Source organism: Pistacia vera, unplaced genomic scaffold (assembly GCF_008641045.1).
Source record: "Pistacia vera cultivar Batoury unplaced genomic scaffold, PisVer_v2 Contig52, whole genome shotgun sequence".
Classification (NCBI taxonomy): Eukaryota; Viridiplantae; Streptophyta; class Magnoliopsida; order Sapindales; family Anacardiaceae; genus Pistacia; species Pistacia vera.
Genome location: NW_022196357.1, coordinates 1,123,272 through 1,195,360, shown reverse-complemented (window position 1 = coordinate 1,195,360; position 72,089 = coordinate 1,123,272). Strand labels below are relative to the sequence as shown.

At 35.2% G+C, this 72,089-nt stretch overlaps 2 protein-coding genes, 1 long non-coding RNA gene and 1 pseudogene across 3 annotated transcripts; 2 read left to right on the top strand and 2 right to left on the bottom strand.

Annotated features, from left to right (window-relative positions):
• Positions 1-20,160: 20,160 nt before the first annotated feature.
• Positions 20,161-26,163, bottom strand: LOC116106629 (annotated as a pseudogene).
• A 20,449-nt stretch (positions 26,164-46,612) lies between these two features.
• On the top strand, positions 46,613-56,268 carry LOC116106628. Its single transcript, XM_031392986.1, has 11 exons — positions 46,613-46,679; positions 51,733-51,866; positions 52,387-52,445; positions 52,528-52,582; positions 52,674-52,721; positions 53,502-53,541; positions 54,414-54,454; positions 54,525-54,629; positions 55,386-55,433; positions 55,704-55,823; positions 56,135-56,268. The coding sequence occupies exons 1-11, from the start codon at positions 46,652-46,654 to the stop codon at positions 56,195-56,197; spliced, it is 741 nt and encodes a 246-aa protein (XP_031248846.1). The 5' UTR covers positions 46,613-46,651; the 3' UTR covers positions 56,198-56,268.
• Positions 56,269-56,669: 401 nt separating this feature from the next.
• Positions 56,670-67,073, bottom strand: LOC116106627 (probable sucrose-phosphate synthase 4). The gene is given in 14 exon segments (XM_031392985.1): positions 56,670-57,071; positions 57,201-57,312; positions 58,769-58,802; positions 60,159-60,392; positions 60,634-60,696; positions 60,874-60,927; positions 61,273-61,449; positions 61,492-61,656; positions 61,738-61,908; positions 61,965-62,131; positions 62,134-62,180; positions 66,533-66,691; positions 66,767-66,966; positions 67,035-67,073. Coding segments are annotated over 14 exon segments (1,899 nt in total). The 3' UTR covers positions 56,670-56,794.
• Positions 67,074-70,663: 3,590 nt separating this feature from the next.
• LOC116106579 lies at positions 70,664-71,679 on the top strand. The gene is made up of 3 exons (XR_004124332.1): positions 70,664-70,693; positions 71,538-71,578; positions 71,648-71,679. It is a non-coding gene; the product is annotated as an uncharacterized LOC116106579 (long non-coding RNA).
• Positions 71,680-72,089: the final 410 nt, after the last annotated feature.

Below are 72,089 nucleotides of genomic sequence, written 5' to 3'. Positions count from 1 at the left end.
GTAATGGGTAGAGTATTCCCGCATGTACGCCGCATTGAGAGAGCGGCATGAGTATGAGAAAGAGAAGTGGTGTAGCCCGTGAGAGTGCATGCGGATGAGGGCTATACCCGAGTACCCGAGAGAGAGATTATATACTCACATGGCCAAGGGTTCCGAATCCATGCATAACTGAGTCTGATCGGCTAGAATGAGGAGAAGTCACGTAGAGCGGGAGCGAGTCCCGGCCGTGCCTCCGGTAAGATGAGGCCGTGACTACTAAAGAGAGTTAACAGAAAAGAATTATGAGAAAGAGAAACGGAAATGAGAATGAGATAATAGAGAGAATTAAAGAATGAGAAAGCTTGAGAAAGCTTAAGAAAGAATGAGATAGAATGAGAAAGTTTGAGCTAGTAAGAATAGAGAGTAGAAGAAAGAAACATGCAATTCTTTTGCATTAGTTGCATATACATCTCATACATGCATGCACCATGATTTCTTCCATGGTTAGTGAGAGTATGACGAGAATAAGAGAGAGAACCATGATTTTTCCTTCATGGTAAGTATGATGAGAACAAGAGAGAACCATGATTTTCCTTCATGGTGAGTAAGAATAACAGAAGAAGAAGAATAAAAAGAAAGAAAGAATAAAAAGAGCAGAACAGAGTTAAAGGAGAATAAAAGTATTAAAAAGAAAGAGAAAAATAGTGAGAATTAGAAATAGAAGAACGGTAGAGTAAGGAAAGAACCAAAGAGCGAGTTGCGGGGACAGGTAGTAGAGGATTTACTTACTGAGCATTGTTGTGCTCACCCCATTGTTCTTCTCTGTTTTGCAGGAAATAGGAGTAGCGGTCGGATGGACATCGAGGAGCGAAGAGTATTGGCACCACTGTCCACCAACTATGATATTTTGTATTAAGTAGAAAGTTTTTAAATACATAGTTTTTTGTATTTGTAAAGAATTATATTTTATGAGTAAAGAAAATTTTGAGCCCACTATCTTCCATACGCTATGTATATCTATAATTTGCATAGTATGCATTATAAGAATAGTATTAGAGAGCAAGTGTCACAAAGAATCCTTACCTTAAGATGCTTTAGATGAAATCTCTACTAAAATTACCCAAAAGCTCTCTTAAACTCCTTAGAAATCTTGGGAAAATTGAAAGGAAAAATTTTGAGAATTTTGAGAATGGGTATGGCGATGGAACTGAATGAAATGAGGGGTTTATGTCACTTAACCCTTTTTAGCTCATATAATAACCTTCCTTTCCCATTTTGCCCTTGTTCTTTCTTGGAAATTCCATTGATATCCTTTGATTCATTATATTCGCACCCCCACACTAACCTATTCTCCATGAAATTTCCTTACATTTTACTCCCCACTTTTCCTGCTAATTAGGGGTAGAATGGTCATTGTGCCTCAAAAGAAAGAATTCTCTAGAAACTCAAGAAAACTTTTCTGTCGTCCCGTCATCGCGACGAAGCAATTCAGTCGCCCTGGCGAAAATTGACAGAACCGAAACCGAAATCACCAAGTCAACGTCGCCGTGGCGAAGACTATTCTTCGCCCCGGCGAAGTCTGCAATTCTAAGATTCCTCAAAACTCAACCAATTCAACATACAACTCAATTGAAGCTGACTCAATGAACATTTAAGCAATACAGCAAATCTGAAATACGTACCTCAAGTGGGGCATTACAGGAATGGCAATTTCTCTTTCTTTTGTCTTTGCCGCTCTTCCCGCTTTTGTTCATCTTCCCTAGAACTGGTTAGTTTCTCTTCAGAAACTATTTCTTCGTCAACTTCCTCATCGGACTCTTCCTTTTCCCTTAATGGCCTTTCTTCTTTCCCTGATTGTTCCACCTTTTCCAAGGCTATCCCACTCCTCAAAATTATTGTATTTGCTTGCTCACATAGGTTAGTCACTGTGTTGCTTGGTAGGGAACCCTGTGGTCTCTCATTTAGCTTATCAGCCAATTGACCCACCTGTACTTTCAAGTTTTGAATGGACGCCCCTTGGTTTCTAAAATTCGTCCTAGTCTCGTTCATGCAACTTGTGGTCTCCTGCATAAACTTCGCAAACATGTCCTCCAGTTTTGTCACTCTTTGCTTTTTTGGTTGATTGTTCACCCCTGCTTGGTTCTTTAGCAATGTTCTTTGGTTCCATTAATTGTTCTACTGATTCTGTTGATTCTGATTGCCCCAAGACTGGTTTGGATGATTCCTCCAACCAGGATTATATGTGTTGGAGAATGGATTATTCGGTTGCCTTTGATTTCCTGCCAAGTAGTTAACCAGTTCTGATGATGAAGACGCTAAAGCAAACGTGTTCTCCACTTGACATTCATTGCTTACATGACTACCTACACAAAAATCACAAGTTAGTTGAGGTGCTTGAATAGAGTTTACCTGCATATTTCCCAACTGTTTCTGAAGTGCTGTGAGTTGGGCTGAAATGGTCGTGTATGCATCAACTTCATGAAGACCCATAGATTTCTTTGGTTGCATCCTCTCATTAGGTCTTTGATAGTTGTTGCTTGCCAATACTTCAAGTAACTCATAGGCCTCTTCAGGTGTCTTATTTTGCTAAGCTCCTCCTAATGCTGCATGCACCATAGTTTGCACATTAACCATCAATCCGTTATAAAATGTTTAGACTTGCATCCAAACTGGCAACCCATGGTGAGGACACCTCCTCAGTAATTCCTTGTATCTTTCTCAAGCCTTATATAATGATTCAGACTCTTCCTGTAGAAACGATGTGATATCATTTTCATCTTCGCTGATTTTGTTGGAGGAAAGAATTTGGTCAGGAACTTTTGTACTAATTCGTTGCATGTTGTGATCGTTCCAGATTGTAGTGCCATTAACCATCCCTTAGCTTTATCCCTCAATGAAAACGAGAATAGTGTTAAACTGATGGAATCATCTGACACTCTGTTTGACTTGAAGGTGTTGCAAATCTCTAAAAAGTTTGCAATGTGCTGATTTGGATCTTCCTTCAAGTTTCCCTTAAACTGTATCGACTGTTGGATCATTTGGATGATTGCTGGCTTTATTTTGAAAGTGTTGGCTTGTACTGCTGGTCTAGTAATGCTCGAACCACTGCCATCAGCTGTGGGAACTGAGAATTCCCTTAATGTTCTATTTTCTGCCATTTCAACAACTGTGCCTCTGGTTCAACTGTAGCTTCTTGTACTCTTCTCTCTGTTAAGTCTTCTAGCGGTTCTTTCAATCTCTGGATCAATAGGAACAATTGGCTAAACTACATAGAAAAAGAGAAAAAAAAATTGAGATCACAACCAACAAAAAAGAACAAGAAAAATTAAACTAACAAACAATTAGAACAAAAAAAAAAAAAAAAAGCTCCAATCTAGCTAACACAAGAAAAACTCAATGTTAACACAAAAATCAATCCCTAGCAATGGCGCCAAAAACTTGATGTGTTGTTACTACAACATGCAAAAATAGCAAGTGTACTAGTCGCACAAAGTAATAAAGTGATGAGTGATATTGTTCCCACGAGGATTGGTTGCTAATCACTGATTTTCTTAATTGTTTCCAAGTTGGAGAAACTGAAATTGTTTGGATTTGTGGGAGAGATTAACACTAGACTAAAAACAAAATTTACTAAATATTAAAAACTAAATAATGAAAGCAAGATTAAAAATCAAGAGTAATATCAATTTAAACAAACGGTTAGGGTTTTGACTTCATTCAGACTCTATGGATTAAGTCTACGGATTATGCTACTTCCACCCTAACCTGCAATGAGGAGTAGTAAAAATGGTTCTGTCGGAACCATGGAGACTAACACAATCAATTTTATCGATAAAGAAATTTATCGATCTTACATAGTTGAGAAAATCTTACTGGCTATCTGAGATAAGGGGCCAAGAATTGATGCAGGAAGTCCAATATTTATCCAACAAGACAATGCGAAACCTCATATTGGTTTGGATGATGAGTATTTTCAAAGTAATGCCGCCAAGGATGGCTTTGACATACGTTTTGCTCTGCAACCTCCGAATTCTCCAGATATGAATGTTCTAGACCTTGGTTTTTTTAATGCGATATAGGGACTACATACCAATTGGTGCCCAACTTGTAGATGGCGCTCATAGAGGGTGTTCAGAAGTCATTTGATGAATACTCGTCAACAAAATTGAATCATACGTTTTTACTTTACAATCATGTATGATTTCAATTTTGAAAGCTAGAGGTTCGAACAAATATAAGGTTCGCACATGAAAAAACATAGGTTGGAGAGACAAATTGCCTTCTAGGCAGTTAGATGTTGACCCCACGTTAAGGAGAAGCAATTGGTCAATAAACTAGACAAAAAAGGCCAGCAGTAAAAAAAGTAGGCCATCTAGGCTCAGAGCAAACTGCACAGTTTGTACATAAAGGTCTATAGCCAAAAAGTCTCAAAACTCCAACCACCCTCAAGGAAATCCAATAAAAGCTCAATTCAACTAGCAGAAAAACCAAGACTCAGCATAGCAAAACTCCTGCAAAGCACACACCCAAGGAAGGAGGGAAAAAAGCAGCACCTCCTGGCAAGAATGGAAACTCCAACAAAAAAGGTTTTGTAACCAAATCCATGACCTCTAACTTGGGGCAGCCACATGCCCTTCTCAATACCAAAGGCCCCGCAGCATAGGCTAAAACAAAACATAGGCAAAAGTCACAAAAATTGAGCTAAAACCCAAATAAAAAGTAGCAACCAACTGAGAAAAACTAAAACACCCAACAATCACTCTCACCAAGGAGTATAAGGCTCGGTCATCTTCTGGCGGCCATGCAAGCCATAACATCACCGAACATATCCACACTAACAGGCACTTTATAGACTTCATCATATGTAAAGGAATCAAGCAAATCACCCACTACACATTTTTGTTCATCATTCCCATTAAGGCTGTCAATTAGTTCTTAAGAGTAGGACAAACATTGGACTTCTTTAACACCACAACACATAGTTCATGATATAAGGCAAGATATTTTGCATGTAGTGTGTTAGAAGCTGACACATACCATCCAGTAAAGTCAAATTTCCACAGTGTGTATCATGCATTACAATGCCCACTGCTGATTTTTCCTAGTTATTCCAATCTCCAGAATTTCAATTTTGACAATCGGTCTTGATGCACCTTCTATGTTGTCTTTTGCAACATGTACTACATAAGAGAAAATATTGTAACTAATTAACTGAATTGATGAAAGCAAAAAAAATTGTATTGACATCAACTAAAGAAAAATCAAATAAACCTCCACTATTGATATCCACCATTCCATATTGATTTGCAATGCATGTACTACCTTCAGTGTCATTTAATTTGGCCTCATTGTTGATGCTATGATTATCTTCAAAACCTAATCATTCATAAATTAAAGAGTCAGATGAGTCATGCAACAATGTACCATTATCACTTTAACTTTAAGAAAACACAAAAAAGCCACTTACATGATAAAGACACCCATATCCTCATTTGTTCTAATTCTTCATTCGAAAGTTTCTGACTCACAATCGCCACTACGTTTACAGCTTGATGTATTTACAGAACCTCAATTTGCAGAACACAATAATGCAACACCATCAACCATAACATTTTTTTTCTTTGTCGCACACATTTTACTTCATAAACAAACAAAGCACAAAACAGTGGCGATAATGCAATTAAATGCTATCAAAGCAAGGAAGAAATACCTGCCACTCACTTTTGGACTACTAGATTGAATAATGCCAGAGTCGCAGCATCAAGGTCTGACCAAATTGAGCAAGGGCAGGCACTTCAGGTTTGAGAATCTCAATAACCTAAACAAAAATGCAACTTTATCTTAAAAAAAAAAAAAAAAAAAGGAGACGTTACAGAGTACACAAGAGATCATAACATACATGCTTTTAATTGAAAGGTGCTTCCTTCCTTTTTGCAGGTTCTACAACCTTAGTAGATAAAGAGAGAAAGGAGACGAGGGGAGGAATAGAGAAAGAGAGAAATGGGACGTCGGTGATAGAAAATGTGGAAGAGAGGAGATAGGGAAGAGATAGCAAAAAAGAGAGAAGAGATGTGGGCCATAGAAAAAAGTGGAGAGAGAAGATGAGAGGCAGAGTAGAGAAAGAAGATGTGGGCGATGGAAAATGTGGAAGAGAGGAGATGAAGGGAAGAGATAGATAAAAAGAGAGAGAGGAGATGTGGGCCATAGAAAAAAGTGGAGAGAGAAGATGAGAGGCAAAGTAGAGAAAGAAGATGTGGGCGATGGAAAATGTGGAAGAGAGGAGATGAAGGGAAGAGATAGATAAAAAGAGAGAGAGGAGATGTGGGCCATAGAAAAAAGTGGAGAGAGGAGATGAGGGACAAAGTGGAGAATGGAGATGGGGGTCAAGAAAAGACAACAACATTTAATTTGAAAAAAATTAACACCCTCAAAACGACAATTATAAAAAAAACAGAGGGAGTACTTTTTACAATGATAATATATTCAAAATTTCATATGTTGTCATCATTTTACATGCCACAAACTATTTATTATATAATAGTCACCTGATGTATTTCAGTATTATTTTTAAAATAATATTATCTCTTTTTATTTTTTTTTAATAAATCTTTTTTTGTTATTATTGTATTTTAAGGGTATATCAAAAGAATATATGCCCTCCTTTGTAATTATAGGTTAAAAAAAATACATATTTTTTTAGAAAGTTAATATTGAGGCTTAGAAAGAAATTCATACACCCATTTTAAAAACTTCGATCTATAATTGATTAGGGGAAGATAACATTATCTTGATACTATAATTTAGAGGTAATCTTGTAGATGAAAAAAATCTACGGTTACGGAAATAGGGTTTGATCCTGTGAGGTTGAGGTTACGGACAATCCGTTGGACCTGCACACACGAAGAGACAAGCGTAAAGGTTATGGAAAATACTGAGGTGGTGTCTGTTGTAGGCACTTAACGCCTAAGTCAACAAGGCTGGAAGAGGCGATTTAATAAGAATTAAGAGAAAGAAAGATTATCGGGAGTTTTGTTGATTGAAAATCTCTCTCTTGAGGCTCTCACGGCTGGCTCTCTCTTCTTCATCTTACGGTGGACTTTACTTTGAGGATTTTCATCAAATTTGTTGAAGATCTTGAACTCCTTTTCAAGTTACAAAAGTTGTAAAGCATAAAAGGTAACAATTTCACCTTTTTAGTTTCAATAACATGTCATATGACCTTATACCATTTTTTGCACCAATTTTACCTTTTATAAGCATGAATTCTTTCAAGTGCTTGGTCGGATGGAGATGAATGTGGCCGAATGAATGTGCTTGGCTGGATGAAGATGTATGCGACTGAATGAAGGTGCTTGCCAGATGGAGATGCATGCGACCGAATGAAGGTGCTTGGCCAGATGGCGTCCAAAACCGACTCATGTTGAATCAATCTTCTTTAAGACATTAAGGCTGAATAAAGCTTGAGGTTGTGCACATAAGGTTGTCGATTTTGTTTGAAGGTGACTGAGCTGAATGGAGAAGTGATTCATGGCATGCATGTGCAAGACCAAATGAAAAATAAAATTTAAATGGAGAAATGACATGCATGGAGTGCATTTATCAACAATAAATTCAGTAAGTCAAATGAAGAATAAGTCATAGGGAGAAATAATATGCATGACAGCATGTCTAATAAACCAAATGAATAATAAGTCAAATGAAGAAAGAAATAAAAAGAAAAACCAATGAGGATGAATGAGCCAAATGGAGATGACTGAACTGAATGGGGAATTCTAGTTGAATGAAAACCATTCATCAATCATATTGGAGTGAGTGTTGTCCCCCATGCCAAGAGAACAAATTTGGTGACACGTGTTGACTGTATGGGGCTCATATACATTGAAAGCATAAGGTTGAATGGAAATAATAGCATGAAAATGTCTCAGGAAACATGAATAGATCCTTGCGTGAATCCACTAAGTAGGCCAAATGGGACTTGTAGAGCCAATTGAAACGAATATTCATGTGTTGCTTATTTAATACCAACTTGGCAAACTGAGCCGAGTGGGAATATTGACTCAATTCAACAAATGAAAAGAAAAGAAGAGTTCCAAATAAACTTTAAGGAGTATCAGAGCATGTGAGCACAACACATGAATATAGGCTCACTGTTTAGGAGGTAGGAATAGAATGCTCACCTTTCAAAAAAAAAATTGCCATGTCGCGTTTTGGGAACAAGGTGCATTAAATGGCATGAAAAAGTGTTGCTACTTTTGAAGTTTGAAATATATATAAAAAAATAAATATATATATAAAGGGCTCTATAAAAACTAGCTTTGAGTATTAAAACTGATATTAACAACTATGTCCTACCATAGAGTGGCTTTTTTCCTAAATGAATTATTGAAATTCAAGCAGAAGTTGTCTGGCTTCTTGCTTTGATCGAGCAGCTGTTGAAAGATGTTGGGGGATTTGGGTTAAACTAATTGTTTTCTTTACTACATCTACCGAATGTTTATGGGCGTATTTTGTAGTACTGCAGCTGATATTTTGTGGCTCATATTTGAGAGAAAAGAAGGTTGAGGATCTTGGGATTTTTTGACTTTCGAAGGGGAATTTTGAGAGGAAGATAATGGGTTAGAGGCGAAGGGCTTTGTACTGGTGCTAATGGTGGAGAATAAGTTAGAGTAGAGGGCTTTGAACTGGTGCTAGTTGGGGAGAATAAGTTGGAGGCAAAGGGCTTTGTACTGGTGTTGGTGGTGGAGAATAAGTTGGAGGCAAATAAAAATAGTATGATACCCGGACAGGAGTTTTATTTTATTTTTTTATGGCAGAATATCAAGAATGGTGGAAGCGGGCCTGGCTATCATTAAGAAGCAAAAAGTACATAAGGCAAAGATAGAAGCAGCTAGAGAACTAAGGAAAAAGAAGAATAATTATATGAGTCAAGAGGTGAACACCCACATATGAATTAATTCTGATTTTAAAAGGTCATATTACACTTTGAATAGAAATAATATGCATAAAACAAATAATAATATGTTGAATAGATATAATATGACATGTGAATCGATAAAACAAATGAAGAAAAGTAAAGAAAAACTTTTCTTATCATGATGAAACTTTATGATTAACGATGTCAGTCGAAGGGAGTTCTGTGCCTCCTCTCATGTTACAAGTCGTCATTGGCAGATGATTGACAGGGTCCCATGTGGGCACCAAACTGTAGATGCAAAAATCTACGATTACGAAAATAGGGTTTGATCCTGTGAGGTTTAGGTCACTGACAATCTGCTGGACCTGTGCACACGAAGAGACAAGTGTGAAGCTTACGGAAAACACCAGGGTGGTGTCTGCTGTAGGCATTCTGACGCTTAAATCAGCAAGGCTAAAAGAGGCGATATAATAAGAACTAAGGGAAAGAAGGATTATCGGGAGTTATGTTAGAATACTGGTAAGACACTAAGTCCTACTTTGGGAGATAATCCCTATTAGGAAAAAAAGATGTTTTCTTTCCTTATCAGATTAGGTTTACTCATTTGAGTAAGATCAGGATCTTAATAGAAGAGGAAATAAAATAGGTTTCTGATTTCCTATTTATGGACTACCATAGGCTAATGGGCCGGAACCCTAGTTAACTTAACTTTTAGCAACCTAGTTCTTACACAAACTCTTATAAACACTAAACAGTAGTTTAAAAAGATTAAACTAAATTTCCTAAATAAAAAACTGCAAATATTCATTATTTTATTTCCATTGTTTGAACCCATCTTCCATCTCTTCAAAAATAATAATAATAATAATAATAATAATTTAATAGGGTGCGTTTGGATCGAGCGCATATAAGATAACGGGGATAATCTTCGTTTATTTTGCAAGATTCCGATGTTTGGTTTACGAGTAATAAAATATTACGGGAATCTTTTATTGCAAATAGTGTTTACTGCTGCTAATGTGGGGGGTAATCTAATACCCTCCCCCAGCCTTGGGATTAAAAATTATAGGGTAATCTGATTTTTATACCTATTTTGCCCTTAATTAAAAATCATTTTTGACACAATTGCCCTCAAATGTCTACCAAATAATAATTACCCAGCCCCGATATATTTGAGAAATTAGATAAAACACCCCAAAAAAAAAAAAAAAACTTTAAAGTTAACAAAATAACCCCAGCCACCTAAGACCACCGTCGATTGTTACTCACCACCGTTGGCCTCTGGCGTCAATCGTTGTAATGGTGCACGATCAGTGGGATTTGGCCGATCGTGCACTAGTAAGACCTTTTCCAACCAACTAGGAATGGCTAGATCTAGCAGTTTTCACAACCAAAGATCTGGCCGTATTCACGATCAAAGATGTGGCCATGAAACGGCCACAGATCTAGTCATTTCACGGCTAGATCTGTGGTTGTGAAATGGCCATAGATCTAGTCGTGAAACGGCCATGGATTTGTGACCCATGGTTGGAAATGGCTTTGTTGACACACGACCGACCATATATGACCAGCTATGTGCTATTCCGTTGACTTCCGGTGGTGGCCGGTGGTGATGGCTGGCTGGCTGGCGACAAGGGCTTGGGATAAGTGAAGGTAATTTTGCTACAAATTAAAGTTTTATATGACTGGGGAATTTTAGCAAAATTTCAAATGCATAGGGTTAAAAGAAATGATTCAAAATATAATAATAAAAAATAATATTATATTAATATTTAAAAAGGAGGGCAATTTAGTAATCTATAAAACATACCTACCTATTTATTCTCCCAACCAAACATATTATTCATCAATTTATTCAAACCAACCAAACACATTTTTTAAACATTCCCAATAATCTTTAAGATGATATATCTTTCCGTTAATATAACATCCCCCTATAATAAAATATTATATGATCCAAACGTTCTCTGAAGGGTATATATTATATAATGACAAAATTCTCCTAAGGTTTCAGAAATAATAGGAATAATTTTTTCGTTAAATTTTAGCTGTTAAAATAAATAGTATGAGGATAATTTGGTAATATTTAATAACTCATAATAGTATACATTTTAACATTCATTAACAGTTTATTAGCAGTATGAAATTTTTGTTATTTATTAAATTCAAGAGATTTTTGTCATTGTATCATATCTTAAGGGTTAATGTTGTGTTGAAAAAAAAAGACTTAGAACTTGTAAATTGTTTAAATAAAAAATCGAGAAAAAAAAGACCATTAACTTGTAGATAAATTGTTTCTCATATCTTAATTTTGTTCAAATTAAAATAGAAAAAATCAAAAAAAAAAAAAAAAGATCGTTAACTTGTAAATTGTTCTCTTTTTTTTCGAATTTAAAAAATATATACAATAAATTGTTTATCATATTTTAATTTTTTTTAAATTAAAAGATAAAAATAAAAAACTGAGTTCAAAGAGTAATGAATTTGTCCTTGAGGTATATATAATGACAAAATTCTCCAAAGGTTTCAAAAATAACAGAAATAATTTTTTTGTTAAATTTTAAGTGTTAAAATCAATAGTTGGAGGATAATTTGGTAATATTTACTTATTCACAACAGTATAAATTTTAACGTTCATTAACAGTTTATTAGTGGTGAGGAATTTCTGTTATTTATAAATTCAAGAGATTTTTGTTATTGTATTATATCTTAAAGGTTAATGTTGTGTTAAAAAAAAGACTTAAAACTTATAAACTGTTTAAATAAAAAAATAAAAAATTGAGAAAAAAAAAACCATTAACTTGTAAATAAATTGTTTCTCATATCTTAATTTTGTTCAAATTAAAATATAAAAGACCGAAAAAAAAAAGACCGTTAACTTGTTAATTGTTCTCTTATTTTTTTCTTTGAATTTAAAAAATATATACAATAAATTTTTTATCGTATTTTAATTTTTAAAAAATTAAAAGATAAAAATGAAAAACTGAGTTTAAAGAATAATGAATTTACCCTTACGGTATATATAATGACAAAATTCTCTATAGATTTCAAAAATAACAGAAATATTTTTTTGGTTAAATTTTAGGTGTTAAAATAAATAATAGAAGAATAATTTGGTAATATTTACTTACCCACAAAGTATAAATTTTAATGTTCATTATCAGTTTATTAATGGTGAAGAATTTTTATTTTATTTTTAAATTCAAGAGATTTTTGTTATTATATTATACTTAAGTGTTAATATTGTTTAAAAATAAGGAAGTCTTGAACTTGTAAGTTGTTTAAATAAATAAAAAAAAAAGAAAAAAAAAAGGACCATAAACTTATAAATTGTTTCCACTTTCTCGTATCTCAAATTAAAATGTGAAAAACCGAAAAAAAAAAAAAAAAACAAAAAAAGACCGTTAACTCATAACTGGTTATTATTTTTTTTTTTCGAATTTAAAAAATATATACAATAAAAGACCACTGACTTATGATACACGCAACCGGACTATAGCTACAGTCACCCTCCCTTCCAACAACAAATTTGAATCGACATTCACATTTCAATTTCAAAAACCTAACGGTCTCTCTTGTTTAATATCTCCGAATCTACAATTTACAGCAAGAAGATCGAGACGATGGAGGAGTACTTACAGTACATGAAGACTTTACGCTATCAAATGAACGGTTCACATCTCCTTATCTCTCTCTCTTTCTCTCATTCACGCTTCAAAATCGGCTTCGAATTGTAACCTTCTTTTTTTTTTAAATTTTTTTTATTAATTTAGGTGTTAAAATAATATATAAAGATAATTTGTAATATTTATTAACTCACAACAGTATAAATTTTAATGTTCATTAACAGTTTATAATGTGAGGAATTTCTATTTTTTTTAAATTCAAAAATTTTATGTTATTATATTATACTTATGTTATTAATCGCTTAAAAAATAAAAGACTTGAACTTGTAAGTTGTTTAAATAAAAAAAAAAAAAAAAAAAAAAAAGGACCATAAACTTATAAATTGTCCTAGTTTCTCGTATCTTAATTTTTCAATTAAACGTAAAAAAACAAAAAAAAAGAAACCGTACTTAAAAATTGTTATTATTTTTTTTTTTTTTTCGAATTTAAAAATATATACAATAAATGACCACTACTTATGATACATGCAACCGGGGTATGGCTACAGTCACCCTCCCTTCCTTCCAACAAATTTGAATCGACATTCACATTTCAATTTCAAAAACCTAACGGTCCTCTTGTTTAATATCTCCGAATCTACAATTTACAGCAAGAAGATCGAGACGATGGAGGAGTACTTACAGTACATGAAAACTTTATGCTGTACAATGAACGTTCACATCTCTTTCTCTTTCTCTCTCTCTCTCACGCTTCAAAATCGCTTCGAATTTAACTTTTTTTTTTTTTTTTTTAATTGAACTTAATGAAACAGAGGTGGAGGATCAGACCCGAAGGTCAGGTTGAAGAGCAATGCTGATCACCACAATTAACTCCAAGAAAGACCCTCTTTCTGGTCAATTTGGTTTTTTTTTTTTTTTTTGGTATAATTGGAACTGAATTTTATCTGTTTAGTTCGAAATTGAATGAATGGTAGGAATTAGTGTGTTTAGTGAATGGAAACGCGTTGTTTTGCCAGGCGTGTTTATATGTGTTCTTTTGTTCGAAAATTAATGATTGTTTGAAATGAATGTGAATTTGTTTGGTGTTATTTTATTGAAGACTGAACTGTATCAGATTAATTGAAATTAGCATCATAAAGGATTTTTTAAAGACGAATTCGTTTTTTGGCCAATTCTGTGCTTACATGAATGATTATTACTGATAAGGAATGTAGTTTGTTTTGTATTTTTCTAAATATTTACTTGAAATTGAATTTATTAGGTTAATTAAAATTCTGGTGCGTATACCAGTGTAATTAATAGAAAATGACCTTGTTTCTGGTCAATTCTTCTATACTAGGTTTGTGTTTTTGTTGAAAATAAATTGATTATTACAGAAATGAATTTTAATTTGTTTGGTTGTTTTTGTGAAATTGAAGAATCCTCTCTGATTTTAAAAGTTCATGGAAACGAGATTAGGAGAGGATCCTAATTTGTAATCGGAAACTGAAATTGTTTTGCTTATTGAAATTCTGGCTTACATGTATTTAGTATTGAAATCGGTTTAACTGATCAAGAATGGTAGATTGATTGTCTGAGAAGTACTAAAATGTGTTTCTTATAAATGAATGTTTCTACTAAAGCACTTATCTAATGCTTCTTTGGAAAGTACTCCTATATTTATTTTGCTTTATAAATTCAAAAGAGTGGTTTATTCATGCATCAATACTGTGAGATTCATATGAAAAGTTCTTTGATTATTGAAATTGTATATAGTGTGTGTCTAGGACGCCTTTTTAGAAAAAAAATTTGTTTGAGTAAAAGCACATGAAACTGCTCTCATATAAAGTTTTATTTTTTCATCCAAAAAGTGTTTTTTTTTCAGAAACACTTAAAAAGGTTCTTCAATTAGTACCTTTGTGTGTGAGTGTGATTTTTTTTTTATTAAATAATTTGATTTTAAAAAGACTTTTATCCTTTCAATCAAATCCTGTAAATTTCTCTAGCTGCACCACAGTTACTTCGGAATGCATCCTTAGGTTGTTTTGTTACTTGCCTTAACAGAAAATTAAAGAGTCTGTATAGGTATTTTTGGGGCTTCTAGTTGTTATCTACCTTGCATCAATCTTGTTCATATGGTCATTAACTGAAAATTAAGTGATTTGAAACACTTTTACCTTTGTTTTGCTTTGGAAAACAGTGGATGAATTTCAGAGTGCTATTGTAGATTAACAAAAGTTCTTTTGCTAATTAGGTGCTGCTATTGAAAGCACTCTAAAACTTATCTGGAATATAATCATTTTCTTTGTGCATGTTCATGTGGATTCCTTGAGTTTGATATCTCCATTAATTAGTCTTTAAAGTTTTTGTGTATACTGCAAATTTAGGACAATTTTTTCAGTGTTATTGAAAATTTGAATTTGCTTTCAGAGGCCTTTTACCTCTAAATCCACATGATCAATTTTTCGGATGATTTTGATACATTTATGTAGTGTTCAATTCATTATTGAGTTGTGGAAACAATGTATTTATGATTTAGTTCTTTATAGTAGCTGTTTTTATTGGCTGAACTGTTTCCCACTATTTTTGCAGCAAAGTCTGACACAAAGTTACTGAGAGAAGAAGCTGAGAAGATGAACAAGGAAAAGGGTCAGATATGTGCACAAATATTGGCAAAACAGAGAAAATTGCTTCTCTGAGTCTGATTCGCCACCCTTAACCAGTTGAGATCTATTTTTGTGTCTTTGTGCGGGAGCTGGAATGACCCTCTAGTTGGAAGCCTACAATATCCCTGTTATGGGACATTTTCTTTTTCCTTTTTTTCACCCTTGAGTAGCTTACTTGCATGAACGAGAACACCTGCACAGTAACCTGAATTGATAAAACTCTGTTCGGATGGTGCACTTTCTTTTATTTTATTGCCATACTTGCTTGGTAAAACGTTTGGGCTAGAAGTTTTACACAATTGAAGAGCTAGACATACTGATAGAAACTCCCGCACAACTATCTTTCATGTTGTATACTATAAAATAATTTATGGGCTGGAATAGATCTTATGTTCTGATAATATTTTTGTTGCTACCCTAACTTGCCATAATCCTATAATATCTGATTGTGGGAATTCCTGTTTCTGTATGTATTCTTCTTTACTATGGGAAATGGTTGTTGAAGAATATGTTTCTTCAATCTCAGGGTGTATATTCTTGATTCATCATTGTTCTTTTAAATGCGCAGACAATGGAGCTTATACAACAAAAGAGTTAGCTCATCAAAAAAATCAGAGAAGAGGTAATATTTAGAATATATTGCATTGATTAAGTTCACTGAATGCTATGGACAGTTATTGCCATAATTTCTTAAACTACAACAGAGCTTACTATACTCATTGCAGAGGATACAAATGTGAAATTAAAGCAACAACAGGTTATATTTCATGAGCCTCTTCATCTGAATCCACTGTTCTATTTTCAAATTTTAAGTTGCAGATGATGTTCCTTTCATATTTTATGTAGGACTGGTTCGAATTTGACAGGACTAGAGAAATGACTGAGCATAAATCGGTATTCATTTGCTAAATCTTTTGTTAACTTCATTGATTTACATCTTTTTTAATTTCTCTTCAAGATAAATGTATGTGCTCCAAATAAGAGAAATAAAGGAATGAAGATATTGACTCTCCATGTTTATGATAAATTGTTGTCATCTAGTCTTTAGGATCCAATGTGTTCTCACTGACTAGCTGAAGGTAACAAAGGTCTTCAGTTTTCCTTGTTGGATATCTTTCTGTATTGCTCTAAGCTTCTGTTCAGATTATACCACTTCCTTGATAATTGGAATTGCTTGAGTGGTGATGATGGTGTGGGAATAATGTCTCACAGTTGAAGATGTGGTAGTAGACACATCCTTAAAGATACATCTCTCTTTAATGCATGCCTCTTTCCTGGCCAAGACGAGGAGTAAAAAAAAAAAAAAAAAAAGAGAAGTGGCTATATATATATAGCATGATCAATTTGTTGTAATTTAGAAATGCCTTCTTTTATGTATCGTCCTTGTATGGTTAAAGGTTGGCACAACATCCAACCTAATTTTGTATTTCTAGTGTACTAAAGATATTTAATCTTGCTATTGTCTTCAACCTCTTGATGTATTTTTGTTGCAATGCAATTTTAATTTAACTGCAAATTCATAATCATGTACTGTGAATAGGTTTTTTTGGTTTCTTCTGTATTGCTATCATCTATTCTACTTTTCACTATAGCTATAGATAAACACTTTTAAGATTATCAAGTTTGTGCAATTCTAATGATTAGAATCATTCAGGTCAAAGGTAAAAGTGAGAGCAAATGGCTGAAATGAAGGTCCTTGATTTTAAGGACTAGCTTTAGCCATGAACGGTGATTTGGGATTTGATACAATTTCCGCGGTTAAGTTGTTGTTGACTTTTAGTTTTTTATTCACTCACATAGGCACACGCTTTATGCAGATGCATTTTTCCCTCTTTCCTATTTGTTGTCTACCTTGAAACTTACTATGTTAAACAAGTCCAATGAAAACACTTTGACATTGAATATTTGTATATCATATACCAAAATTTCCCTTAATCCAGAAGGTGAATGTTAATATTACAATTGTTTGCTAGTTGCTTTACAGTGAGCGAATATTTGAAAGACCTTTGCATTACTTAGTGTTCAATTTCAATCAGCAGGCTTAAAATCTATAGAAACTTGGGTAGTTATCATGCTTTTCATTATTTTTTGCAAAGTTCATCAAACATCCCTTAATGAAAGATCTGAATAACCAGTGGTAGGGACAGCTAGGGAGGTTTGTTCAATTTAAGGGGCAAGACTTTCTCCTCCATGAGCCGTAGGGAAATCTGTTGAGGACCTTTACTGAAAATGTAGGCTTTTAGAGAACAATGTTTATTTAAACACTTCCAAGTTTGGGCCTCGCCTAAGAACTTTGTAACTGTACAACAAAATGCAGGTGGGCATTATAGAAGGGAAGGCTCATATGATTTCTAAGCTCAAAATCTTATATATATACCTGAGTTGTGACATACATTAGAAGGAGAAATAAGGGAAGATTTGTCTGTTTACGAATTTTATCACAAAGAGCTAACTCAACATTGCAAGATGTTCTCATGATGAGTGGTGGTCTATTTAAACTGATAACTCTGACCTGAACTGTATTCATTGATGCATACAATTCTTAATCAAAAACATATTATTCTTTTCATGGAGGGAATGCGGCATTGATAACAATACTTCATGGACAATAGGTAAATAACTTCTAGGATATCATTGATATACGTGTTTGCAATTTAATTAATTTTTGGAGAACAGAGCAGTGAAGCTAGGGAGACCTTGATGGCCAATTTGGTTTCTGCTAAAGACAGCTTGACAAATTGCACAGAAGACATTAAAACTTGTTCAGGAGAACAAAAAGGTTACTTAAGCAGATTTAACTGAATGTATATGTCTTTTCCTATTTGGTAGATGGACATGTCTCAATTTCAGTAATTTTTTTTTTTTTTTTGGTGAAAGCCTCGAGATGTCCCCACACAAAGGTATGAGACTAATTCCAATTGGGGCTCGGGGAACTTAATCTTGTAGTTTATATGTGTAGAAAGAGTTTATTGCTCGATTTAATTTCAATTTGCTAAATTTTTGTCTCCAGTCTTGCTAATGCCAAAAGTTACATTTTTTACTTCTTTCATCGTTTGTAAGTCTATCATCAAGTGAAAAGCTGTTTTCTTATTTGTCTGACTGTAGATCAGTATGAATTCCTGTGCATGTAAAACATTGATGTTCATTGAGTAAATTCAATTTAAATTTGTGACGCTACGTAATCACTTGATTATCTTGGATGAATCTATTATAGTTTAGGTACCTAAAACTAATTGTCTTGAGAGTGGATGAAAGTGCTTCTTGAATTAATGTTTTGACTGATTTTGCATTTCAGTTTACCTTCCTTATTGGGAAAATTTCTTTTGAAGCTTAATGTTTTTTGCTTTTCCCAGTGGTGTAAGACTTACATGTGACTGTGTCAATACATCTGGTTCCTAGTCAGTGGATCTAATTCTTCACAGGAAACTACTTGTATCTGTTTTTTTTAATTTTATCAATCCCTTATATTCATTCGCTATTTTGGACGTGTTTTTAGATGAACGATTCCTTTGAGCAAGTGAAGTGCAGGGCAAACAAATTGAAGTTAGTTCTCTAACCAGTATCATGTAAATGTTTTCATGTGATTGGCCTTAGGCTTGTGCACAGATTATCACTATAGAATGAAATCAACTATTGGCCAATATAATGTTTTTTTTTTTTGCGGAGAGATCAGGTTGCCCAATAGAAATATTGTTCAACATCCATATTTTTGGATAGTAGTTAGTGGTGAGGTGGCTCTTAGTTTTCTATTTCATATACTCTTTGTAGAAACTAATTATTGCTTCTTATTTTAAATATGGTAACTATAGCCAAAGATGTTGGCAATGGATATAAAGACCTTGAAGAGGAACAGCAGATCTTCTATCAGATAGGGTTGGAGAATCTGAGTTTTGGGAATGCCTAAAGGACCAATTGAGCAAGTCAAGGTAAATACATTTGGTAGCTTTTTCTTTATCATACTGAAACTAAGTATTTTAGGATTTACTTGATCAAAACCTGAAATGGCCTTTGGTTTTTGACCAAGCAGGTTTAAAAAGAAAAGGTCCTCAGTTGGTCGCTAAAATGAACCTCTTAATACAGTGGGGTTTTGTTGCTCATGGTTGTCAAACTCAATTACGGTTGGGAAAGTTTTGCCTTCCTTTGCTAAAAGTAATTCCGAATTCTAGTAAACGTGTGATTACTTTTTCTATATCAAACTATCATATTCTAATGATGCTTCTGCTTGCTATAGGACTTTCCTATGTGCTGAAATGTGATTGTGAGAGGATACAAGTGAAGTGAATCTTTAATTTTAGAAAAGTAAAATACAATGAAACTTAGACAACTCAAAAGGCTGAAGAAACAAATTCGTAGTTGAGGTAATCAAATGCAAAACAAAACTAGGATTGATCCTTAGAACTTACATGCGAAGGGATTATTGATAAATGACTTTAGTTGTTGCTTGGATCTAGTTCAATTGTTTTGAGTAGTATATTTGCAGAAACAGTATTGCTTCATCATTTGTTATATTGAAAGAATACTTCAGATGATGCTTTATATGATGAAATGGTAAGTGTTGCCATACCATCTCAAATAAACCTATACCTCTTGTATCATATGTTGGTCTACATTTTACAATTATGAATCTTTTGCTTATAAGTTTTCTGAATGTCATTTCAATTGTTTTTAAGATTTAATAGGAATTATGCATGTACACAATTTACATTCCACGTTATTCTATATTAGTATTTTGTTGTACTTGTACAATTGAAATATCTCACAAGTTGAGATGTATATTCTTGTATTATAGTACTTATATCCGTGCTTTTGCATTAACGATGAGAATATAACACTTGAAGGAAAATATTAAAGATCATAATCACTTGATCTCAAGAACCTTCAGAGCTGCAAAGATATCGTGGGCTTCATACTTCCCGTCCACATGGCAATGTTTGGGCTGTCTTGTGGAACTGAATCTTTGTTTTTAAAACTCTCTTCACCATGAAAGTTTCTCACTCTACAGTCCACGGTGCCTTCTACAATTATAGTCTTTTGGAGGCCAGCCAGCAGTTTTCATAGTCTGTGTCTCCTCTATCTCACAAACACTCGTTTTTGAAAGATCAATTTCCCCACCTAATTGTAGATACCTGCACGGAACATGGTAGCAACACACAACATTCTGGAGATTTCAATTTTCACTACTACAACTGATTGATTCTTGGTCTTATTTGATGATTCTGTACAATATTATGATATGCAGTGAAAGAAGTTCGAACCTTAGAGCTTGTTTTCTGTGCAAAAAGTGGTACCACGTTTAACCTTGATGTGCTATGTGGTAGACAGGTTCATCGGGATTCCTCTCATCGGACCTTTGGCGAAGGTCATCTACTCTTCGAGTCTGCCATTTGTATGTTAAATTCGTCCTTATTTTGTTACCAAAAAATGCATCTGTCAAGGTATTACCTGCAATTATATCAGTATTTTTTAACATTGTCTAAAAATCTTACATTGGCTCCTAGTGTTTTTGCTGCAAGACTAGCATATGGAACCACACGCATCCACGTTCTCTACCATGTCATCACCTGAGCTCATGTCTGCCCTTGCAAGCCTAATCACCATTGATCTCTCATTCTCACCAGGCCATTTGTTTCTACATGGGCTTCGTAGTCCAAATCAGCCACCGTATCTCTCCACAGGTAATATAGTTCACTTCCACTGTTGCATATTATTGCATCAAAATCTTCTATATTACTGGGCAGCTTTTGATTGCTTCCTGTCTCTTGTAAACTCGAACCGGTTACCAATTTAAGATTGTACAGTAATACAACCAATTGCTCTGAACCATGTTAAGAATCTGAATTTACTCTGATCTATTTTGAAAATCGGAGGAGTAAAACATAAAATAAGGAACAACATAACAACTAAATAGGCACACGATATTTTCCGTGGTTCGCATAACTCGCCTACATCCACGATGAGAGGGTTTTTACTATAATATATGAATACGATACAAGTGTTTCATCACACATCAACTAGTACTTTTTACTTAGGCAGACATCCCGTTCCTATGGTATTTAATACCCTTTGATATTTACTCGATGCATGTACTACCCTCATCAAAATCTCTTGTATCTTCACATTCTCTCTTTCTTTACTTTCCTCTCTCATAACTTTGAATTAGTTCTAACTCACTTTTTATAGGTAAAATAAGACATTTTATTCTATTAGGATTCATATTCCTATTCCTAATAGAACTCTTTCTAATTTAAATTATTCTCTATTTTACTTAAATAAAGTCAAAACCATTCTTCTTTTCTAGTAAAACTCAAAGTAAAAGGAAACAATATTCTTCAATTACAAATTCCTAAACTAGAAATTTGCTAAAACTTAAATTCCTCTCTCTTGTTTGCCTTTTCTTCTTACTTGCCTTTCCTTCTTGATTGCATTTCTTCATCAATTACCAAAAGTTTTCATATTCCAACACTCCTCCTTGAACCTTTTTGGTAATTCATCTTCTCAGCTTGTTCTTCATTCTCTTACTCCTCCTTTCTTCTACAACTTTAGCCTTCCACCCTTAGTGTTGGCTTTTCTTCTTCTTCCCTACCATCCTTAGTGCTTCTTCTTCTCTCCAACCGTGTTAGAGTCTCTCATTTCTTCCTCAGGTTCATCTTCTCAGAACCTCCTTCCTGCCTGAATATGAGAATTTTGGAGTTGACCACCCTGCCTACCTTCTTTGCTTCGGTGCTCGGGTCGACACTCTCTCCCACCCAAAGTCATGACACTTTGTCGTCAGGTCATCCTGCCGCCCTCTCCCTTGAGGCATTTGGCATGAGTCGGGTCGAGGATAGTTTGCTCTGATAGGCCCCAAGTTTCATCTCCACCTTTGGTTGGAGTCTCGATGGCTTTCTCTCGTCAATCCTTGCCGACTTCTCCAGACCATCACCTAGCAATTTTTGCTTCATCTTCCTTAGGCCTTCTCCCGTAGGTCCCTTAAGAAAATAAGCTTGATACCATGTTAAATTGGAGGAGTAAAACATAAAATAAGGAACAACAATAAAACATAAAATAGGCACACATATTTTACGTGGTTCGGCATAACTCCCTAATCCATAATGAGGGGTTTCCACTATAATAAATACGATACAATGTTTCATCACACCATCAACCTAGTACCTTTACTTGGCGCATCCTGTTCCATGGTGTTAATCCCCTTTGATATTTACTCGATAACGTAGTACCCTTACATCAAAATCCCTTGTATCCTCCATTTTCTCTTTCTTTACTTTCTCTCTCATAACCTTGAATTGGTTCTACCTCACTTATTTATAGGTAAAATAAGACATTCTTATTCTACTAGGATTCATTTCCTATTCCTAATAGAACTCTTTAATTTAAATTTTCTCCTATTAACTTAAATAAGTCTAAACCAATTCTTCTTTCTAGTAAAACTCAAAGTAAAGGAAAACAAATATCTTCAATACAATTCCAAACTAGAAATTTGCCTAAATTCCTTTTCTTCTTGTTTGCCTTTCTTCTTACTTGTCTGCCTTCTTGATTGCTTTTCTTCATCAATTACCAAAAAGTGTTCATATTCCAAAAACCAATATGAACCTACTTTGGTCAAGCCTATACTTAATCCTGTTGTTTTCATCACATTCTGGATTTGTTTTTTGTAACTTCTTTGTGATATGTTGTTGCTATCATAGCAATCGATAGCTGTTACAATAGCATCTGCCTTCTACTAGGAGTGTGAGTGACACTGGGCACTGCCATTTAAGGAAGCCTTCTGGGTGCTGGCTTCAATGAGTTTTTTCTATCTGTTTGCTACATCAAGCTCCCCATTAGCTTGAAGCCTCCTCTAGGGAGAACTTTAAAGAAAGATCTTCCACATCCTTTAGAGTCACTCATTGGTTCTTCAGGAACTTTCATGATCTCAGACGTGTGGTGGGTGACGGTTCCTGCACTGTTCTACATGTGAGGTATTTACGACATGTTCTTCCATGAAAAGTGGTGGATATTCTTGAGTCCATTTTTTATACAATCAACCACATGTTTTTTGTCACACTAGCTTTAGGAGACCTGCTATGGCTTTCTGATCATGCGGGTCAATTAGGAGACCATGTTAAGCACCTGGTAAAACAAGTCCTCTGTTCTATCAGTTTTGAGTCATAGGTGATACTATCATTAATTCATTAGGTGGCCAAAATTTCCTATCAAGCTATTTCTGTCATAATTTCATAGTTTGGAGTGTTATACAAAAGGTATTTTTTAATTCTGCATAATTTTAGTCTAGGCATGCATTTCTTCTACCACAAGCTTTTTATGAGGATGAGAATTTGGAACCTTCACAATGTCCCAGGTCCCCTGTTCTCTGTGGCTACAATAGGAAACCATAGGCAGGTCCTCAAGATGCAAGTGGAATAATCAGATTTTTTTTTGATATATTAGGCTTAAATGTTTATAATGCTTCAGAATTTTTCTCGTCTATCAGTGCTCCTTTATAGATTCAGAGTGTTACTAGATTGAAGGATTCAGTCAATACAACATTTTGAATGGACACGAGATACCTCGATGAGTGTAAGACTGAACAGTGCCATAGAGCTGGTTGATGAAATCTCCTTTCAAGAGACAAAGCCGTCATAGAAGTACTGTTAGCAAATTTATCATTGCAAGGAAGAGGAAAGAGTTAAAGTATTCAACTTCTAGACATTAATCTAAGCTAATATGTTCTGAAAATATGGAGTTGCATAGATTGATCCGGCAATACAACATAACAAGCCTAAAGTACGTCGTTGATGAGTGTTATATTTTGATCATCATTTCTAAGTACCAAAGGTAGTCTTAGGTGTCCACTGCTATTAGACATCTCTTCAATGTCATCTCTGTTTTCCTAGTATTAGTTGTCGGCAAATTAATCCCTCAGAACATTAGCTTGAAGTTTACCATTCTGTCAAAGCCCTATTTATACGATAAGTCATTGAAGTGAAACACATTTTTACCATGTTGGCTGGCTCTTGGAGGGGCCGGCACTACCCAGAAGCCTTGAGCAATGTGGTGACATTTGTCTTAGGGTCAGGACAAGACAGTGCAAGTAAGTTGGCTTGTGAGGATTTGTGAAAAATCTCATTATCGCAAAGGAAAATCATATTAACAATAAATGGTATTAAAACACATCTACTAATCAGAATCACTTCGACATCAAGTTTAGTAATGAAGTTCAAGTTTAAGAGAGAATGTTTGACCTTGGACCATATTGGAGGTAGATGCCTTCTGTTATTTCTATCAGAGGAAGCAATAATTTGAGATTAGCATCACTTTCCAATGAATCTTGTGTTCTTACATGCAGAGTACAATCCCTGTGGTATACCTGATGCAACAAAGTGATTCACGCGGGAATTACGAGCAAAATGCGGATCAAGGTCATTCTCATAAATAAAAATTTCAGGACATTCTTATTTAGTTAATTTGAGGTTAAACATACCACCATCCTTGTCTGGTGCAAGTCACCACCATTTCAGTAGCATCCACCCATCTCTTCAACTTCAATCCTCTTCATTATCTTGTGTGTTGCATTTATGTCCTCAGGCAGCCTCCCTCGCTCAACAATTGTTCGAACTTGTTCTGCCCCAATGAGTGCCCGTGTCAGCACCATTGGCACGTTCAAGGTGCGCAGAGACTGAGCTACCACCTCTCTTGGATCGGTGTAGTGGCCATGATCACATGGGCCAGTTTGGCTTCCTCCATTCACTTGTTCACCTAGAGCCCTTGCCATGTTAACAATGTGGTTTATTGCACCATCAACAAATTCAGGTATGTGTTGCCAAAGTGAGCCTTTTGTATATACCTGTAACACAAACTTAAAGCAATTCTTCCAAAATATTCAAAGTAAAAGCTTGGATCAGGCCAAGATTATTACTTATTGCGAGCACCAAGAGGATGCGATGATATAGGCCTCGCAACTGCCACTATCTTCGACGGGGCAAGACAACGTCTCAGGTGAGCAATTTGCCTTGTCAAGAGATCCCCCCGATGATCTCCTTTAGTGTTGGCCAAGGCTCTTGCAAGTTCCGACATGGGAAAATGTATCCAAGAATTAGACTAGAATTGTAGTGTGCCTGTACGCACTCAGTCAGGTTCACCGTGCCAGTACAATCTAAATGTTCAAAATTTTAAAAATATAAATACACATTATGAAAATTAAAGAGATTATGGTATTACGGATTACCCCAAAATAATAAATAAAGAAATGTGAAATGTGAATAATACCTGACCACCAGTATTAAATCTCTTCTAAGCTTCATATTTTCTCTCGTACCAACCCAACATACTAAACAAAAAAATTAAACATAATAAAATTTCTTAATAGTAATACTCACCATAAGAAACTCTTTTAATTCTCTCTATTTTAGGTTGTTTGTACAACATAGAGGTAATGTTACTCTCATATGAACTTTAGATTATGACTGGCAGGCATTCAATATGGCCCAGATGAAGAGTAATGTTACTTGAACATATCCCCTTCTCCCCAAATTAATGTTATATAAATATGTCATTTCTCTTTAAGTCTCAGCACTTAGAACATTGAGCTTAGATGAAGAATGTGAACTATCTTATCAGCAATGTAGAGGTTCTTTTCCCAAAGTAATGTTATATATAAAATTGCTCACTTCTCTTTCGCGCTCGAGGACTCTCTTTGCTAGCCTTTGTGGTATCCACCAAGCATCTACAAACAACATATAATTTGTATGTATATATGATACTCCACTATTCGGTGTCGATAATAAAATGACAGATTTGTCCACATTGAAAGATAAACTTATAACGTAGTGATATAATTTTGCAATGTGATTTATTGCCATATGCAAATTATGAATCGACATAGTAGCAAGTAGGTAATTTATTTATTTTGGTTCAATTTATCAATCTGAATCTCAATATTGGCTGATTGTGATCAAGATTCAGAGTGAACCCTGTACTATGCGTAAGTGGGTAAAAGAAGTACTTGTTTATTTGAGCCCATTATGAATGTGTACTCAGGAATCTTATGTATGACTTAGTGACTGGGCTAAAATTGGTCTAGGTTTGATAAAATTTGGTTAAAATTGGCAGGTCCTCATAATCTATAATATAATATAAATAATTTCGCTGAATTTTAATAATATAATTTTTATACCTAAAAGTAGGTTTAAAAAGTTGTTACTCCAATATTGTTTAATAAACAAATCATCTAGAAACTAAATGGTTTATAACAAAAATACATAATAACTCCTTTAAACCAACCCATTTATTATTAAAGTAATTTCATAATAACTCCTTTAAAAAAGGTCCTAGCTATTATATGATTTAAGGTACCCTTTTCCAACCAAATTCCAAAACGATATTGGATATTCAATTTAATTAAAAAAAAAAAAAAGATAGATATGTTGATGCTTGATTTTGACACAAACTAAACGCACGTGGGAAATGCTGAGTTGGCTCAGAACACACAGAATGGGGGTACAAATGAGTAAAAATGGAGAAGTGATGTTTTAAAGTGGTTCGATTCTTAACAAACGATTCCTACGTTCACTATATTGATTAATTGAGGGTTAGGTCACGTTCAAACGAGCCTGACTTACAAGTTATTACAAAGAGAGAGAAAAAGAGTATATGTGAATTTCAGAGAGAAATTAGCTAATTCGAATTAAAAATGAGCCAATCCACAAACGGTGAGAGGAGCTCTCTATTTATAGTGGTTGAATTGGGGTAATGATTACTGAATCTGGAAGTGGGTCAGGTTGTCGTGCATAACCTTCCGTTCTCGTTTTCACCCTGTCGAGTGATTTCAGTTTGTTTTAGAGAGTTAGAGTGGAGCGCCTCTAGCCTCTCGTTGTCCTGCATCACCCATTGAACAGCAGGAGCATGCTCTCACAGTCAGCATGCGACGTGGTTGCATCTGATGATTGCAGGACCTACCTAAACTCTTACCACTTTTGCTAACAAGGCGTCGCTCAGCCCTACTTTTCCAGGCAAACAGAAGTCCCCTAGTTTTTAATATTTGAGAAACTACAATATTATGCCTCGATTTGATGCGTTTGAAAGATGCTGTCGATCGACCTGGTTGTGCAAAGGGGGCGAAGAACGTTTCTTTTTGTGGGCGACCTGGGCTTTTTTACCTTTTGGGTCACGACCTATCTTTAGGTACCCGTGCCATAATAATGTTCCCCGACCTGGACTGAATTTCATGACCTGATCACACTTAACTTTTTGAGGGTGAAGAGTCACGTCACTCGTGACTGATGCTTATCAAGGTCGAAATCATGTCGCCCTTCATTGTCTGAGATGAACTTGACTGACCACGTCGCTTCTCGAATGACGGGATGAGCTTAAACTCACGTCACTTTTTGCGACTGACATAAGGTGAAGAGCTGTTTTATAACACTCCTTCCGATGTTTCCGTTGCATTTTTTCAGCTGGTGCAATGATGGAACACCTTTTGTTCTGACAGACGTGTCTTTTGCGCATAAATTGCCAACCATGCGCATTAAAATCGAGCCATGTTGAAACGACATTCTATCAAAGCATTAATGCAACGTGGGTGCATTAATGTGGTGGAGGGAAACGAGCCGTTGTTCTTGAGTGTTTTCAATGAAGGGAATGACGATCTGGTTTCTCGAGGCGTGACGGTAACTCTCCTGTTGATCCGACACATGGTCGCAATCAACGATCAGATGTGTTTTTTTCCTCCCAAACATCGTTTTGACTTCGCGAAACCAAAGCGCGCCCTTCCCTCACTATAAAACCCCAATCTCTCTTTAGTCAAAGTCACAATAATATACTTTTCAGAGAGAGTGAAAGCTTTTGTGAGCTCTGTTTTCTTTGCCTTCTAAACGGTGTTTCGCTTGACATTGCAGAGTAGAAGGATTAGTCTTCATATCTCAAGAGGTAAGGATGGTTCCTTCCTGCCACTTTGTTATTTTTTGTCTCAATGGTTGTCATGCGATAACAGTCTGCCAGAAATGATCGGAGACGAAATACTCTCCCTTTGGGTCAGAGCCATGGTGCTCTAAATATTCTTTTAGGGTTTATAGGTTCAAGGGAGGAAATTACTTTTTCTCCACATCATGGCAAATCTTGAGAAATTGCCTATTGCAAAAATGCATCCTCCATCACTGATTATTGCCCGTGGTACCCCAATCTTGAGAAAATGTTTTTCTCACAAAATAACCACCACCCTGACATCATTGGACGCAATGCAACTGCTTCCACCCATTTTGATACATAATCCACTGCTACCAAAATGTATATGTTCCTAAGACTTTGGAAAGGATCCATGAAGTCAATTCCCCACCTCTCAAACAGCTCAACAACTAGGATACTATTTAACAGCATCTCTCGCTCTTTGAATATTTCCACTCATTGACATTGATCACATTCCTAACCATCCGAGGCATCCTTGAAAAAGTTGGCCAATAAAATCTAGATTGAAGGACCTTGGCCACTGTCCTAGTTCCTCCAAAATGACCACCCACTTCTCTCTCATGGCAATCTCGTAGAATACTCTCCATCTCCTTCTTCGGTAACCACCTACGTATCATCTGTTCAACATAATGTTTATACGAAATGGTTCTTCCCGAAGTAATACTTAATTAGTAGAAAAACTTCCTCTTCTGCTGAAAGTTCATGCCATTCGGAAGCACTCTCGATACAAGTAGTTGCAAATCGCATACCACGGTGCTTCTTCTCACTCTCATCAATTTCTCATCCGGGAAAGTGTCTTGATATGGGTTCCTTTTCACTTCCCTGAATTGGTCTTTCAATCCTTGAGAAATGATCCACCACTACATTTTCTAACTCCTTTTATCTCGGATCTCCAGCAAACTCTTGTGTAATAGATCCCTCTTATCAGCCCTGTTTTTTGCTTCTTGCTTTGCCAAAAGATGCTTGAGTGATGAATGGTCCGTGTAGATTATCACCTTAGCACCTGCAAATAACGAAAATTTGTCAAATGCAAAACCACAACTAATAGCTCTTTTTCAGTAGTGGTGTAATTTAACTATGCATCAGTGAGTGTCTTGCTACATACTGATTACATGCAACACTTTGTTCTTCCTCTGTCCTAAAACTACTCTTAGTGCAATCACTAGCATCATCACACTCAATTCAATGATAGTCCCCAATCGAGAATGCACGTAGGGTGCAAACATTAATAATTTTTTTAGAGTTTGAAAGACATGCATGCATTCATTTCAAAATTAAAACAACATCTTTAATCATAATTCAAAGGGGTTTAGAGATTTAAAAAAAATCCTTGATAAACGTCTATAAACCCCCATGCCCCAGAAACTCTGAATTGCCTTAACATTTGCAGTGGTGGAGCTTCTCGATCACTTCTGATTTTTCCTCGATCCACTTGATGCCATCCTTTGAGAGCTGACCGAATACTATTCCTTCTCTGTACCATGAAGTGGCAATTCTCCCAGTTGAGCACCAAGTTCATCTCCTGAATCGCTGCAAAACAAAAATGAGAGATTAGATAAAATTGTCAAAAGATGAACCAAAAACAAAGAAGTCTTCCATGAAGACTTCTATGAACCGTTCCACCATTGTCACCAAAGATAGACGACATGCATCCTTGAATATGTCGGTGCATTTGCATAATCTAAAAGGCATCCTTCTGTAAGCAAAGGTGTCATGGACAAGTGAAAGTTGTCTTCCTCTTGATCTTCAGGAGTATGCAATTTGATGATTATATCCTGAAAAACCTCCAGAAACAATAGTAGCATCCCTGCCAATCTCTCTCCAACATTTGATCGATGAAAGGAGTGAAAATGATCTTCCTTGTCTTCATTCAATTTTTTAGTCATGCACACCTCTCCAACCAATGATTGTCCTAGTTGGTATCAATTCATTGCTCCATTTTTTATCATTTGATACCATCCTTTCTTCGATACCACTTGCACCGGCTCACCCATGGACTGTTTGAAAGTGATAAATTATGCCCGCATCTAGAAGTTTCACCCACCTCCTTTCTCACCACTTCCTTCATCGAAGGATCAATCTCCGTTGTGGTTGTACCCTAGGCTTGACATCATCTTCCATAAGTACTTATGCATGCGAAAAGATGAAGATGCTTCTAATATCCAAATAGTCCAACCAATTACTGATCTCTATGTTCCCTTAAAACCCGAATCAACCTTCTCTTCCAATTTGCTCAACCTTGCATTGATGATTATTGGGAAGGTTTTGGATTCACCAGATACCATCTTAAGGTGAGAAGGTAAGGTTTCAATTCAGTTTTGGAGGTTCTTCCTTTCTTTCCTTCCTTCTCTTTTCTCTCAAATCAAATTCCTCAAATTCTAGATCTTGGCTCTCAAACATCGGCTAAAGTGCTTCCACAAATCTGGCACATTTCATTTTTGCTGGCTCACCTACCTCTATTGTTTTCATTGGCAATACATGGTTCTAGAGTGTTACGGTGTTTTTCTCTCATAGCCTCTGCTACTTGTTTATCTACCTTTCTACACTAAAGCATGAATCGACTCAATTGAAATTTCATAGCCTCAAAACATTAAACTTATGTTTCATCTTGGACTCTAACAGTAACTTCCTTCTTGCACATCAATGGAGGTCTTCTGGTGGCCAGAATGGTCTTCCCAAAATGAAAGCATTTCCTATCCTCTTCCATGTTCAATACAACAAAGTCCGCCGGAAAGATAATCTTGTCCATCTTCACCAACACATCTTCAATATACCCCTCGGATGTTTGATGAATCTATCTCAAGCTGTAACGACATGGTCATTGCTTCACTTCACCAATTCCTAATCTCTTGAAAACAAAAAGCATTAGATTGATGCTTGCACCTAAATCACATAAAACTGTATCAAATAATGTCTCCTATAATTCAGGGATAGTAAACTCCCTGGATCTTTGAGTTTTGGCACAGCTTCTCTGGAGAATGGCGCTGCACTCCCCTCGGCATCACTTTTCCTCATCTTCTAACTCCTTTTGTTTGATAAAATCTCCTAGAAATTTTGCTGTAGCTCGCTTTGTTGCAATGCATCTGCAAAAGGAATGTTGAGTGTAGTTTTTTAAAATATTTCAATGAATTCTGGAAAACTACTTATCTTGATTCTCTTTTTGAGTCTTTGAGGAAAAGGCACAAGAGGAGTGTGATTGCTAACTCTGTGGTATCTCGGGAATGGCAATTTTCTCTTCTTTGTCTTTGCCCTCTCTTCCGCTTTGTTATTTTCCTCCTAGAACTGGTTAGTTTCTCTTTCAGAAACTATTTCTTCGTCAACTTCCTCATCAGACTCTTCCTTTTCCCTTGATGGCTTTCTTCTTCCCTGATTGTTCCACCTTTTCCAAGACTATCCATCCTCAGAATTATTGCATTTGCTTGCTCGTGGGTTAGTCCACTATGTTGCTTGGTAGGAACCTGGTCTCTTATTTAGCTTATCAGCCAATTGACCCACCTGTACTTTCAGTTTTGAATGGATGCCTATTGGTTTCTAAAATTCGTCCTGGTCTTGTTCAGCCTTGTGGTCTCCTGCATAAACTTCCCAAAATGTCCTCAGTTTTGTCCACTCTTTGCTCTCTTGGTTATTGTTCACCCCTGCTGGTTCTTGGTGCGCTTTGGGTTCCATTGATTGTTCTACTGATTCTTTGATTCTGATTGCCCAAGACTGTTTGGATTTTTCCCCCACCAGGATTATATGTGTTGGAGATGGATTGTTCGATTGCTTTTGATTTCCTACTAGTAGTTAACCAGTTCTGATGATGAAAGACGCTGAAGCAACATGTTCTCCACTTGACATTCACTGCTCACATGACTACCTGCACAAAAATCACAAGTTAGTTGAGGTCTTGAATAGAGTTTACCTGCATATTTCCCAACTGTTTCTGAAGTGCGTGATTGGGCTAAAATGGTCGTGTATATCATTCATTGAAGACCCATTGATTTCTTTGGGCTGCATCCTCTCATTAGGTCTTTGATAGTTGTTGCTTGCCATACTTCAAGTACCTCATAGGCCTCTTCATGGTTTATTTTAAAGCTCCTCCCGATGTTGCATCCACCATAGTTTGCACATTAACCATCAATCCGTTATAAAATGTTTGGACTTGCATCCAACTGGCAACCCATGGTGAGGACACCTCCTTAGTAATTCCTTGTATCTTTCTCAGCCTCATATAATGATTCAGACTCTTCCTATAAAGATGTGATATCATTTCTCTCTTCGCTGATTTTGCTGGAGAAGAATTTGGTCGAACTTCTGTACTAATTCGTTCCATTTGTATGTTCCTGATGGTAGTGCCATTAACCATCCCTTAGCTTTATCCCTCAATGAAAACGAATAGTCTCATCTATGCATCATCTGACACTTTGGCTTGACTTGAGGTGTTGCAAATCTCTAAAAAGTTTGCAATGTGCTATTTGGATCTTCCTTCAAGTCTCCCTTAACTTATGTACCGACTGGGATCATCTGGATGATTGCTGCTTTATTTCAAAAGTGTTGGCTCGTACTGCTGGTCTATAATGCTCGAACCACTGCCATCATCTGTGGAACTGAGAATTCCCTTAATGTTCTATTTTCTACCATTTCAACAACTATGGCCTCTAGTTCAACTAGTAGCTTCTCGTACTCTTCTCTCTGTTAAGTCTTCTAGTAGTTCTTTCAATCTTCTGGTCAACAGGAACCACTGGTTGACGTCTTGCTCTTCGACATAAACTACATAGAAAGAGAAAAAAAAATTGAGATCACAACAACAAAAGAAACAAAAATAAACTAACAACAATTAGAACAAAAAAATAAATAAACTCCAACTAGCTAACACAAGAAAAACTCAATGTTACACAAAAAATCAACCCGGCAATGGCGCCAAAAACTTGATTCGTTGTTACTCAACATCAAAAATGGCAATGTACTAGTTCACCAAAGTATAAAGTGATAATGAGTATCGTTCCCAGAGGAATTGGTTGCTAATTACTGATTTTCCTAATTGTTTTAAGTTGAGAAACCGAAATTGTTTGGATTTGTGGGAGAGATTAACACTTGACTAAAAAGTTTACTAATATTAAAAACGAATAATGAAAGCAAGATTAAAAGCAAGAGTAATATCAATTTAAACAGAACAAGATATGATGCTACGTTCCCACCCTAACCTGCTGAGGAGTAGTAAAAATGGTTATGCTGGAACCATGGAGACTAACACAATCAATTTTATCAATAAAGAATTTATCGATCTTACATAGTTGAGAAAATCTTACTAGCTATTAGATAAGGGGCCAAGATTTGATGCAGGAAGTCCAATATTTATCCAACAACAATGCGAAACCTCATATTGTTTGGATGATGAGTATTTTCAAAGTAATGCTGCCAAGGATGGCTTCGACATATGTTTATCTGATCAACCTCCGAATTCTCCAGATATGAATGTTCTAGACCTTGGTTTTTTTAATGCGATATAGGGACTACAATACCAATTGGCGCCCAACTTTGTAGATGCGCTCATAGAGGTTGTTCAGAAGTCATTTGATGAATACTCTTCAACAAAATTGAATCATACGTTTTTAACTTTACAATCATGTATGATTTCAATTTTGAAAGCTAAGGTTCGAACAAATATACAGTTTCCCACATGAAAAACATAGGTTGGAGAGACAATTGCCTTCCTAGGCAGTTAGATGTTGACCCCACGTTAATTGGAGAAGCAATTGGACAATGTCAATAATTGTTACAATTGACCTATCTAGTATTGTAGACTATTTTTGTTTTGTCTTGATGTTCATTGGGTTCTGATAAGATACTTTGTTTTTTTTTTTTTTTATTTTTGTTGTTTAAAAGTAAATTTTTTTTTTTTAATTTTTTTTGTAAATAAAACTAAAAAAAATTATTTTTTTTTGTTTTGTAATTAAATTTGGTTTAAAATAAATGTCTTTTAATAGTAGTGTCTGGTGAAAACCGACTCAACACAAGAAAGAACTTGTCTATGTAACAAGTATCTAATAATAAATAGAAAAAGCCTACAAGCACAGTTAGACAACCAAAAACCGCAATAACAACTGCAAATAAAGGTTAAAGTCCTAAACGTACAAAGAACTACAAAAAGTCATAACAATCTCCAACAACTACAACTTCAAGCAAACCACCAAGTCCAATAAACTTCAATCCCTAACTAGCAAAAACCAGACTCAACATAGCAAAACTCCTGCAAAGCACACACCCAATGATAGGAAAAACAAGCAGCACCTCCTGCAAGAATGGAAACTCCAATCAAAAAGTTTTGTAACCAAATCCATGACCTCCAACTTGGGGCAGCACCTGCCCTCTTACCAAAGGCCCCGCAGCATAGGCTAACAAAAAACATAGGCAAAAGTCACAAAAATTGAGCCAAAACTAAATAAAAGTAGCAACCAACTAAAAAAACTGAAACACCCCAACAATCACTCTCACCAAAGAGTATAAGGCTCGGTCATCTCCTGGCGGCCATGCAAGCCATAACATCAGCGAACATATCCATACTAACAGGCACTTTATAGACTTCAGCAATTAAAGGAATCAGCCAATCACCCACTACACATTTTTGTTCATCTTCCCATTAAGGTGGTCAAGTTCTTAAATAGTGACAAACATTGGATTCTTAACACCATTTTCACGAGCAACACATAGTTCTGAATAAAGATAGTTTGCAATGTGTTCGAAGCTGACACATACCATCCAGTAAAGTCAATTTCCACATGTTATCATGCATTACAATGCCCACTGCTGATTTTTCCTATTATTCAAACTCCAGAATTCAATTTTGACAATCGGTCTTGATGCACCTTCTATTTTGTTCTTTTGCAACATGTACTGTATAAGAGAAAATATTGTAACTAATTAACTGAATTGATGAAGCAAAAAAAATTGTATTGACATCATGTAACAACTGTTTTCTACTTGGTATTAGCAAAATATGCATAGTAAAATACATGTAAATCACCAAAATAGTTGGGCCCAAATTTTTTTCTTTTATTAACATACACATTCTTTCACAAAACTTATATCATGTACAAGAAACATTAAAAGCAGGGTGACAGTGGTAGCCTTTCTCTTCGCTTAACGACGCCCATGCCTGAACCGTGTCCTCACCTAGATCCTGCAAACATAGAAAACATCGGGGTGAGCAAACTAAGGCTCAGTAAGTAAAAGCATCTACTCATCAATCCCCGTAACCTCTCTCTCCTGATGTCTTCCGTCCTACAAATCTCGTTTACTCTGCCTTTTAATAAGTATCTTTCTGAGTTGCTCTTTCTCGTACTCTTTTCTATTACTGCTCTAGTAAGGTTACGGCCCCCATCTAAACCGGAGGCTACGCTGGGTACTGGTCGACAGGTCCCACTCTACGTGACTTATACCGTCTTTAAGAGCCGTCGGAAGGAGGTTGGTTGACTCGTTGGATTTTCGAACCCTGGCCTATGAGTACATATCTCTCTCCTCGGTACAACCTCTTATAGACCTTCATCCGCATGCCACGCTCACGGGCTACACTACTTCTCAGTTCTTATACTCATAGGCCACTCTCTCACAATGCGGCGTACATGCGGGAAATACTCTAGACCCTTAGTCACGGGTTCCCCATCGCACACCATACTCTATTCTCTTATCTAGCACTACTTCTCTTTATTCATTTCTGTGCTCAATTTCTCTTCTCTCTCTTTCTAGAGTACCACAACTCAATTTCCTACTCTCTCTTTCTAATGGCATAACTATTGCATGATTAATGCTATATAGTGACTCTGCTCATTATTCACTTCATAGAAAATGCATTCATGTCTATACAAAAAAAATTCAAGGCTTTCCTACACTCTACTTCGTTGCTTCTCTTTGAGCACTTTCTCAAACAATTCAAGTTGCATCATAAACTCACTTAACTCTAACTATTTCTCTTCTTCTCTTCTTTAATCACCAAATGGGAGAAAAACTCCCTCCATAACTTTAAATCTATCCTGATGAGCCTATAGTGAAAACGCTTCCTCATTCAAGCATTATCATCCAACATCATCATAACTTTAACCACTCAATAAAAGGAAAATACTCAATACGAGATTTAACACTTCTCATACAGTGAAAACAATACTTCAATAAACCTGAATCATCTCTACAACTCATTAACAGCATAAACAACTCATACATGCATATAACCCTCTACTCCATTTCTACTCAAAAACTCTTATTCAATCTCCAACTTGGTTGATTTACTTACCTATGTAAAAAGAGTGACTTCTCTACACTTTTCCTTTCCACTGTATTATCTTTTCTTCTCTCTACAACCCTAAAACAACACAACAACCACAACAATAACAACCATATAAACTTCATATAACTTATAAACCCACATCTAAGCAAAATTCTTACCTTAGATGCTTTAGATGATATCTATACTCAAATTATTCAAAGGCTCCTTAAACACCTTTAGAATCTTGGAAATTGAAAGCAAAAAGGAGAGAATTGAGAGAATGGAATGGGCGTGAGAAAGAAGTGAATGAAGGGTTTATTCCCTTAGCCCTTTTTAGTTCATGAGAAAAATCAACCCTTCCCAATCTTTGCCCTTAGTCTGTCTATGAAAGTTCCACTATATCCTTTGATCTGCATTACACTCCACACCCCCATGACTAACCAGTTCTCCCACCGATAATTTCCTCTTACTTTTTACCCACCACTTTTCCTGCTAACTAGGGGTAGAATGGTCATTTAACCCTTATGGAAAAATTCTAAAACTCTCATACACACTTTTAGTCGCTCGTCGCCGCGGGCAAAGAACTTTCGTCGCCCCGGTGAAGATAAGCATAGCCGTACACACGACGCCTTACCTTAAAAAATCAACCTTCCCGCTGGCGAAGACTACTGTTCGCTGAGAAGGAACCTCAACGAAGACTGGAGAAAGTTCTCCAAAATTCCACACAACTCAACCACTTTCAAGGCAAACACTCAACCAACTCAACCACACAAACTCAATGTTAAAGCTAAATCATAACACCTTTAAGCCAAACGCAGTTCTTAAGGACGTCTCAAGTGGGGGCGTTCTACATCAACTAAAGAAATCAAATCAATAGTATCCACCATTCCATATTGATTTGCAATGCATGTATACCTCATGTTCAATTAATTTGGCCTCATTGTTGCTCTATGATTATCTTCAAACCTAATCATTCATAAATTAAAGAGTCAGTTATTATGCAACAATGTCCCATTATCACTTTAACTTAAGAAAACACAAAAAAGCCACTTACATGATAAGACACCCATATCCTCATTTGTTTCTAATCTTCATTCGAAAGTTTCTGACTCACAATCTCCACGTTTTACAGCTTGTGTATTTACAGAACCTCAATTTGCAGAACACAATAATGCAAACATCAACCATATGTTTTTTCTTTGTCGCACACATTTTACTTCATAAACAAACAAAGCACAAAACAGTGGCAATATGGAACAATTAAAATGCTATCAAGTAAGGAAGAAATACCTGCCACTCACGTCTTTTGGATACTCAGATTGAGTAATGCCAGTCGCGGCATCAAGGTCTGACCAAATTAAGCAAGGGCGCACTTCAGTTTGAGAATCTCAATAACCTAAACAAAAATGCAACTTTACTTTAAAAAAAAAAAAAAAAGGAGACGTTACAGAGTACACAGAGATCATAGCAATACTTTTTAATTGAAAGGTGTTCCTTCCTTTTTGCATTTCTACAACCTTAGTAGATAAAAGAGAGAAAGGAGATGAGGGGAATAGAGAAAGAGAGAAGGGGACGTCGTGATAGAAAATTGTGGAAAGAGGAGATAAGGAAGAGATAGCAAAAAGAGAGAGGAGATATGGGCCATAGAAAAAAGTGGAGAGAGAAGATGAGAGGCAAAAAGTGTAGAATGGAGATGTGGGTCCATAGAAAATACAAAGAACATTTTATTTGAAAAAAATTAACACCCCAAAACGACAGTTAAAAAAAACAAGGGAGTACTTTTTACAATGATATTATATTCAAAATTTCATATGTTGTCATCATTTTACATGCCACAAACTATTTATTATATAATAGTCACCTGATGTATTTCAGTATTATTTTTAAAATAATATTATCTCTTTTTATTTTTTTGAATAAATCTTTTTTTGTTATTATTGTATTTTAAGGTATATCAAAAGAATATATGCCCTCCTTGTAATTATAGGTTAAAAAAAAAATACATATTTTTTTAGAAAGTTAATATTGAGGCTTAGAAAGAAATTCATACACCCATTTTAAAACCTTCGATCTATAATTGATTAGGGGAAGATAACATATCCTGATACTATAATTTAGAGGTAATCTTGTAATGAAAAAATCTACGGTTACAGAAATGGTTTGATCCGGTGAGTTTGAGGTTAGGACAATCTTTTGACCTGCACACACGAAGAGACAAGCGTAAGTGTTATGGAAAACACTGAGGTGGTGTCTGTTGTAGGCACTCTGATGCCTAAGTCAACAATGCTGAAGAGGTGATTTAATAGAATTAAGAGAAAGAATTACAGGAGTTTTGTTGATTGAAAATCTCTCTCTTGAGCTCTCATGGCTGGCTCTCTCTTCTTCATCTTGCGGTGGACTTTACTTTGAGGATTTTCATCAAATTTGTTGAAGATCTTGAACTCCTTTTCAAGTTACAAAAGTTGTAAAGCATAAAGGGTAACAATTTCCACCCTTTTAGTTTCAATAACATGTCATATGACCTTATACCATTTTTTGCACCAATTTAACTTTTATAAGCATGAATTCTTTCAAGTGCTTGGTCGTGATGGTGAGATGAATGTTGCCGAATGAAGGTGCTTGGCCGGGATGGCCGACCTAAAACCGACTTCATGCTTAATCAATCCTTCTTTAAGCCATTAAGCTGAATAAAGCTAGGTTGTGCACATGAGGTTGTCGATTTTGTTTGAAAGTGACTGAGCCGAATGGAGAAGTGATTCATGGCATGCATGTGCAAGACCAAATGAAAATAAAATTTAAATGGAGAAATGACATGCATGGAGTGCATTTCAACAATAAATCGAGTGAGTCAAATGGAGAATAGTCATAGGGAGAAAAAATATGCATGACAGCATGTGTAATAAACCAAATGAATAATAAGTCAATGGAGAAAGAAAAAAAAGAAAAAACTAATGGATGAATGAGCCAAATGGAGATGACTGAACAATGGGGAATTCTAGTTGAATGAAAACCATTCATCACATATTGAGTGAGGTTGTCCCCCATGCCAGAGAACAATTTGGTGACACGTGTTGGCCGTAGGGGGCCCATATACATTGAAAGCATGAGGTTGAATGGAAATAATAGCATGAAAAGTCTCAGCAACATGAATAGATCCTTGCTGAACCCTTAGTAGGCCAAATGGACTTGTAGAGCCAATTGAAACGAATATTCATGTGTTGCTTATTTAATGCCAACTTGGCAGACGAGCCGAGTGGGGACATTGACTCAATTCAACAAATGAAAAGAAAAAAGAGTTCCAAAAAACTTAAGGAGTATCAAAGCATGTGAGCACAACACATGAATATGGGCTCACTGTTTGAGGTAGGAATAGAATGCTCACCTTTCAAAAAATTTGCCATGTCCGTTTTGGGAACAGGCATTAAATGGCATGAAAAGTGTTGCACTTTGAAGTTTTAATATAATAATATATAGAGTATCAAAGCATGTGAGCACAACACATGATTGGGCTCACTGTTTAGAGGGAGAATGAAGCTCACCTTTCAAAAAAAATTTGCCATGTCGCGTTTTGGAACAAGGTTTATTATATATATAAAGGGCTCTATAAAAACTAGCTTTGAGTATTAAAACTGATATTAGCAACTATGTCTACCAGAAGTGGCTTTTTTCCTAAATGATTATTGAATTCAAGAGAAGTTGTCTGGCTTCTTGCTTTGATCGACGCTGTTGAAAGATGTTGGGGATTTGGGTTAAACTGATTGTTTTCTTTACTACATCTACGAATGTTTATGGGGTATTTTTTAGTACTACAGCTGATATTTTGGGCTCAATTTTGAGAAAGAAGGTTGAGATCTTGGGATTTTTTTACTTTCGAAGGGGAATTTGAAGGAAGATATGGGTTGGAGGCGAGGGCTTGTACTGGTGCTAATGTGGAGAATAAGTTAAGCATGAGGCTTTGACTGTGCTAGTGGGGGGAATAGTTGAAGGCAGAGGCTTGTACTTGCTAGTGGGGGAGAATAAGTTGGAGCGGAGGCTTTGTACTGGTGTTGTTGGTGGAGAATAAGTGGAGGCGATAAAATAGCTATGATGCCCGACAGAGTTTTATTTTTTTTTTTATGGCGAATATCAAGAATGGTGGAAGAGGTTTGGCTATCATTAAGAAGCAAAAAGTACATAAGGCAAAGATAGAAGCACTAAGAACTAAGGAAAAGAAGAATAATTATATGAGTCAAGAGGTGAGCACCCACATATGAATTAATTCTGATTTTAAAGGTCATATTACACTTTGAATAGAATAATAATGCATAAAACAAATAATGATTTTTGAATAGATATAATATGACATGTGAATCGATAAACAAATGAGAAAAGTAAAGAAAAACTTTCTTATCATGATGAAAACTTTATGATTAACGATATTCTTGAAGGGAGTTCCGTGCCTCCTCTCATGTTACAAGTCGTCATTGGCAGATGATTGAAGGTCCCATGGGTGCCAAACTGTAGATGCAAAAAATCTAGGTTACGAAAGGGTTTGACCTGTGAGGTTTAGGTCACTGACAATCTGCTGGACCTACGCACACAAGAGACAGCTGAAGCTTACGAAAAACACCAGGGTGGTGTCTGCTGTAGCACTCTGACCTCAAGTCACAAGGCTAAAAGGCGATATAATAAGACACTAAGGGAAGAAGGATTATCGGGAGTTATTTTGAATACTGGTAAGACACTGTCCTACTTTGGGAGATAATCCCTATTAGGAAAGAAAGATGTTTTCTTTGCCTTATCAGATTAGGTTTACTTCGTTTGAGTAAGATTCAGGATCTTAATAGAAGAGGAAATAAAGGGTTTCTGATTTCCTATTTATGGACTACTATAGGCTAATGGGCCGAACCCTAGTTAACTTAACTTTTAGCAACCTAGTTCTTACACAAACTCTTATAAACACTAAACAGTAGTTTAAAAAATTAAACTAAATTTCCAATAAAAAACTGCGAATATTCATTATTTTATTTCCATTGTTTGAACCCATCTTCCATCTCTTCAAAAATAATAATAAATAAATAATAATTTAATAGGGTTGCTTTGGATCGAGCGCATATAGATAACGGGGTAATCTTCGTTTATTTTGCAAGATTTGATGTTTGGTTTACAATTAATAAAATATTACGGGAATCTTTTATTGCAATAGTGTTTACTGCTGTAATGTGGGGGGTAATCTGATACCCTCCCCCAGCCTTGGGATTAAAAATAGGTAATCTGATTTTTATCCTATTTTTGCCCTTAATTAAAATCATTTTTGACACAATTGCTTCAAATGTCTACCAATAACAATTACCCAGCCCCCATATATTTGAGAAATTAGCTAAAACACCCCAACCACAACAAAAAAAAAAAAAACTTAAAAGTTAACAAAATATCCCCAGTCACCCAAGACCACTACGATCGTTGCTCACCACCATTGGCCTCTGGCGTCAATCGTTGTAATGGTGCACATCATGGGATTTGGCCATCGTGCACTAGTAAGACCTTTGACCAACTAGGAATGGCTAGATCTAGCGTTTTCACAACCAAAGATCTGGCCTTTTCACGACCAAGATGTGGCCATGAAACGGCCACAGATCTGTCATTTCACGGCTAGATCTTGGTTGTGAAATGGTATAAGAGCATAATTACGATATATGTTATTCCTTCCATAGTTATGTTTCGGTTATGGTTTTGATAATTGCCTATTAGCTGATTAGAGCTTATTTTTGTAAGTTTGGCATTTTTGGATAGACTTTAGGAAATAATTGAGAAAAGATTAGATCTTCCCGACTTTTTCCCATCTTTTCCGTTATTTGACTATTGCTCGATTTTCGAGTTTTTTACGGAAGATCTATATTCCTGAGTTCGCAAAAGTTTCTTTAGAGAAATAAGTATAACGAATCAGCTTTCAGGAAGGTATTATGGGAGAGAAATCCGAGTTTCCGTGACCTGGAATCCTAGTCGATAGGATGCCTTAGCTGATGATGTGGATTCGAACCGGGCCTAATGGAGCGTTAGATATCGAAAGGTCGTATTTAAAAAAGCCCTATTCATCTACAACTCCTAGACGACAATTTTTATAGTTACGGAGCCTAGAAGATTTTTTACATTGCGAGAATCCGGGGCAAACTGTGAGACGAATTCTGAATCCATATTTGATAAGATTTTGTCATCTGGAAAGTCTTTCCTCTAGGAATAGTCTAGGAAAGAAATTTCTGAGTCCTGGTGAAATTAGGAAAAACACATTTGTTATTATTAGAATTTTTAGGGTTAACGAGGGAGAGAGCCAGTAGAGTTTGAATTTATTAGAGTTTTTTGTCTTTCTAGTCAAGATGGCAGCTAATTTCTTCTTCATGTCAAGGGGATTTTGAAGCTAATTTCATGTCATGGTGTACTTACTTCAGTAACGTTGTTCTCAATCTTGTTTTTTATAAGAATTAGTTTATTTTATTTTTGTTTAATTGTCTGTGATTCTTGTTTTGAAGTGATTTAGTTTTGGGCCTGCTAAATTGGTTAATCACAAAGTTTACCTGTTAGAATAAGGAATTGTGTAACGTTAATCGTGCCTTTTTCTATTCACGAGTGACGCATGTGATAGCTGATTATGGACAAGTTTCGGTCTGATTGTCTTTGAATAACTAACCCTTAAGTTAAATATCCGGAGCTTGCGTGATTGTTGCTTAGCTTGAGATCTATTCTCCTAATCTCGTAAGCTGCATGCATTAAATTTAAAGGCTTTGTTCTAGGTTTGTTCAAGGGTTAGTATCTACTCGACAACTTAGTTGTTTCATAGTGGACAAACTAAGGCGAGAGTCGTGTAACAGAGCTTGTTTTTTTCCATAGTGTCTCGTAGTCCATAATGACCGAGATAGAACAGTGGGTTACGGTTGGACTTGTCATGTCCAATGCATGTTGTTAGTGGAATTTGGAAACCTGAACTGATTGTTTAAACAATATTTTATTTCTCTGTTTTTGCTTAGTTTGGCTGGATTACAAACCCCCTTCTTACGTGTTGTCAGATTTACTGTTTATAAGTTGGTTCCATTTGCTTTCTAGTTGTTTTTATTGTTTTAGGAATATAGAAATTATTGAGTCATTCCCTATGGGATCGCACCGTTGCTTGCCTTTAATAACAAGTTCAATAGTTAGTTTAGTAAGTTACATTAAATTTGGTGGCCTTCGGCACGCTACTAAATGGCCATAGATCCTAGTCGGAAACGGCCATGATTTGTGACCCATGGTTGAAATCGCTTTTGCTGACACACGACCACTATGTGCTATTCGTTGACTTTCGGTGTTGCGGCCGGTGGTGTATGGCTGATGGCGACAAGGCTTGGGAAATAGATGGTGATTTTACTACAACATTAAAAGTTTTATATATGGCTGGGGAATTTTAGGGCAAAATTTCAAATGTATAGGTTAAAAAAAAAAAATTATTCACAAAATTTTGTTTTAATTTTTTGAAATATTCTCAAATATAGTTATCTTTACTAATCTTAATTCTAAAAATGTTTAAATGATACAGTAAAACCTCTCTATAGTTATAATGATGAAACTAACTAATTTTATTACTATAATAATGTTATAATTTAATAGAGATACAGTTACAAAAATTTCTTATTTTATAATTCATATTTTAGTAATACAATATTAGGATTTTAATTCATGTTTTCATAGTATTAGGATTTCAATTCAATGATTCAATTGCTTACTTTTGAAATATATAGAACATCGTGTTTTGGAATCAGTAAAGACAAGTGTACTTGACGTAATTGTAAATGCAGTTCATGTATGGGCAATTGATGTGAAACCACAAATAATTTCTAACTCTTTTAAGAATTCCAAAATTAGGACTCTGATATCGATGAATTGTAAGTTACAAATAAAATAGATGAAGAGAATCAAAGAGTCGTCGTAGAATTGAGTGATCAAATTTGACAACTTCACTATACTAATCGAATAGATATTAATGTTTTCCTCAATTATCTAAATGAGCAACAAGTTATGTATGCTTTAACTGAAAAATAAATCATTGCTACAATTAGATAAGAAAATAATGAAAATAATCATGAGAATGATTGTATGAAAATACAAAAAGTTTCATGTCAAAAAGCTCTAAACATATTTGAGAAGCTAGAAATATTTTGACTTTAACAAGAAGATGTTTATGCCAGTGAACAATGTACCTGCAAGTTAAAAGGTGTGATAACAACTATAAAGTATAAATAATTATTCCAAAAAAAATTTAGATAAATATTTAAGTTTATCTTAAATCTTGAATGTAATATAGTATATATATTTTTGCAGTATACAAATAATTATTACTATGTGGAGATAACTTTCCTTAAGACACGATTTATAAAAATTATAACTTAGCACAATATGGAGTTTATTTTTATTTATATCTATCCTAAATTGGAAATAAAATTTTTTATGACTATATAAAATTTATTCCTATATAGAGTATCACTATATAGAGGTTTTACTGAATATTTAACTATAAAACCATTTAACTTAACTTAATTGTCATAATGAAAATAACAAGGACAAAAGTAGCCGGAATTCGCTAGACTATCAAGTCAAGCACTATCTAGCATGGTCTAGCATGTTTTAATTAAACTATTAAACTGTACAGTTAAATGATAGACTCAAGTTAAACTAGTGAGTCTAGCATATTTTAGCATTATATATAATAAAACATTATATGATTCAAACATTCCCTAAAGGGTATATAATGACAAAATTCTCCTAAGGTTTCAGAATTAATAGGAATAATTTTTTCGTTAAATTTTAGGTGTTAAAATAAATAGTAGGAGGATAATTTGGTAATATTTAATAACTCATAACAGTATAAATTTTAACATTCATTAACAGTTTATTAGCAGTATGAAATTTTTGTTATTTATTAAATTCAAGAGATTTTTCTCATTGTATCATATCTTAAGGGTTAATGTTGTGTTGAAAAAAAAAGACTTAGAACTTGTAAATTGTTTAAATAAAAAATCGAGAAAAAAAAGACCATTAACTTGTAGATAAATTGTTTCTCATATCTTAATTTTGTTCAAATTAAAATAGAAAAAATCAAAAAAAAAAAAAAAAGATCGTTAACTTGTAAATTGTTCTCTTTTTTTTCGAATTTAAAAAATATATACAATAAATTGTTTATCATATTTTAATTTTTTTTAAATTAAAAGATAAAAATAAAAAACTGAGTTCAAAGAGTAATGAATTTGTCCTTGAGGTATATATAATGACAAAATTCTCCAAAGGTTTCAAAAATAACAGAAATAATTTTTTTGTTAAATTTTAAGTGTTAAAATCAATAGTTGGAGGATAATTTGGTAATATTTACTTATTCACAACAGTATAAATTTTAACGTTCATTAACAGTTTACTAGTGGTGAGGAATTTCTGTTATTTATAAATTCAAGAGATTTTTGTTATTGTATTATATCTTAAAGGTTAATGTTGTGTTAAAAAAAAGACTTAAAACTTATAAACTGTTTAAATAAAAAAATAAAAAATTGAGAAAAAAAACCATTAACTTGTAAATAAATTGTTTCTCGTATCTTAATTTTGTTCAAATTAAAATATAAAAAACCGAACAAAAAAACAAAAAGACCGTTAACTTGTTAATTGTTCTCTTATTTTTTTTTTTTTGAATTAAAAAAATATATACAATAAATTTTTTATCGTATTTTAATTTTTAAAAAATTAAAAGATAAAAATGAAAAACTGAGTTCAAAGAGTAATGAATTTATCCTTGAGGTATATATAATGACAAAATTCTCCAAAGGTTTCAAAAATAACAGAAATAATTTTTTTATTAAATTTTAGGTGTTAAAATAAATAGTAGAAAAGATAATTTGGTAATATTTATTACTCACAACAGTAAATTTAATGTTCTTAACAATTTATTATGGTGAGGATTTCTTTTTTTTTAAATTCAAATTTTGTTATTATATTATCTTAGGTATTAATGTCGTTTAAAATAAAAAGACTTGAACTTGTAGTTGTTTAATTTAAAAAAAAAAAAAAAAAAAGGAAGACTGTTAACTTATAAATTGTTATTATTTGTTTTTTTTTTTTTCATATATACAATAAATGACCACTGACTTATGATACATGCAACTGGAGTATGGCTACAGTCACCCTCCCTTCCTTCCAACAAATTTGAATCGACATTCACATTTCAATTTCAAAAACCTAACGGTCTCTCTTGTTTAATATCTCCGAATCTACAATTTATAGCGAGAAGATCGAGACGATGGAGGAGTACTTATAGTACATGAAAACTTTACGCTGTCAAATGAACGGTTCACATCTCTTAATCTCTCTCTCTCTCTCTCTCTCTCTCTCTCTCTCTCTCTCTCATTCACGCTTTTTTTTTTTTAATTGAACTTAATGAAACAGAGGTGGAGGATCAGACCGCGAAGGTCACGGTTGAATAGCAAGTGTTGATCACCACAATTAACTCCATAGAAAACGACCTCGTTTCTAGTCAATTTGTGTTTTTTTTTTTTTTTTTTTTGGTGCTTTTATGATATAATTGGAACTGAATTTTATCTGTTAGTTCGAAATTGAATGAAATGGAAGGAATTTAGGTGTGTTAGTGATGGAAACAACCTTGTTTCTGGCCAGTGCTGTTTTTAGATGTGGTTCTTTTGTTCGAAAATTAATGATTGTTTGAAATGAATGTGAATTTGTTTGGTAGTTATTTTATTGAAGACTGAACTGCATCAGATTAATTGAAATTAGCATCATAAAGGATTTTTTAAAGACGAATTCATTTTTTGGCCAATTCTATGCTTACATGAAATGATTATTACTGATAAGGAATGTAGTTTGTTTGTATTTTTCTAAATATTTACTTGAAAATTGAATTTTATTAGGTTAATTAAAATTTTGGTGCGTATACCAGTGTATTAATTAATAGAAAATGACCTTGTTTCTGGTCAATTCTTCTATACTAAGGTTTTGTGTTTTTGTTGAAAATAAATTGATTATTACAGAAATGAATTTTAATTTGTTTAGTTGTTTTTATAAAATTGAAGAATCCTCTCTAGATTTTAAAAGTTCATGGAAACTGAGATTAGGAGAGGATCCTAATTTGTAATCGGAAACTGAAATTTGTTTTACTTAATTGAAAATTATGGTGCTTACATGTATATTAGTATTGAAATCGGTTTAACTGATCAAGAATGGTAGATTGATTGTCTGAGAAGTACTAAAATGTGTTTCTTATAAATGAATGTTTCTACTAAAGCACTTATCTAATGCTTCTTTGGAAAGTACTCCAAGTATTTATTTTGCTTTATAAATTCAAAAGAGTGGTTTATTCATTGCATCAAATACTGTGAGATTCATATGAAAAGTTCTTCTGATTATTGAAATTGTATATAGGTGTGTCTAGGATGGCCTTTGTAGAAAAAAAATTTGTTTGAGTAAAAGCACATGAAACTGCTCTCAATATAAAGTTTTATTTTTTCATCCAAAATGTGTTTTTTTTTCAGAAACACTTAAAAAAGTTCTTCAATTAGTACACTTTGTGTGTGAGTGTGAGTGTGAGTGTGTGTGTATTTTTTTTTAATTAAATAAATTTGATTTTAAAAAGACTTTTATCCTTTCAATCAAATCCTGTAAATTTCTCTAGCTGCACCATAGTTACTTCGGAATGCATCCTTAGGTTGTTTAGTTACGTTGCCTTAACAGAAAATTAAAAGAGTCTAGTACAGGTATTTTTGGGGCTCTAGTTGTTATCTACCTTGACATCAATCTTGTTCAAATGGTCATTAACTGAAAATTAAGTGATTTGAAAACCTTTTACCTTATGTTTTGCTTTGGAAAACAGTGGATGAATTTCAGAGTGCTATTGTAGATTAACAAAAGTTCTTTTGCTAATTAGGTGCAGCTTTTGAAAGCACTCTAAAACTTATCTGGACTATAATCATTTTCTGTGCATGTCATGTGGATACCTTGAGTTTGATATCTCCATTAAAGTCCTTTAAAGTTTTTGTGTATACTGCAAATTTAGGACAATTTTTCATGTTATAGAAAATTGAATTTGCTTTCAGAGGCCTTTTACCTAAAATCCACATGATACAATTTTCGGATGATTTTGATACATTTATGTAGGTTCAATTCATTATTGAGTTGTGGAACAATTGTATTTATGATTTAGTTCTTTATAGTAGCTGTTTTATTGGCGAACTGTTTCCCACTATTTTTGCAGCAAAGTCGACACAAAGTTACTGAGAGAAGAAGCTGAGAAGATGAACAAGGAAAGGGTCAGATATGTGCACAAATATTGGCAAAACAGAGAAAATTGCTTCTCTGGAGTCTGATTGTCACCCTTAACCAGGGAGATCTATTTTTGTGTCTTTGTGCGGGAGCTGGAATGACCCTCTAGTTGGAAGCCTACAATATCCCTGTTATGGGACATTTTCTTTTTCCTTTTTTCACCCTTGAGTAGCTTACTTGCATGACGAGAACACCTGCACAGTAAACCTGAATTGATGAACTACTGTGTCGGATGGTGCACTTTCTTTTTTTATTGCCATACTTGCTTGGTAAAACGTTGGGCTAGAAGTTTTACACAATTGAGAGCTAGACATACGATAGAAACTCCCGCAAACTATCTTTCATGTGTATACTAAATAATTTATGGCTGGAATAGATCTTATGTTTGATAATTTTTGTTGCTACCAACTTGCCATAATCCTATAATATCTGATGTGGGGAATTCCTGTTTCTGTATGTATTCTTCTTACTAGGGAATGGGTTGTTGAAGAAATGTTTCTTCAATCTCAGGGTGTATATTCTTGATTCATCATTGTTCTTTAAATGCGCAGACAATGGAGCTTATACAACAAGAAAGAGTTAGCTCATCTAAAAAATAGCAGAGAAGAGGTAATATTTAAGAATATATTGCATTGATTAAGTTCACTGAATGCTATGGACAGTTATTGCATAATTTCTTAAACCAACAGAGCTTACTATACTCAAGTTGCAGAGGATATCAAATTGAAATTAAAGCAACAACAGGTTATATTTCATGAGCCTCTTCATCTGAATCCACTGTTCTTTTCAAAATTTTAATGCAGATGATGTCTCTTTCATTTTATGTAGGACGGTCGAATTGACAGACTAGAGAAATGACTGAGCATAAATCGGTATTCATTGCTAAATCTTTTGTTAACTTCATTGATTACCTCTTTTTTAATCTCTTCAAGATAATGTATGTGCTCCAATAAAAGAGAAATAGAAGGAAGAAGGTTATGCTATGTTATTAATTATACTTGGATTAATGTCGTTTAAAATAAAAAAGACTTGAACTTGTAAGTTGTTTAAATTTAAAAAAAAAAAAAAAAAGGAAGACTGTAACTTATAAATTGTTATTTTGTTTTTTTTTTTTCATATATACAATAAATGACCACTGACTTATGATACATGCAACGGAGTATGGTACAGTCACCCTCCCTCTTCCAACAAATTTGAATCGACATTCACATTTCAATTTCAAAAACCTAACGGTCTCTCTTGTTTAATATCTCCGAATCTACAATTTATAGCGAGAAGACGCAGACGATGGAGGAGTACTTATAGTACATGAAAACTTTCGCTGTCAATGAACGGTTCACATCTCTATCTCTCTCTCTCTCTCTCTCTCTCTCTCTCTCTCTCTTTCATCACGCTTTTTTTTTTTTTAATTGAACTTAATGAAACAGAGGTGGAGGATCAGACCGCGAAGGTCACGGTTGAATAGCAAGTGTTGATCACCACAATTAACTCCATAGAAAACGACCTCGTTTCTAGTCAATTTGTGTTTTTTTTTTTTTTTTTTTTTTTTTGGTGCTTTTATGATATAATTGGAACTGAATTTTATCTGTTAGTTCGAAATGAATGAAATGGAAGGAATTTAGGGGGGTTAGTGATGGAAACAACCTGTTTCTGGCCAGTGCTGTTTTTAGATGTGTTCTTTTGTTCGAAAATTAATGATTGTTTGAAATGAATGGAATTTGTTTGGTAGTTATTTTATTGAAGACTGAACTGCATCAGATAATTGAAATTAGCATCATAAAGGATTTTTTAAAGACGAATTCATTTTTTGGCCAATCTATGTTACATGAAATGATTATTGCAGATAAGGAATGTAGTTGTTGTATTTTTCTAAATATTACTTGAAAATTGAATTTTATTAGGTTAATTAAAATTTTGGTGCGTATACCAGTGTATTAATTAATAGAAAATGACCTTGTTCTGGTCAATCTTCTATACTAAGGTTTGTGTTTTTGTTGAAAATAAATTGATTATTACAGAAATGAATTTTAATTTGTTAGTTGTTTTTGTGAAATTGAAGAATCCTCTCTAGATTTTAAAAGTTCATGGAAATTGAGATTAGGAGAGGATCCTAATTTGTAATCGGAAACTGAAATTTGTTTTGCTTAATTGAAAATTTTGGTGCTTACATGTATATTAGTATTGAAATCGGTTTAACTGATCAAGAATGGTAGATTGATTGTCTGAGAAGTACTAAAATGTGTTTCTTATAAATGAATGTTTCTACTAAAGCACTTATCTAATGCTTCTTTGGAAAGTACTCCTAGTATTTATTTTTCTTTATAAATTCAAAATAGTGGTTTATTCATTGCATCAAATACTATGAGATTCATATGAAAAGTTCTTTTGATTATTGAAATTGTATATAGGTGTGTCTAGGATGGCTTTGTAGAAAAAAATTTGTTTGAGTAAAAGCTCATGAAACTGCTCTCAATATAAAGTTTTATTTTTTCATCCAAAAAGTGTTTTTTTTTCAGAAACACTTAAAAAAGTTCTTCAATTAGTACGCTTTGCGTGTGAGTGTGTGTGTGTATTATTTTTTTTTTAAATTAAATAAATTTGATTTTAAAGAAGACTTTTATTCTTTCAATCAAATCTTGTAAATTTCTCTAGCTGCACCACAATTACTTCGGAATGCATCCTCGGGTTGTTTTGTTACGTTGCCTTGACAGAAAATAAAAAGAGTCCAGTATAGGTATTTTTGGGGCTTTAATTGTAATCTACCTTGACATCAATCTTGTGCATGTTCATGTGGATTACCTTGAGTTTGATGTCTCCATTAATTAGTACTTTAAAGTTTTTTGTGTACACTGCAAATTTAGGACAATTTTTTCAGTGATATTAGGAATTTGAATTTGCTTTCAGAGGCCTTTTACCTCTAATATCCACATGATACAATTTTTCAGATGATTTTGATACATTTATGTAGATTCAATCCATTTATAGAGTTGTGGAAACAATTGTATTTATGATTTAGTTCTTTATAGTAGCTGTTTTGATTGGCTGAGCTGTTTCCCACTATTTTTACAGCAAAGTCTGACACAAAGTTACTGAGAGAAGAAGCTGAGAAGATGAACAAGGAAAAGGGTCAGATATGTGCACAAATATTGGCAAAACAGAGAAAAATTGCTTCTCTGGAGTCTGATTCGTCCACCCTTAACCAGGTGAGATCTATTTTTGTGTGTCTTTGTGCGGGAGCTGGAATGACCCTCTAGTTGGAAGCCTACAATATCCCTGTTATGGGACATTTTCTTTTTCCTTTTTTTCACCCTTGAGTAGCTTACTTGCATGAACGAGAACACCTGCACAGTAAACCTGAATTGATAAAAACTACTGTTATCGGATGGTGCACTTTCTTTTATTTTATTGCCATACTTGCTTGGTAAAACGTTTGGGCTAGAAGTTTTACACAATTGAAGAGCTAGACATACTGATAGAAACTCCCGCACAACTATCTTTCATGTTGTATACTATAAAATAATTTATGGGCTGGAATAGATCTTATGTTCTGATAATATTTTTGTTGCTACCCTAACTTGCCATAATCCTATAATATCTGATTGTGGGGAATTCCTGTTTCTGTATGTATTCTTCTTTACTATGGGAAATGGGTTGTTGAAGAATATGTTTCTTCAATCTCAGGGTGTATATTCTTGATTCATCATTGTTCTTTTAAATGCGCAGACAATGGAGCTTATACAACAAGAAAGAGTTAGCTCATCTAAAAATATAGCAGAGAAGAGGTAATATTTAAGAATATATTGCATTGATTAAGTTCACTGAATGCTATGGACAGTTATTGCCATAATTTCTTAACTACAACAGAGCTTACTATACTCAAGTTGCAGAGGTTATCAAGTTGAAATTAAAGCAACAACAGGTTATATTTCATGAGCCTCTTCATCTGAATCCACTGTTCTATTTTCAAAATTTTAAGTTGCAGATGATGGTCTCATTCATATTTTATGTAGGACTGGTTCGAATTTGACAGGACTAGAGAAATGACTGAGCATAAATCGGTATTCATTTGCTAAATCTTTTGTTAACTTCATTGATTTACCTCTTTTTTAATTTCTCTTCAAGATAAATGTATGTGCTCCAAATAAGAGAAATAGAAGGAATGAACATATTGACTCTCCATGTTTATGATAAATTGATTGTGCATCTAGTCTTTAGGATCCAACGTGTTCTCACTGACTAGCTGAAGGTAACAAAGGTCTTCAGTTTTCCTTGTTGGATATCTTTCTGTATTGCTCTAAGAGCTTCTTGTTCAGATTATACCACTTCCTTGATAATTGGAATTGCTTGAGTGGTGATGATGGGTGTGGCAATAATGTCTCACAGTTGAAGATGTGGTAGTAGACACACATCCTTAAAGATACATCTCTCTTTAATGCATGCCTCTTTCCTCGCCAAGAAGGAGAGGAAAAAAAAAAAAAAAAAAAAAGGGAGAAGTGAGCCTATATATATATATGCATGATCAATTTGTTGTAATTTAGAAATCCCTTTTGTTTATGTAGTCTCTTGTATGCTTAAAGGTTGGCACAACATCCAACCTAATTTTGTATTTCTAGTGTACTAAAGATATTTAGATCTTGCTATTGTCTTCAACCTCTTGATGTATTTTTGTTGCAATGCAATTTTAATTTTAACTGCAAATTCATAATCATGTAACTGTGAATAGGGTTTTATGGTTTCTTCTGTATTGCTATCATCTATTCTACTTTTCACTATAGTGTATAGATAAAACTTTTAAGATTATCAAGTTTGTGCAATTCTAATGATTAGAAATCATTCAGGTCAAAGGTAAAAGTGATGAGCAAATGGCTGAAACTGAAGGTACTTGATTTTAAGGAACAAGTTGGCTTTGGCCATGAACTGGTGATTTGGGATTTGATACAATTTTCCCGAGCAAATGTTAAGTTGTTGATGACTTTTAGTTTTTTATTTACCTTGAAACTTTACTATGTTAAAACAAGTCCAATGATAAACACTTTGACATTGAATATTTGTATACCAATATACCAAAATTTCCCTTAATCCAGAAGGTGAATGTTAATATTACAATTGTTTGCTGGTTGCTTTACAGTAAGCGAATATTTTGGAAAGACCTTTGCATTACTTATGTGTCAATTTCAATCAGCAGGCTTAAAATCTAGTCAGAAACTTGGGTAGTTATCATGCTTTTCATTATTTTTGCAAAGATCATCAAACATCCCTTAATGAAAGATCTGAATTACCAGTGGTAGGGACAGCTAGGGAGGTTTGTTCATATTTAAGGGGCAAGACTTTTCTGCTCCAAGAGCCGTAGGGGATGTCTGTTGAGGACCTTTTACTGAAAATGTAGGCTTTTAGAGAACAATGTTTATTTAAACACTTCCAAGTTTGGGCCTCACCTAAGAACTTTGTAACTGTACAACAAAATGCAGGTGTGCATTATAGAGAGGGAAGGCTCATATGATTTCTAAGCACAAAATCTTATATATATGATACCGAGTTGTGACATACATGAGAAAGAGAAATAAGGGAAGATCCTGTCTTGTTTACAGAATTTTATCACAAAGAGCTAACTCAAAATTGCAAGATGTTCTTATGATGAGTGGTGATCTATATAAACTGATAACTCTGACCTGAACTGTAGTCATTGATGCATAAAATTTATTAATCAGAAACAATATTATTCTTTTCATCTTATTTAACTTTTCTTGCAGGGAAGTGCGGCATTGATAACAATAACTTCATGGACAATAAGGTAAATAACTTTTATTGATATCATTAGATATACGGTGTTGCAATTTTCTAATTAATTTTTGGGATAACAGAGCAGTGAAGCTAGGGAGACCATGATGGCCAATTTGGTTTCTGCTAAAGACAAGCTTGACGAAATTGCACAGAAGACATTAAAACTTGTTCAGGAGAACAAAAAGGTTACTTAAGCAAGATTTTAACTGAACGTATATGTCTTTTCCTAGTTGGTAGATGGACCATGTCTCGATTTCAATAACTTTTTTTTTTTTTTTTTTTTTTTTTTTTGGGTGAAAGCCTCGAGATGTCCCCACACCCAAAGGTATGAGACTAATTCCCGATCGGGGCTCGGGTGACTTAATCTTGTAGTTTATATGTGTAGAAAGAGTTTGTTGCTTCGATTTAATTTCAATTCGCTAAATTTTTGTCTCCAGTCTTGGCTAATGCCAAAAGTTACATTTTTTACTTCCATTCATCGTTTGTAAAGTATATCATCAAGTGAAAAGCTGTTTTCTTATTTGTCTGATTGTAGATCAGAGTATGAATTCCAAGTGTAGCATGTAAAACATTGATGTTCATTGAGTAAATTCAATTTAAATTTGTGACGCTAACGTAAGTCACTTGATTATCTTGGATTGAATCTTTTTATAAGTTTAGGTACCTAAAACTAATTATCTTGAGAGTGGATGAAAGTGCTTCTTGAATTAATGTTTTGACTGTTTTTGCATTTCGGTTTACCTTCCTTATTGGGAAAATTTCTTTTGAAGCTTAAATGTTTTCTGCTTTTCCCAGTGGTGTAAGACTTACATGTGACTCTGTCAATACATCTGGTTCCTAGTCAAGTGGATCTAATTCTTCACGGGAAACTACTTGTATGCTGTTGTTTCTAATTTTATCAATCCCTTATATTCATTCGCTAATCTTGGACATGTTTTTAGATGAACGATTCCTTTGAGCAAGTGAAGTGCAGGGCAAACAAATTGAAGGTTAGTTCTCTAACCAGTATCATGTAAATGTTTTCATGTGATTGCCCTTAGGCTTGTGCATAGATTATCACTATAGAATGAAATCAACTATTGGCCGAATATAATGTTTTCTTTGCGGAGAGATCAGGTTGCCCAATAGAAATATTGTTCAACATCCATATCTTTTGGATAGTAGTTGAGTGGTGAGTGGTGGCTTTTAGTTTTCTATTTCATATACTCGTTTGTAGAAACTAATTATTGGCTTCTTATTTTAAATATTGGTAACTATAGTCAGAGATGTTGGCAATGGATATAAAGACCTTGGAAGAGGAACACGCAGATCTTCTATCAGATAAGGCTGGAGAATCTGAGTTTTGGGAATGCCTAAAGGACCAAATTGAGCAATTCAAGGTAAATACTGTTGGTAGCTTTTTCTTTATCATACAGAAACTAAAGTATTTTAGGATTTACTTGATCAAAACCTGAAATGGCCTTTGGTTTTTGACCAAAGCAAGGTTTAAAAAGAAAAGGTCCTCAGTTGGTGGCTAAAATGAAACTCTTAATACAGTGGGGTTTTGTTGCTCATGGTTGTCAAACTCAATTACGGTTGGGAAAGTTTTTGCCTTCCATTTGCTAAAAGTAATTCCGAATTCTAGTAAACGTGTGATTACTTTTTCTATATCAAACTATCATATTCTAATTGATGCTTCTGCTTGTTATAGGGACTTTCCTATGTGCTGAAATGTGATTGTGGAGAGGAATACAAGGTGGAAGTGAATCTTTAATTTTAGAAAAGTATAATAGCAATGAAACTTAGACAACTCAAAAGGCTGAAGAAACAAATTCGTAGTTGACAGGTAATCAAATGCGAAACAAAACTAGGAATTGATCCTTAGAACTTATACTGCGAAGGGATTATATGATAAATGACTTTAGTTGTTAGCTCGGATCTAGTTCAATTGTTTTGAGTAGTATATTTGCAGAAACAGTACTGCTTCATCAATTGTTGTTAATAATGAAAGAATACTTCATGATGATGCTTTTAATATGATGAAATGGTAAGTTTTGCCATACCATCTGCAAATAAAACTATACCTCTTGTATCATATGGTTGGTCTAGCATTTTACAATGATGACATCTTTTGCTTATATTTCCGAAATGTTATTTCAGATTGTTTTTAAGACTTTAATAAGGAAATTACGCCATGTACACAAATTTAAATTCCATATTATTCTATATTTAGTATTTTATTGTACTTGTACAATTGAAATATCTCACAAGTTGAGATGTATATTCTTGTATATATGGTTCTTATATCCTTGCTTTTGCATTAACGATGAGAATATAAACACTTAAAAGGAAAATATAGTAAAGATCATAATCACTTGATCTCAAGAACCTTCAGAGCTGCAGAGATATCCTGGGCTTCATAACTTCCCTCCACATGGGCAATGTTCGGGCTGTCTTGTGGAACTGAATCTTCTCTTTTAGAACTCTCTTCACCATGAAGAAGCTTCTCACTGCCACAGTCCACGGTGCCTCTTACAATTACAGTCTTTTGGAGGCCAGCCAGCAGATTTTCATAGTCTCTGTCTCCTCTATCTCACACAAACACTACAGTTTTTGAAAGATCAATTCCCCACCTAATTGATAGATACCTGCACGGAATATGGTAGCAACACAAACGTACCAGAGATTTCAATTTTCAGTTTACTACAACTGATTGATCTTGATCTTATTTGATGATTCTGTACAATATTATGATATGCAGTGAAAAGAGGTCGAACCTTAGAGCTTGTTTTCTTGATGCAAATAGTGGTACCACGTTTAACCTTGATGCTGCACGTGTGTAGACAAGGTTGCATCGGAATCCTCTCATCTGCAGCCTTTGGCGACGTTCTCACTAATAGCTGAAGGTAACAAAGGTCTTCAGTTTTCCTTGTTGGATATTTCTGTATTGCCTAAGAGTTCTTGTCAGATTATCCACTTCCTTGATAATTGGAATTGCTTGAGTGGTGATGATGGGTTTGGGAATAATGTCTCAAGTTGAAGATGTGGTAGTAGACACACATCCTTAAAGATACATCTTCTTAATGCATGCCTCTTTCCGGCCAGAAGGAGAGAGGGGAAAAAAAAAAGAAAGGAGGGCTATATATATGCATGATCAATTTGTGTAATTTAGAAATCCCTGTTTATGTAGTCTCTTGTATGCTTAAGGTTGGGCACATCCAACCTAATTTTGTATTTCTGTGTACTAAGAGTTTAGATCTTGCTATTGTCTTCAACCTCTTGATGTATTTTTGTTGCAATGCAATTTTAATTTTAACTGCAAATTCATAATCATGTAACTGTGAATAGGGTTTTATGGTTTCTTTTCGTATTGCTATCATCATTTCTACTTTTCACTATAGGTAAGATAAAACTTTATATTATAAGTTTGTGCAATTCTAATATTAGAAATCATTCAGGTCAAAGGTAAAGTGATGAGCAAATGGTGAAACTGAAGGTACTTGATTTTAAGGAACAAGTGGCTTTAGCCATGAACTGGTGATTTGGATTTGATACAATTTTCCGCAAATGTTAAGTTGTTGATGTTTAGTTTTTTATTCACACATAGGCACACGCTTTATGAGATGCATTTTCCCTCTTTAATTGTTGTTACTTGAAACTTACTAGTAAAAAAGTCCAATGATAAACACACTTTGACATTGAATATTTGTATATCAATAATCAAAATTCCCTTAATCCAGAGGTGAATGTTAATATTACAATTGTTTGCTGTTGCTTTACAGTGAGCGAATATTTTGGAAGACCTTTGCATTACTTATGTGTCAATTTCAATCAGCAGCTTAAAATCTAGTCAGAAACTTGGGTTGTTATCATGCTTTTTATTATTTTTGCAAAGCATGAAAGACGAATCCAGTGGTAGGGACAGCTAGGAGGTTTGTTCATATTAAGGGGCAAGACTTTTCTCCTCCATGAGCCGTAGGGGATGTTTGAGGACTTTTACTGAAAATGTAGGCTTTTAGAGAACAATGTTTATTTAAACACTTCCAAGTTTGGGCCTCACCTAAGAACTGTAACTGTACAACAAAAAGGTGGGCATTATAGAGGGGAAGGCTCATTGATTTAAGCTCAAAATCTTTAATATGATACCGAGTTGTGACATAAATGAGAAAGAGAAATAAGGGAAGATCCTGTCTTGTTTACCGAATTATCACAAAGAGCTAACTCAAAATTGCAAGATGTTCTTATGATGAGTGGTGTGTATTTAAACTGATAACCTACCTGAACTGTAGTCATGATGCATAAAATTTATAATCAGAAACAATATTATTCTTTTCATCTTATTTACCTTTCTGTAGGGAAGTGCGGCTTGATAACAATAACTTCATGGACAATAAGGTAAATAACTTTATTGAATCATTAGATATACGTGTTGCAATTTAATTAATTTTGGTAACAGAGCAGTGAAGCTAGGGAGACCTTGATGGCCAATTTGGTTTCTGCTAAAGACAAGTTGACGAAATTGCACAGAAGACATTAAAACTTGTTCAGGAAAACAAAAGGTTACTTAAGCAGTTTTAACTGAATGTATATGTCTTTTCCTATTTGGTAGATGGAACATGTTCAATTCAGTAATTTTTTTTTTTTTTTTTTTTTTGGTGGAAAGCCCAGATGTCCCCACCCAAAGGTATGGGACTAATTCCCATCGGGGCTCGGGGACGTAATTTTGTGTCTTTGTGCGGGAGCTGGAATGACCCTCTAGTTGGAAGCCTACAATATCCCTGTTATGGGACATTTTCTTTTTCTGTTTTCTCACCCTTGAGTAGCTTACTTGCATGTACGAGAACACCTGCACAGTAAACCTGAATTGATAAAAACTTCTGTTGTCGGATGGTGCACTTTCTTATAATTTATTGCCATACTTGCTCAGGAAAACGTTTGGGCTAGAAGTTTTATACAATTGAAGAGCTAGACATACTGGTAGAAACTCCTGCACAACTATCTTTCATGTTGTACACTATAAAATAATTTATGGGCTTGAATAGATCATATGTTCTGATAATATTTTGGTTGCTACCCTAACTTGCGAAAATCCTATAATATCTGACTCTGGGGAATTCCTGTTTCTGTATGTATTCTTCTTTATTATGGGAAATGGGTTGTTGAAGAATATGTTTCTTCAATCTCAGGGTGTATATTCTTGATTCATCATTGTTCTTTTAAATGCGCAGACAATGGAGCTTATACAACAAGAAAGAGTTAGCTCATCTAAAAAAATTAGCAGAGAAGAGGTAATATTTAAGAATATATTGCATTGATTAAGTTCACTGAATGCTATGGACAGTTATTGCCATAATTTCTTAACTACAACAGAGCTTACTATACTCAAGTTGCAGAGGATATCAAGTTAAAATTAAAGCAACAACAGGTTATATTTCATGAGCCTCTTCATCTGAATCCACTGTTCTATTTTCAAAATTTTAACTTCCAGATGATGGTCTCTTTCATATTTTATGTAGGACTGGTTCAAATTTGACAGGACTAGAGAAATGACTGAGCATAAATCGGTATTCATTAGCTAAATCTTTTGTTAACTTCATTGATTTACCTCTTTTTTAATTTCTCTTCAAGATAAATGTATGTGCTCCAAATAAGAGAAACAGAAGGAATGAAGATATTGACTCTCCTTGTTTATGATAAATTGATTGTGCATCTAGTCTTTAGGATCCAANAGTTACGGATGGTTCTTCAGGAACTTTCATGATCTCAAGACGTGTGGTGGGGTGACGGGTCCTGCACTGTTCTACATGTGAGAGGTAGTTACGGCAGTGTTCTGTCCATGAAAAGTGGTGGATATTCTTGAGTCCATTTTTTAGACAATCAGACCACATGTTTTTGTCAGCAACCAGCTTTAGGAGGACATCTGCTATGGCTTTCTGATCATGCGGGTCAATTAGGAGACCATTGTTAAGCTGGGGGAATATCATTAAGCACCTGGTTAAACAGAGTCCTCAGTTACTATCAGTCTGAGTCATAAGGTGATACTATGATTAATTCATTAGGTGGCCAAAATTTCCTATCAAAGCTATTTCTGTCATAATTTCATAGTTTGGAGTGTTATACAATGAGGTATTTTTTAGTTCTGCATAATTTTAGTCTAGGCATGCATTTCTTCTACCACAACTTTTTTATGAAGGATGAGAAATTTGGAACCTTCACAATGTCCACAGGTTCCCCGTTCTTTGTGGCAACAATAGGAAGACCATAGGCAGCTGCCTGCAAGATACAAGTGGAATATATTATGATTTTTTTGATACATTTAGGCTTAAATGTTTATAATGCTTCAGAATTTTTTCTCGTCTATCAATTGCTCCTTTTATAAGATTCAGAGTGTTACTAAGAATTGAAGGATTCAGTCAATACAACGTTTTAGAATAGAACAAAGAGACATACCTCGATGAGTGTGAGACCGAACGGTTCCACAAGAGCTGGATTGATGAAAACTCCCTTCAAGAGACAAAGCCGCCATAGAAGTACTGTTAGCAAATTTATCGTTGCAAGGAAGAAGAAAGAGTTAAAGTGTGTCAACTTCTAGACATTAATCTAAGCTGATAAGTTCTGAAAATATGGAGTTGCATAGATTGATCCGGCAATGCAAGCCTAATGAGCCTAAAGTACGCCGTTGATGAGAGTGTTTCTTATATATTTGATCATCATTTCTTAAGTACCAAAAGGTAGTCGCAGGTGTCCTTTTAGAACTATTTTGATGCAATGACCAGTAAAATTCTAACCAACCAGGCAACACGGATTCCGTGTTTTGTAGAGCATTGGATAAAATGATGAACAATTTACCTTTGTTTTCGCAGCCAAACAATAAATTTCAAGAACTTCGGATTGCTTATGATGCTTCGGATAAGCCACCTGATGGTACAAGTCGTACTTGTTGATGAGCTTTAGAACAGTGGTAAGAACAACTGAACTGCTATTAGACATCTCTTCAATGTCATCTCTGTTTCCCAGTATCAGTGTCTGCAATATTAATAAGTCATTGAAGTGAAACACAATTTTTACCATGTTGGCTGGCTTTTCGAGGGGTTGGCACTCCCCAATAGCCTTGAGCAATGTGGTGACATTTTTCTTGTGGTCAAGACGAGACAATGCTAGTATAGTTAGCTTGTGAGGATTTTATCTGCAAGGGAAAATCATATTAAACAAATAGATGGTATTAAAACACATCTACGAATCGAAATCACTTCGATGCATCAAGTTTAGTAATGAAGATTCAAGTTTGAGAAGAGAGAATGTTTGACCTCGGACCATATTGGAGGGTAGATGCCTTCTGTTATTTCTATTAGAGCTAAGCAATGATTTGAGATTAGCATCACCTTCCAATGAATCTTGTGTTGTTACATATCCTTGGTGGTATAACCTGATGCAACAAAAGTGATCAGCACGTGAACTATGACCAAAGTGCGGATCGAGGTCATTCTCCGTACGTTAAAAATTTCAGGACATTCTTATATTAGTTAAGTTTGAGGTTAAACATACCACCATCCTTGTCTGGTGCTAGTCACCACCATTTCAGCAGCATCCAGCCCCATCTCTTCAGCTTCAATCCTCCTCATTATCTTGTATGTTGCATTTATGTCCTTAGGCAGCCTCCCTTTCTTAAGCAATTGTTCGAACTTGTTCCGCCCCAATGAGTGCCCGTCAGCACCATTGGCACGTTCAAGGCGCCAGAGACGTGAGCTGCCACCTCTCTGATACGATCACCTGTAGACAAACTCAATCCACAACCAACCAGCAATAATTCCCACACAAGTAACCAACCACACAGTCAATCCACAACCAGAATAATGCAAGAAATAGAATATGCAATCTCAGCACTATTTGTATTAATCAGATAATATGAATGGAACAGATAAAAATGGAATGAACTGGACTGTAACCATAAACCCTGGCATTTCGAGGAGCTAGGAACCTCCACTGTTTTATCAACAAAATAAGATGATACTGCTGCTACGACTCTCCCTGATTAAATACTAATCCCCTTTCCACAATTACCCTTACTCACACAATTCATATTCTCAAAACAGACTGTTACACATGACACCTGTGCTTTGTGGACCCTACTCCCTTAACAACCTTCCTAATGTCTATTACGCCCCTTAAGGGTGTAAACTTTATGCACTACGTTTAATTATTCCCCCCCCCCCCCCCGCGCCCCCCTATCTCCCCTCCCCCTCCCCCTCCTTTGAAGATTCACCTTGTCCTCAAGGTGAAACTGAGGAAATTGCATTTTAATCACTTCATATGGTTCTCAGGTGGCTTCAAAATCAAGTAAATGCTGCCATTTGATGAGAACCTCCTTAGACCTATCTAATAGAGTACGCACAGAGAGAACATCGTCTGGCTGGACCAGTAATTCCATGTCTTTAGAAAGTGATTCTAGTAGGGGTTGGATGGGCACCGATTGATGTAAGCTCTTCTTGAGTTGAGAAATATGGAAGACAGGATGAATACAGGCTGTGGGAGGCAGATCCAATTTATAAGCCACTGGTCCAATGCGTTCCAAAACAGTGTAAGGACCATGGAAACAGCGACTGAGCTTTTCATTCAATTTCTGGGCAAGTGATTTAAACCTGTAGGGCTGTAGCTTCAGGAAAACTTTGTCACCAAGCTGGAAGCACTCGTCTCGCCGATGAAGGTCAGCATTGTGTTTCATGCGAGCTTGAGCCACAACTAAGTTGTCCTTAAGCTCCTTTAACATGGCATTCCTCTCAGTCATTTGGACATTGACATCTTCCACGATGGAAGGGTAGTTTGTGAATTTTAAAAGGGTAAGGGGGTCTCGTCCATAGAGGGCCTTGAAGGGAGTCATTCGGATGGAATCGTGATAGGTTGTGTTGTACCAGTATTCTGCCCAAGTAAGCCAAATAGGCCACTGTCGTGGTTGAGAACTGCAGAAACAACGAAAATACGCCTCGAGACACCTATTGACCACCTCTATTTGCCCATCTGTCTATGGATGGTAAGCCGAACTAAATTTCAGAATAGTGCTGGTAGCCTTGAACAACTCTTACCAAAATTAACTCATAAAAAGTTTGTCTCTGTCAGAAACAATGAAATTAGGGAAACCGTGGAGCCTGACCACTTCTTTAACGAATATGGCAGCCACATCCTTTGCATTGTAGGGATGATCGAGACTAAAAAAATGGTTGTACTTGGTCAAGCGGTCAACAACAACAAAGATGGTATCCACTCCCTTCGAACATGGTAGCCCCCCGATAAAGTCCATAGAGAGATCCTCAAAAACCTGATCTGGAATGGGAAGGGGCTGGAGGAGTCCGGCGAGTTTTAACGACAACTGTTTATTAAGTTGACAGGTAATGCAGGCCTTAATGTAGCGTTGTATATCTCCCCGAATACCCTCCCAATAAACTACTAAAGAGACTCTCTTGTATGTCCTGAAGAAACCCGAGTGGCCTCCACTAGGACTCTGATGGAACTCAGCCAATAATGTGGAGACAAATCTGGACCTTTTGGAATAACCAGCCTGTCTTTATAGAATAGGCAGCCTTTGCGGAGGTGGTAATTAGGTTGACTAGAAGAATCAAGGAGAAGGTCCTGAATGATTTCCTTGAGTTTCAGATCTGTTTGTGCCTCCGAAGCCATGTCCTCATACTTAGAAAACTGTACCGCAGATAAAGCTGAAAGGTGTGCCAATTCAGTCATGTCTTCTCTTCTTGAAAGAGCGTCAGCCACTCGGTTGGAAGCCCCTGGATACTACTGAATTTCCAAGGTAAAACCCATCAGCTTGGAGGTCCATTTGTGTTGCTCAGGGTTTTTTGATCTTTGGTCCCTTAAAAACTGGAGGCTGCGCTGATCAGTCTTGATTATGAATTTTTTGCCAAGCAAATAGTGACTCCACTTCTTGACCGCAAAGACGATAGCCATCAATTTACACTCATATACCGATTTCAGCTTGGCTGTAGGGGAGAATGCCTTGCTGAGGAAAGCTATAGGTCGAGCCTGCTGCGTCAAAACAGCCCCGAGACCTCTTCCAGATGCGTCTGTTTGAATATCAAAGGGGAGTGTGAAATTTGAAACTGTTAAAACTGGGACAGTAGTCATGGCTTCCTTGAGCCTATCAAAAGTCGATTGTGCCGAATCATTCCAAGCGAAGGAATCTTTTTTCAGTAGCTGAGTAAGGGGCTGTGCGATTGAACCATACCCTTTTACGAATCTTCGGTAATAACCCGTCAGCCCAAGAAAACCTCTCAATCCCTTCACATTCGCAGGTCGCGGCCAAGACACCATGGCCTCAATCTTTTTCGGATCTACCTCTACTCCCTTTTCTGAAACCAGGTGACCCAAATATTCCAGCTTAGATTGGCCAAACAAGCATTTTTTCTTGTTAACAACCAGCTTGTGCTCCTGCAAAATCTGAAAGGTTAGTTGTAAATGCTGGATGTGTGTGGAGATGCAGGGGCTATACACAAGGATGTTATCAAAGAAGACCAGGATGAATTTACGGAGGACAGGTCTAAATACTGAGTTCATTAAGGCTTGAAATGTTGAGGGTGCATTAGTGAGTCTGAAAGGCTTCACAAGGAACTCGTAATGCCTCTCATGTGTGCGAAAGGCTGTCTTGGGAACATCAACCTCTCACACCCTAATTTGATGGTATCCTGAATTTAAATCCAGTTTTGTGAAGACCGTTGCCCCAGCCAATTCATCAAGTAACTCTTCAATGGTCGGTATTGGGAATTTATCAAGTATTGTAATATCGTTTAATGCCCGGTAATCTACCCAAAATCGCCAACTCCCATCCTTCTTTTTGACTAATAGGACAGGGCTAGCGTACGGGCTAACACTAGGTTGTATAATCCCAGTAGTCAACATTTCCCCAACCAGCCTCTCTATTTCATTCTTCTGAAAGTACGGGTATTTGTAGGGTCGGATATTGGGTGGATTGGAACTTGGTTGAAGTTCTATGGCATGGTCATGGGTCTTATGGGGTGGTAATTTAGGGTTCTGGTCAAACAGATGGGGGTAACCATATATCACCTCTAATATTTTAGGGTCAGTTTCCTCCTATATTGGCTTTTCCTTAAGCCTTATGGCTCCAAACTCCACTACGTAGCCAGTTCTCGCAGCATGCACAGACCTGACCATGGTTTTCAGTGAGACCTCAGTCTTTACCAGTAGAGGATCCCCTCTCAATTTTACCTTCTTGCCTTCCCAGTTAAATTCCATTGTTAGTCTCTTCCAATTGGCACTCACATCCCCTAAACTACTCAACCATGTAATTCCCAACAGAACATCTGCACCTCCTAATTCAAATGGAAAAAACTCCAGCTGGATCTCAATCCCCTGCAGTTTCAGCCTCACTGCCTTACAAATTCCTTCACCCCGAATGGTACATCCATCACCAACCACGACTCCAAAAGGTCTCCCCTTATCCACCTTCAGCCTTAGCTTCTATACAACCTCATGGGAAACGAAATTGTGGGAAGCCCCACTATCCACCAACACCACCACACTCTCATTCCCAATCTTCAAGGTTCCTACGTCTTCCTTTACCGTATTCATCTCCTTCTCTACGTTATCCATCCTATTCTCCATTTTGGATTTTACCATAACCCACTCTGGCTTTGATACCAGTTGATACGATCACCTATAGACAAACTCAATCCACAACCAACCAGCAATAATTCCCACACAAGTAACCAACCACACAGTCAATCCACAACCAGAATAATGCAAGAAACAGAATATGCAATCTCAGCACTATTTGTATTAATCAGATAATATGAATGGAACAGATAAAAATGGAATGAACTGGATTGTAACCATAAACCCTGGCGTTTCGAGGAGCCAGGAACCTCCACTGTTTTATCAACAAAATAAGATGATACTGCTGCTACGACTCTCCCTGATTAAATACTAATCCCCTTTCCACAATTACCCTTACTCACACAATTCATATTCTCAAAACAGACTGTTACGCATGACACCTGTGCTTTGTGGACCCTACTCCCTTAACAACCTTCCTAATGTCTATTACGCCCCTTAAGGGTGTAAACTTTATGCACTGCCGGTTTATCACTCTCCTGCATCAGCGTAGTGGCCATGGATCACATAGGGACATGTTGGCTTTCCTCCATTCACTTGTTCACCTAAAGCCCTTGCCATGTTAACAATGTGGTTTATTGCACCATCAACAAATTCAAGTATGTGTTGCCAAAGTGACTCTTTTGCTATATACCTGTAACATAAACATTAAAGCAGTTCTTCCGATAATATTCAAAGTAAAAAGCTTGGATCAGGCCAAGATTATTACTTATCGCGAGCACCATAGGGGATGCAGATGATATAGGCTCCGCAACTGCCACTACCGTCGACGGGGCAAGACAACGTCTCAGTGGGTTCGCCATTGCTAGAGTCTACTTCTGGTGAGGCAATTTACCTTGTAAAGAGATCCACACGATGAACTCCTTTAGTGTTGGCCAAGGCTGTTGCAAGTGCAACAACATATTTTACCTGGAAAAATGTACCCAAGAATTAGACTAGAAATGTAGTGTGATCTTGTACCAGCTCAGTAAGGTTACCATGCCAATACAATCTAAATGTTCACCTCTTTCTCTCATTCACGCTTCAAAATCGGCTTCGAATTGTAACCTTTTTTTTTTTTATCGAACTTATTGAAACAGTGGAGGATCAGACCGCGAAGGTCACGGTTGAAGAGCAAATGCTGATCACCACATTAACTCCATGGAAAACGACCTTGTTTCTGGTCAATTTGTGTTTTTTTTTTTTTTTTGTCCTTTTAATATAATTGGAACTGAATTTTATCTGTTTGTTTCGAATTGAATGAAATAGAATGAATTTAGGTGTGTTAGTCAATGGAAACGACCTCGTTTCTGGCCAGTTCGTGTTTATGTGGTTTCTTTTGTTCGAAAATTAAATGATTGTTTGAAATGAATGTGAATTTGTTTGGTAGTTTTTTATTGAAGACTGAATGTACAGGTTATTGAAATTAGCATCATAAGGATTTTGGAAAACAGATTCGTTTTTTGGGCCAATTCTATGTTTACATGAAATGATATTACTGATAAGGAATGTAGTTTGTTTGTATTTTTCTAAGAATTACTTGAAAATTGAATTTTATTAGGTTAATTAAAATTGTGGTGCTATACCGTGTGTTAATTAATAGAAAATGACCTTGTTTTCTGGTCAATTCTTCTATCCTAGGTTTTTTGTGTTTTGTGTTGAAAATAATTGATATTTACAGAAATGAATTTTAATTTGTTTTGGTTGTTTGTGAGATTGAAGAATCCTCTCAGATTTAAAAGTTCATGGAAATTGAGATTAGGAGAGGTCCTAATTGTGTCGGAAACTGAAATTTATTTGCTTAATTGAAAATTCTGTGTGCTTACATGTATATTAGTATTGAATCGGTTGAACTGATCAAGAATGGTAGATTGATTGTCTGAGAAGTACTAAAATGTGTTTCTTATAAGTGAATGTTTCTTCTAAAGCACTTACTAATGCTTCTTTGGACTACTCTAGTATTTATTTTTCTTTATAAATTCAAAACAGTGGTTTATTCATTGCATCAAATACTGTGAGATTCATATGAAAGTTCTTTTGATTATTGAAATTGTATATAGGTGTTGTCTAGGACGGCCTTTGTAGAAAAAGGTTTTTGTTTAGGTAAAAGCTCATGAAACTGCTCTCAATAAAGTTTTATTTTGTCATCCAAAAAGTGTTTTTTTCAGAAATGCTTACAAAAGTTCTTCAATTAGTACGCTGTTGGTGTGTGAGTGTGGGAGTGTGTGTGGTATTTTATTTTTTTATAATAAATTGATTTTAAAAAGACTTTTATCCTTTCAATCAAATCCTGTAATTTCTCTAGCTGCACCACATTTACTTCGGAATGCATCCTTAGGTTGTTTTGTTACTTTGCCTTAACAGAAAATTAAAAGAGTCTAGTAAAGGTATTTTTGGGGCTTAGTTGTAATCTACCTTGACATCAATCTTTTTCTATTGTCATTAACAGAAAATTAAGTGATTTGAAAACCTTTTGCCTTTTGTTTTGCTTTGGAAACACGTGTGAATTTCGAGCTATTGTAGATTAACAATAGTTCTTTTGCTAATTAGGTGCTGCTATGAAAGCACTCTAAAAACTTATCTGAAATAATATCATTTTCTTTGTGCATGTTCATGTGGATTACCTTAGTTTGATATCCCATTAATTAGTACTCAAAGTTTTTTGTGTATACTGCAAATTTAGGACATTTTTTCAATGATTATAGAAAATTGATTTGCTTTCAGAGGCCTTTTTACCTCTAATATCCACATGATACAATTTTTCAGATGATTTGTGATCATTTATGTAGGTTCAATCCATTTATGAGTTGTGGAACATTGTATTTATGATTTAGTTCTTTATAGTAGCTGTTTTTATTGGCTGAACTGTTTCCCCACTATTTTTGCAGCAAAGTCTGACACAAAGTTACTGAGAGAAGAAGCTGAAAGATGAACAAGGAAAAGGGTCAGATATGTGCACAAATATTGGCAAAACAGAGAAAAATTCGTTCTCTGGAGTCTGTTCGTCCTCCCTTAACCAGGTGAGATCTATTTTTTTGTGTCTTTGGCGGAGCTGGAATGACCCTCTAGTTGGAAGCCTACAATATCCCTGTTATGGGACATTTTCTTTTCTGTTTCTCACCCTTGAGTAGCTACTTGCATGTCCGAGAACACCTGCACAGTAAACCTGAATTGATAAAAACTTCTGTTGTCGGATGGTGCACTTTCTATAATTTGCCATCCTTGCTCAGAAAACGTTTGGGCTAGAAGTTTTATACAATTGAGAGCTAGACATACTGGTAGAAACTCCTCACAACTATCTTTCATGTTGTACACTATAAAATAATTTATGGGCTTGAATAGATCATATGTTCTGATAATATTTGGGTTGCTACCCTAACTTGCGAAAATCCTATAATATCTGACTCTGGGGAATTCCTGTTTCTGTATGTTCTTCTTTATATGGAAATGGGTTGTTGAAGAATATGTTTCTTCAATCTCAGGGTGTATATTCTTGATTCATCATTGTTCTTTAAATGCGCAGACAATGGACTTATACAACAAGAAGAGTTAGCTCTCTAAAAAAATAGCAGAGAAGAGGTAATATTTAAGAATATATTGCATTGATTAAGTTCACTGAATGCTATGACATTTATTGCCATAATTTCTTAACTACAACAAGCTTACTATACTCAATTTGCAGAGGATATCAAGTTAAAATTAAAGCAACAACAGGTTATATTCATGAGCCTCTTCATCTGAATCCACTGTTCTATTTTCAAAATTTTACTTCCAGATGATGGTCTCTTTCATATTTATGATGACTGGTTCAAATTTGACAGGACTAGAGAAATGACTGAGCTAAATCGGTATTCATTCGCTAAATCTTTTGTAACTTCATTGATTTACCTCTTTTTTAATTCTCTTAAAGATAACTGTATGTGCTCCAAATAAGAGAAACAGAAGGAATGAAGATATTGACTCTCCTTGTTTATGATAATTGATTGTGCATCTAGTCTTTAGGATCCAGCGTGTTTCTCACTGACTAGCTGAAGGTAACAAAGGTCTTCAGTTTTCCTTGTGGGATATCTTTCTGTATTGCTCTAAGAGCTTCTTGTTCAGATTATACCACTTCCTTGATAATTGGAATTGCTTGAGTGGTGATGATGGTTTGGGAAAATTTCTCACAGTTGAAGAGTGGTAGTAGACACACATCCTAAAGATACATCTCTCTTTAATGCATGCCTCTTTCCTGGCCAAGAAGGAGAGGGGAAAAAAAAAAAAAAAAAAAAAAAAAAAAAAGGAGAAATGAGCCTATATATATGCATGATCAATTTGTTGTAATTAGAAATCCCTTCTGTTTATGTAGTCTCTTGATGCTTAAAGGTTGGCACAACATCCAACCTAATTTTGTATTTCTAGTGTACTAAAGATATTTAGATCTCGCTATTGTCTTCAACCTCTTGATGATTTTTGTTGCAATGCAATTTTGATTTAACTACTGCAAATTCATAATCTGTCACCGTGAATAGGTTTTATGGTTCTTTTGTATTGCTATCACTATTCTACTTTTCACTATAGTGTATAGATAAAACTTTTAAGATTATCAATTTTTGGCAATTCTTGATTAAAATCATTCAGTCAAGGTAAAGTGATGAGCAAATGGCTGAAACTGAAGGTACTTATTTAAGGAACAAGTTGGCTTTGGCCATGAACTGGTGATTTGGGATTTGATACAATTTTCCCGCGCAAATGTTAAGTTGTTGATGACTTTTGTTTTTATTTACCTTGAAACTTACTATGTTAACAAGTCCAATGATAAACACTTTGACATTGAATATTGTATACCAATATACCAAAATTTCCCTTAATCCAGAAGGTGAATGTTAATATTACAATTGTTGGCTGGTTGCTTTACAGTAGCGAATATTTGGAAACCTTTGCATTACTTATTGTCAATTTCAATCAGCAGCTTAAAATCTAGTCAGAAACTTGGTATTTATCATGCTTTTCATTATTTTTTGCAAAGGTCATCAAACATCCCTTAATGAAAGATCTGAATTACCAGTGGTAGGGACTAGGGAGTTTTGTTCATATTTAGGGCAAGACTTTCTGCTCCACGAGCCGTAGGGGATGTCTGTTGAGGACCTTTTACTGGAAATGTAGGCTTTTAGAGAACAATGTGTTTATTAAACACTTCCAAGTTTGGGCCTCACCTAAGAATTTTGAACTGTACAACAGAATGCGGGTGTGATTTAGAGAGGGAAGGCTCAGTGTGATTTCTAAGCCCAAAATCTTATATATATGATACCGAGTTGTGACATACATGAGAAAGAGAAATAAGAAGATCCTCTTGTTTACGAATTTTATCACAAAGAGCTAACTCAAAATTGCAAGATGTTCTATGATGATTGGTGGTCTATTTAAACGATAACTCTGACCTGAACTGTAGTCATTGAGGCATAAAATTATTTAATCAGAAACAATATTATTCTTTTCATCTTATTTAACTTTTCTTGCAGGGAAGTGCGGCATTGATAACAATAACTTCATGGACAATAAGGTAAATAACTTTTATTGATATCATTGATATACGGTGTTGCAATTTTCTAATTAATTTTTGGGATACCAGAGCAGTGAAGCTAGGGAGACCTTGATGGCCATATTTGGTTTCTGCTAAAGACAAGCTGACGAAATTGCACAGAACATTAAACTTGTTCAAGAAAAAAAAGTTACTTAAGCAAGATTTTAACTGAACGTATTCTTTTTTCCTAGTTGGTAGATGGACCATGTCTCATTTCAATAACTTTTTTTTTTTTTTTTTTTTTTTTTATTTGGGTGAAAGCCTAGAGATGTCCCCACCCCAAGGTATGAGACTAATTCCCGATCGGGGCTCGGGTGACTTAATCTTGTGTTTATATGTGTAGAAAGAGTTTGTTGCTTCGATTTAATTTCAATTCGCTAAATTTTTGTCTCCAGTCTTGGCTAATGCCAAAAGTTACATTTTTTACTTCCATTCATCGTTTGTAAAGTATATCATCAGTGAAAACTGTTTTCTATGTCTGATTGTAGAT

What these genes read in the sequence shown, in the direction of transcription:
- LOC116106628 (XM_031392986.1), top strand. Translation starts at nt 46,652, where the DNA reads ATGAAAACTTTACGCTGTCAAATGAACG. An exon ending in ATTCGTCCACCCTTAACCAG is followed by an intron (nt 51,867 to 52,386) that starts GTGAGATCTATT and finishes TTAAATGCGCAG; the next exon opens with ACAATGGAGCTTATACAACA. An exon ending in AAATGACTGAGCATAAATCG is followed by an intron (nt 52,722 to 53,501) that starts GTATTCATTTGC and finishes GAAATCATTCAG; the next exon opens with GTCAAAGGTAAAAGTGATGA.